Consider the following 72089-nt stretch of genomic DNA (forward strand, 5'->3'; position numbering starts at 1 on the left):
TTTTCCACCCAAAATAAACACAGTATAAAAAGCTAAATAGTTGCCTAATAGCCACTGTCTCCTATAGAGGCTCCTGAGATTTTCATGTGAATCTGTGGGTGGAAAATGGGCACCAGAATAGTGCTGGTAGTTCTCTGTGCACAGTGGCATGCTTTGTCTATGACCCCATGAAAAGTCCTTTGAAAATATTATATTTCTGAATTGGATCTCAGCATTCACTGTAAGTCTCCTGAGGTCCCCCAGGAGGCAGCTTGTAAGGGTCTCTGGAGAAACCTAGGGGCTGATCCTCTTCTTTGTTTAAAGATCAAGAAAAGAGGGACTGTAGAAAGGAAAAACTCCATCTCTGGAGGTAATGCGATCTATGGTGTATTTGCAGCGCCTAAGAAAAATGCCCTGCTGGTGTTGCCATTCAAAATCTTCTTTTAAAATAGAACTTAATCATTTAGTCCTTGGTCTTGGCCTTATTTCACCTTTTATATCTCCGAAAGCTAAGATTTTTATGTGGAGTATCATTATTGTCTTAATAACAGCTACTGAAGTCTGTGTCTCTATAATCAAACTGTTAGAGGATACTATTTTTTTCTAAATCATGTCAGCATAGCTAGAAAATGTTACCTTGTTGTCAGACCCGGCGTTCCAGTGCTGAGGCTGATATTCCTTGATAGAAGATACTGAGATGGGGCAAAATCAAGTTTATTGACAGAACCCCGATAACAAATATAATTTGGATGTGGTACTTAGAGGCATGGCTTAGAGGGTGGTAGTGCTGGTAGGGTGATGCTTGGACCAGGTAATCTTGGAGCTCTTTTCCAACCTTAATGATTCTGTGAAAATTTGTGGAGAGGCTGGCACTTCATTTCTGGAATAGTGGAGTGAAATGCTTCATCAGGTTTCTGCAGGGTATAGAAGCAGGTCTCCTACAAAACCTGTTAGGAACTGATGAAAGCTCTGAGGTGTCAAAGGCATGAGGGGTGCTTTGCTTGGGGACAGCAGTTTGGGAGTAGCTGGATTATCTAAAGGTTGAGGAGCTGTCTGATCTAATTCACTTTGGAATTTGATTTGCAGCAATTTGTTCTTGTCTGCTCTCCCGCCCTCCTTACTGTAGGTTGGCAATCTTAATGTTTCAGATCCATGTCTGGAATGGAGCCTGCGTATTACCACCAGGTTGAGGCCTTTGGTTAAGACATTGTAGAAGGTGCCCATGGACAATGCTAATCTCCTGTTGTAGAGGGCAAGTATCTCCAGGTAAGTTCAGGAAAAGGCTTCAGCAAGTGCAGGTCAGGCGCCCATAGCATGTCCTGACACAGCCTGGGTTTGGCCTTGTTTTTTCTTTATGCTTGCAGTAACTAATGGGGAGTTTCTGTAGGATTTAAAGCAGATGAGTGATAAAGTACAAGATGAAGAAGGGAAAAAAAACACCCTGTTCTTATTTTTCATAAGCATCGTTGTGAGTCAGCAGCACATGACTGTGTCCTTCAAGGTTACAGCTGCGGGTGAGGACAAGCAGGACTGTCTGTCTGGGCTGAGGGCGAGCGCACGCTGCAGCAAATTCCCTGCCCTTATCTCGTGCCGTTTATGTCTCCTTGGGGAGGATGATGACCTTCTAGCTCTTTTTCATGGAGGGTGGATTTTGTTTTGCAAACATCCTCTTCTAGAGGACTTCCATAGTCAGTTGAAGTCAATTTTGTGAACCTCACTTCTCGAAATGTACTGGCAGACTTGTTTGCGTAATTTATAACGGTGACGAATCTGCTAGCTGTGGAGCACATTAAGCTCTCTGCTGCTGCAGTGTTGTGTGTTGTGCTGTTTGTTTTCTGAATTTATTTGTCTGAATCAGATCTAACCACTGTGAAACTGAAAACCTCAAGTTTAAGTGCAGACTACTATAAACTACTGTTTTCCAGTCTCTTGTACTGACGTAGCATTGCTGCAGGGCAAATGCGTGTGGTTGCTTCAGATTATAGTTCTGTCCCTTTAACTGTTGAGGGCAAAATGTATTGTTTTCACTGGTTTGTGAATACCAAACCCAATTCCTATGATTTCTAGCAGTAGTGGAAGCTATATTCTTTTTGGAGAAAGTTATCTGCTAATGCAGTCTCTCTGCAAATAAGCTTTCTGGCAGAATGCTTTTATTTATCTCAGCCTCTTCCCATGCTGAGCTTCAAGCATCTCTCATGCAGGAACGGTCCTTACATTTTATTACAGCTTCTCAGACCTTATGGTAGTGGGATGGGACATGATCTCCCTGTAACATGGCTTCTTTCTTTCTGAGGGTTGCTGTTTTTTTTTTTTTTTTTTTTTTTTTTTTAAGACTGGCCTTCCAAGCCCCCTGACTTCTGAAATGCAACTTCCCTTGTTAGCTTTGATAGTTGGCCTGCACATTTCTCTTTTTCAGTGGCAGGTGATGATTTTAAATGGCTTGTCCTTGGCCTTTTAGTCTATAGCCACTTGGTGGTGTGAGCTTGAATTGCTTCTGAGTGAAAAAGGGCTTCAGCCCAGGTCTCCTAACTCATGGGTAACCCTTCTGGGTATAGGTTGTTACACAAAAGCATGCTATCGTCATGAGCACCTTCTCCCCATGCCGTGTTTTTAGAGCTGTATTTGACTGCTTGTGCTAACCCCAGTGCTATTGGTACCCGTTGAACACTCGAGGAGCAGTTACTGTGTAGGGCTGCTTCTGGTGCTTTGGGCCAGCAGTGCCTGGCAGCGGGTCCTGAGCGATTCGGGTAAGGTGAGTAAGGAGCAAAATGCAAGTGCACAGATGTGAGTTGCATGGCCTGCTTTTTCAGCTAGATGCCTACATTGTAGTGCGAGTGAAGGTGAATAAAGACTCTCAAATTTTCCATTCTTTCTTGCTTAACCAGTCTATTAGATTAGGAGAAAAAGAAATGATGTGATAGGCCCTAATTTTAGTGAGGCTTTTGACAGTGTACCTTATTAATAAAGTAGGAAAAAGTGGTCAAGATTAAGAGACCAAAAAATACATTAGTATTTGGGGAGGGTGGGGGGGTTGCAGACATTTTATTAATGGTTAAAAAAGGTGTGATGTCAGACTTGGAGGGCATACAAAGGGATGGTTGTGTAGCTGACTGTCCTGGGCTCACATATGGTCAACATTGTTACTAGTATCTTGGACTGTGCACCAAAAAGATGAAGTATGAGATTTGCAAATAAGAGTGAGCTGGGAAGGGCTGCAGATGTTCTTTAGCATGATGCTGGAATTCAAAACTTTCTGATAAGTAGAAGAGATATTTAAAATGAAGAGGTTGAATTTCAGGAAAGCCAAATTCAAAGTGTCGTGCTGAGACGTTGCAAGCCAATGGGAGGGGAGAAAAGGATGTGGAATTTGTAAAAGTTCTGAGACTGAAAATTAGTCAAGTATGTTGGGTGGTAACAGAAAAGATGTACCTTCTAGTACATGTTTTTAACAGTAACATATGCAGAGCATAGGAGGTGGTTACCTTTGCTGTATGCAAGAAGTTCATAGAAAGAAAACGTGGATTTTATTCTCCGTATCAGATGGAATAAGTCAAAAAGTACTTGGACTCAATTACTGCAAAATTGCACATTGATTTATGTAATATATTAGGAAAAAATAAATGGTGAAAGTTATGAAGCACTGAAAGATGTATCCAAGGTGGCTTAGAATTTCTTTCACTGTACATTTTTAGCAACAAATTAGATTGAAATCATTCAGGAATTGCGTTGAAATATTTATCCAACTTGTGCAAGGGGAAGAACTTGCTGACCTTTAGAGTCATCCTTTTCTATTATAATCTGTCTCAAAAATCAATTCCTGCTATTTTGCCTACAAGAAATTCAACTTCTAAAATTCTCATGTGCATATAGCTGTTTTTACGACCTTTTTCATACTGCTTCTTTACGTGTTTTGTTTAATTTTTGTCTCATGCTTGTGGATGCTTGTAGGCTTTATCACATGCGCAAAGCTTGATGGAGAAAGATATTTCATGTATTGAAAATATTAAGATTCCTAGAATATTTCTTCTACTACTAGAACATCTACTTTGAAGAAAGAAAGCTATTTTTGTCAAACGCATTCCAAAAAATTTGGGAAAGGTCATTGTAAAATATTCATTTTGGTATGTCTGACATGTTTTGATACCTATCAGTAATAACACAGGGAAAGATTAATGTGGAATTAAGAGGGAGGAGGAAAATACAAATGTTATTTTTCAGAAGTCTGGGTTCGTGTCACCAATTCTGAACAAATACGACAAAACCGCTAGTCAGTGCAACACTAATCATGTCTCGGACAGAAGACCTAAGTGTGAGCACTGGGGTTTGAGCATGCAGTTGGCATGTAGCAGCAGAGAAAACCACTTCAGGCCATGTTGCTCTTTGTGCCAGTGCCCAGGCTTTTTGATGTGGCTGCCACATGTGCACAGCCCTGCCAGGACCGAATTAGGCAAACATTTCGTTAGAGAGAAAATTATCAACCACTACTTTTACATGATTCCAAGAACAAATCCTTCTCTCCACCCTACCCCCACTCCCAATACTGTTATTTGGTGGGAGCAGAGTATTCTGGACAGAAATCTGAATGTTTTCTTGATCATGTGAATAACTAGAATTGGCAAGATCTATTTGAAAGAATTTTCCACTTCGGTGACAGCAGCAGTGATGGCGACACTTGGACTTCTTGGGACCCCAGTGAGAGTTTGGGTGCTCAGTTCCTGGAATGATAGGCAGGCTCATTGGAGTCCTGATAACATTGTCAGACCTCAGGTTAGATGTAAAGATGGCAGCAGGAAGAGAAAATAAATCAGTTACTGACACTGTGTGAGTCATTACTGGGTATCCATGTTAAATAGCACTTCCTCGCCCTCCTAGCAGGATACGTGACCTCATATGCCCACGGGAGACTATCTGTTGGATTTGTTCCATTTTGTGTAATTTTGAAATTCATGAAGTTCATTGGAAGGATTAATTATGTATAAGGCATGTGTCTGCATGTTCTTTTCATCTGTGAATGTTACCCTACATGCAGTTATTAGGGGCCTGATTGGACTGAACATTTTGACAAGAATTCAGTGACAAAAGGGGCCCATTAGTCTTTGAAGTCATGGGCCAAGGAAGAGGAATGCAAGCAACATCAGTAATGACCTCATTTAACTCATGACAGAATACAAGATAATCAGGAAAGGTCATTGTAGTGCCTGTGTAGTACTCTGTGTGCTGCACTGCTCATGTTTCAACCAGTCTGTATTGCAGCTTGAGTGAATGCTGAAATCTTTTGACGTTCAAATACAGGAAGGATGGACAGAACAAGACAACAACAGCAACTGGAAAGACCCTCCCCTCCTTCATATACCTACAAGTGAATTAGCAAACAGCTAGAAACAAAGGAAGACTTTTTATCTTCTGATATCTTTTTTTTTTTTTTTTTTTTTGTAAGAAAAAAAGTTTTCATAGAAAATAATGTCTTTTTATCATAGCTACAAAGCAAAAGTACTTCATTGTTTAGTCAAAGCTGAAAATCTGTGGGGACAAACATTAAGTTCAAAATTGCCAGGGGAGAAATAGCTATTTTACATTAATAGTACATTTCTGTGAACCTCTAATGCAATTATCCTGCTAGTTTTACGAGCAGCAGAGTATTCAGTGGACAACTTGGAAATATATCTCCTTTCTGCATAACAGCTACATTACAGGTAACTAGAATTTGGGGAAAGAAAAAGTAAAACAATGCAAACTCTATTACCCGTTTCATACTCTTCGCCCTCTTATGACCCAGATTTTGGAATAGGCATATGTAAAAGTACAAAAATACCATAAAACAGACAATTCTTCCAGTATTTTTGTCCTAATGGGAGAGAAGAATGACTGGAAATCTCTTGGAAGAAACCTGTGCTCAGAAGAAGCAATGCTCCCTGCGGTCCTCAGAGATTTGGGTATTTTACAAAGGGCTTGGGGGCAGCCTAAAACTAATGTTACTGCTGTGGATCAGCTTTAACTGTGTTTGTGCATGGACAATGCAAGCAGTTTGCTTTAGGTGCTTGTGCCCTGTTTTCTCTCTTCTGTTTTGCGTTCTTAGCTGTGTCTTTTCAACAGTCATTCATTACGGTTTCACTTGGACTTTGCAGATATCTCCAGTCAGGGTGACTTGTCAACCATACGTACAGACTGCTGTTTTCTCAGATTCTTGGAACACTCCACCATCAACACAAGAATGCATATTTCCTTTGTTTAGCCCTTGCTAGGAATTTTTTGGACACACAGTCCTCAAAGGCCTGATTTCCACAAACAACTCTAGACTGTGCCATCAGCTTATTTCTCTCCCAAACAGAACCGGCTTTGTGCTGGTGTTTTAAGCAGCAAGCCACCTGATGGCCAAGGCTGTGTGCACAATCCAGGAGCTGTGAACACATTTACAGATGACAGCGAATCTGCATCTGTGCAAAGCTGGGATTCATTGGAATTGAAACACCTCCACAATGTGTCTCAGAACTATAAATATGCATCTAGGAAATAAGTAAGCCATGCCATTATACTCCGAGTATGCTGTAGTTAACCCAGCCGAAGCACAAGATGATGTATATGATGTAAGGTCTTGTTTACACTTCTGCACAGCAGACGAAGTTATTTGGAAACTTGCATGCTTTTCTGATTTCTTCATGCTGTTGGGTATGATGTGAGTGCCAACAGCAGCAACCACCATGCGCTTGATGTTCTCCATCAATTGCCTCAGCATGGTGCAGGTTTCAGCACGGCGTTGACTCAATTTTGTGGATCCCGCTTTGGAGTGCATTGATCGCCGGGCAGAACACGGTATGGACCTCACAGGTGAATTCCTTCCCTTGGAACTTCACGGTCAAGACTTTTTGAAAGGGACATTTTCCATCCCCACCCCTAAAATATTAAGCAATGCTACAAATTTTAATTCCACAGGTCTGCTTGAATCTCCAAACTGTTGACTCGGATTTCACAATAGCTGGACATTTGAAAACATTCAAGTGTGTAGAAATACTGTTACACTAATTTAAATGCCCCGCAGTCAGGCCTTGCAGTTGTTTTCTTGCAACACGTGTCTCGTAGCACTTGGTTTTTTACTGGAAGCAAAACAAGTGGGGTAGTGGAAAACATGTGACTGTCTGTTATTTACATCCCCTTCCACCCCCACCAGCCAACACAGTTTGAACATGAAAGTCACTACGGAGCAGCAGCCTATAAATATTCAGAGAAATCCAAGCAGGGCAGAAACGTTGCAAAAACCTTGGACTAACAGTGCACAGGCCCGAAGAGTTCGGCCTAACCACTGCTGGCCAGGGACACAGGCTGAATTCAAACAAAGACTGATTGTAATTTTGTGGTTGGACATGAATGTTTTGCACAACTCTGATTGAGGCCACTTTGAAAACTGGGCCAGGGTTGTAAAATAACCTATTTACTGCAGTGTGCATTGTATCTGAAAACACAGGGAAGCCTTGTAGATTCTAACCGGGCTTGGTAGGGACCTTATGGCTGAAAAAAACCTTTTCTGTCTGCAAGGAGCCATGTGGGACTGTGCTTATTTTATTTGTTGCCTTTGATTAAGTGACGCAAAGTGGATTAAATGCAAAGCAAGGAATTGGACTTCTTTTTTTAGTTCTAATTCCAGTTTTCCCATTGATTTTTTTTTTTTTTCCTGTGACCTCTGACAAGTCATTTAACCCCTTGGCCCTTTGATTTCTTACCCAAGGAACCAGCGTAAGGCTGCTCTACTTAGAGAGCTTGCCGTGATGACTAACAAATTCATGTTAATGAACTAATAATTGTAAAACCTAAATTGTACACAAACAGCCTTATGTTTGTGGTAGGCTCATGAGTCTGTGCAGCACTGTCTGCACGTGACTAAGTCATCTCCCATTGATTTGCTTTGGAGCCTCAGTTGAATGCACATTTGATCTTGGGGATTGAACTTGTGACCCGTGGCACTGGCACTGGGATGACCTTTTGCCTGAGGCAGAATGCTGTGAACTGGAGTATGCAGGTGTTGAAGGATGCACATTGGCTCTTTCTGAGCTTTCTGCAATGGCATAAATGCCTGGTGTCCATTGATTTCGGTGGAGCTCCCTCAGAGACTCTCTATAAACTGCTTTAGAAACAGTTTAAAGCAGTTTATGAACTGCTTTACAAACCCAGATATGGCTAGGAGCTGGGAAGTGGCACTATCAGACAGCCAGCTGCACCTGAAAAGAGATGAAATCCTTGTTCTCCTGCCTGGTGCTACCAAAGGAAACTAAGGCATCTCAAGAACAGTCCCTGGTCTAGCTAACAAAGAGGGAGAGCAAAGGCTTGGTCCTCACTCCTTGTGGGATGAAGGCATAAACCATCTCACCAAGCTCCTTCCAGTGAGTATGTGGGTTTGTGTGCCTACCTGAACTTGTCAATTAATCTTTTCATAAAACAATTCTTTTTGATTACTTCCATTCTTTCTGTTCTGTCTTGTGCAGCAGATCCCAGCACCTGCCTGCCCTGGAAAACTGAGAGGCATGAGATTTGAACGAGCTGTTGTCTGTACAGATGGAGCCTCAGCTGAGGGACTGCTGCTCCTCTTCACCATGCTGAACCTCACTGTTGGTGGTAAGCTGAGCAATCCACCGCTGCCAGGCATTGCCATGTAGTAGTCTCCTTTAGCTCTTTTGCAGTTGTTTTGATATACAACGGAGAACCTAACAAAAATCGTTGCTTCGGCAAGAAAAAGCAAGTCTGACTAAATTCCAGTGGCAAAGGCAAAAATGGTGGGGGGAAGAGGCATGTCCTGTAGGTAATTTATTATAACAAATCTGCTTTGAGATGTAACTTTGGCTTCTTTCTCACCTGTTTAGGGCCTAAGTGCTACAAATCTGCTCTGCTTGATTTGCCTCCATATATTTATATGTCGTCTGTGTGACTTCCACACAGAACAAGCCATGATAGAAATCTTTCATTTAATTAAAATTGATTTTAAAATTCCCTTGATCAATAATGAGTTAAAATTCATCCCAGCAGTGATGGGAACAGCAAACCTTCTGAGAAAAGCTTTCAGGCCAGTGGTTTTGGCTCTAGAGACTGGGTCTTGCCTGAAATTATCCCTTTCTTGGCTCCAGTCTCCGTGGTGCTTGGCACGTTATGGTTTACCCTATAGCCCAGCTTGTCAGCCACCCATATGAAAAGCTGAGACATCCAGGCTAAAGGTCTCTTTCTTATTCTGCCTTTTTCAGCCCAGATGCTTTCAGCATCAAACTCCTTTATAATGTCTGTTGCCTTCAGGTTGGTACTGCCTACTAGGCTTCAAAGTAAAATGAGTATTTTGTGGAAAATGACCCAATGTTTCTTCTTTGATTTCTACACCACAGTCTATCTCATCTTTTTGAAGTGATCACTCAGTTGGAAAAATGGGACAAGTTATTAGTAAAGCAATGTTTAACAGCTACATTTAAAATATTGCAAAAGGGCCCCGCTGCATTTAAGTTTTATTCCTAGGCAGAATAAAGACCTAAAGAAAACATGTATAATATAAAATTGTGTTTGTGTAACCTTCCCATATAGAAATTTTGAAGATTAATAAATATTGGCTTCAAATGACAGTAATAGCCTGTTGTTCATACTCCAGGGCGCTTCCTAATTAATTGTCTCAAGCCTTCACTGAGAGATACTTTACTAGAAGTGTTATGATCAAGGAAAATTAGGAGGCTGGAGTACTCGTTTGGTTCTGCTACTCTCCTGAGAGTTGGTCCCATACCAGTGTATGAGCACTTTGTTCCTGATCCGGCAATGGGAACTGCTTGAGTTCCTTTGAAACCACATTGACTTGAAATAACAAATTAACCCCAGTGGTCTGATAGCAGGACTGGGGCTCTCATTAACTCTGGACTAGAATAAATGCAGAAGGTAGCATCAGCAGGCTTTTAAATAATAATAAAAAGTCAACTATGTAACTAATGTGTAAATAATAGCAATTTACATAAATGCACACAGGGTAAAACTGAGGTGCTGTAAAGAGTGCACTGAACAGGAATTACTGAGTATTGGTCCAGGCAGATGCTATATCATCAAACAGGAGGGAAAAGAAAAGAAATGTCAGGTATACCAGTAAGGACTAGTGTGGTCTTTGATCTGGTGGGTACGCTACCATTTTATCCCCTAGTTAGGGGAAAGTGTTTTCTTGAATGGCCAATTCATGTTGTGTTGAAAATGCTGTGATGATTTGCTATTCTTTGCTGACTTGTAGAAGTATAGAATAACAAGAGATGCCATGATGATAAATTGTTTTGGGAAGCAGAGAAACAGGCACACACCTGAGTATTGGTGAATGCACGTAGAAAACAGTACACAATGTAATAATTGCTCAGTACAAGATAATTCTACGACATTGAAAGTATTGTGTAAAATTTTGGACACTGATATTGGAAGTCTTTCTGCTATTTGAAAGAAAAATTAGACAGCATCTTCATGTTAGTAGAAGTAAGAGTTTCTTAATAAAAAGGGATTTTATCCCTAAGATACTACCAATCTTAAGGAAAATAAAAAACCAGCTTAATACCATGGGAGGGGTAATAAATACCTTGAGAAGGTCTTCAGCTTCTATGTCTATCTAGAATCTGCCCTTGAATGATAATAAATAACACTTATTACAACCACTGTAGCACGTCTGTCAAAAGGCCTCCAAAGCACCCCGTTCATTACTCGAGTCGCAGTCACACAGCGTGATGGTGGGACCCGTGTGGTGGTACCCAAGGAACCTCAGCCTTACAGGTGTGAAGCCACTGGGTCAGTGCCTCACTGCAAGCTGATGACAGCACCGGGAATAGACTGCTGGTCTCCCAGCTCCCATGCTCTCACCTCTAGACAACACTGCTCCGCATGAAAAATTCCTTTGGGCTTTTCTTTTTTTTCTTTTCTTTTTTTTTTTTTTTTTTTTTTCTAATACCTATACTATCACACTTTTACAGAGTCCGTAAAGTAGCCAAAACTTACTCATTTTATTTTATGATGAGAAACATTTTTCACAGCTCTGCTAGGTAATAGAATTAGATGCTGGATGCTTTTTCAATCAAGCGTGTTGTGATTAGGGACTTGTTTTATGCTTGCTGCAGCCCAGTTTCTCTGACCAGAAACACAGTGCAGAAAAATTTCACTCTGCTCCACAGGTGGGGTTCTAGGCCCTCCTGCATTGTGCCACCCTGTATCTCACTGATTTTGTACTGCATGATGACTGGAACTCTTGGTTTCTAGTTCCTTTTTCTCCCTTTTGCCTTTCTGGTCCCCAGCGAAAACTGTAAACTATTGCAGGTAATGTGTTCTGACTGTTGATTTCTTCTGCTCATCTTCTGGAATTATAGGAAGATCTTCTGAAACAATCAGTAGGATGAAATGAAAATGCATTTTTCAAATTAAGTTTTTTATATTAAAAATAAAATTCAGCAGCTGTCTGAACTTTGTTTTTCCTGGGAATGGTTCCTTCTGAGGGAGCATACTCTGATGGGACAGCATAAGCAGTAGTTTATTTCTTGTGGGAGGAAGGCAACTATTGTGAGAAGAATGGGAAAAAAAATACTGAGTTTTTTTTGTCTTTCCACTCTTCCAATACAGTATTCCACAGTGGAATTTAAGGCTGTGAGATCCTTGCTAATAATGTAGTTCCAGTGACTGTGCAAAGAAATGTCAAAATGTTAATATAGTCATCAAGGGCTCCCGTGCTGCCTCAGCTATTTAAATCTCTTTCAGAAAGAGAGTTCTGATCACAGGAGCAGTTCCTTGCTTGGAGTTTAAATGTGCTTTATTTTCCATGAAGGCATTTTGGAGCCTCTACCTTCCTTCCTAAAGACGTAGTTGGGGGAACATTTGCCAACTTAAACAATCCCCCTTTTCCCTCCTCTCCCATGCACCTGCTATTTGTTTCTCTGCTGCTCTGTACTTGTAATTGTGCCATTACATTTGTTGCTCATTGCCACAAGGGAACTAGGTGCACGAAGCCAAGATAATTTAAGGGAAATGGCAAACAGACAAATGTAATTGCTTGAATTTTAATTTTGGTCAGTATGTTAATACAGATGTATACAAAAAAAAAAAAAAAAAAAAAAAAACCTTCATATATTTCATTTATTTCAGGGATTTATTTCAGGGTAAGGAATGGCCAGTGCATGGATTTCCAAATATTGGGAAGATCTGGATATAGTCACTGGATATAGTTCGAAGCTTCCTAGGAAAGTTCATTAAAAAATACGGGTTTTGCTCTAATAAAAATAGCATATGTATCATCTTAGCTATAGAGAAACTGTGGTTATTTCTTACGTTTAATTGTATTTTGATTGGAGATGAAAATAGACAGTACTTCCCAGAAGAAAGCTTGACCCTACACCAGACTAGCTTGAAGGTAATTTAGGGATTACAGTTTGTGTTTTCTGAAGCAATTATCTGTTATGTGGAAAATTCAGTTTACAGAAAGTCCACAGAATTGTCCAGAGAGAGAGATTCCACTATTACAATCATCAAACAGTTGGCTTACTCGAAAGACCTCGTTGTCCTTGTCTTGTGATTCCTGCCTCTGCCTTCTTACAGTGCCAGTGGCTTGGCAAATCATTTGGTTTGGTGTTTCTGGAGTGTGTAGTGTGTCTGGTGTGCTGGGAAATGACCTGCAGATCTTACCTGCTTTGAAGGCAGAAGGCATAGACAACGACTTAAGAAAGCTGAAGGAAAGGAAAAATTACAAAACAAGCTGCTGCTGCTCTTCTAGTGCATCCTTTGCAGTGGTATGGCTGGGTCCTGGGACACACCTTGAGTTCTGCTTCCCTCTGGAGTTCTCTTGTGGTTGCCTTTTGTCTCTTCTTCCCAGGACCCTTTTGACCATCTGTGGCTTGTGGAGAATATGAAAGCTCCTTCCTGTGTCCAAGATCAATAGCTTTAAAAAAGAGCACAAGAAGCCACTAATCATCTTTTCCACCAGGCATGATTAATTTTCTGAAGTGCTTTAGCTAGTTCGCTTTGAAGTCCCATTATTTATTTATTTTTAGCAAGTGTCCAGAAGTTGAAGGCCCACCCACATGTCCTGCAGTAGGCTGGGGCTGGCGAGGACTCCTCCAGAGTCTGTGTTGTTTGAATGTGGGTGGGCCATGGCGCTTTTTGGAGAGCTCTCCCAGATCCTGGAAATAAGATTTCAAAGGCCAGTTGAGAGGTTTCCCAAAGCACCCTGGCTTCAGTGAAAAGTGGTGCTGCTTTCCTGTCTGAATCTTGGATGAAGAAAAGAAGGAAAAAGTGTGTGTGTGGGGGGGGACCAAACAGCCACTCTACAAACTTAAATGTGATTCAGTTCTTCAGCTCCGCTCCAGCTGAATAAAAGACTGACTGAGAGAAGCTGTGTCCCCACAACCTCCTCTTTACGTGAGTAAATAAGACATTCCAGCAGTGCTGAGGCAGGGCCAGTGGAAAGATTTTTTTTTTTTTTTAAGTTACTAAGTCATCCACAAATCCACCTGGTCTCTCTTCCTGTTTCTGCTACGATCCATAGCAACACCGAGGGCTGCGATTCCTGCAGCATTGCTTGCTCAAAGAGAGATTGCACATAAAGCACAGGAATGGTTCCCCTGGAGCCCTGAAGCTACACAAATTCGGCACTGTGTCCTTCGCAAGTCCAACTAATGGTTGTACTGCAAAATGGGTGATGTGGTATTGGCTCACTCCGAGACGAACATGCCAGCGTGTTGGAGTGGATACGTACATGAGCCTCAACACTGCTTCCAGTTGTACTTGGCCACAGTTGTCTAATCCATCTTTGGCACTCAGAGATGTGCACTTGTACACGAGCCATAGATGGCGGAACTGTAATTGATTTGTTGCTCAGCTTGCAGGTACAAATAAAGGCAACATGCATGTGTTTTGTGCTTTGCACAGATACATTTCTAATGATCAGGCATTGAAAATGTGTTACTTTGCACGTACATATCAAATACACGTGCTGCTACCGTAAAACTGTCACTGAATGCTAGTTAAGGAAGGCGTCCATGACCTGTTGTTGGGAGATCCTTCTTTGAAAACCGGGCATGGCTGTCATTTATTTACATACTGGATTTGCTTATTTTTTGTTCATGTGCATCTCTTTCAGCACTGCAGACATGCTGAGGCTCTTTGAGAAAATCTGTGTTCTTCATTCTGTGGCATTAGTTCGAATGGACGTAAATTGTAACGAGGAAGCTTGAGCTGGCAAAGTTTCTTGCCCAAATGTATCAACTTATGAATTTCTGGGCATCTGTGCTCAATATGAAGCACCTGCTCTTGTAAGGTATGTTCTGTAAAGATTGGATGACGGCCCAGTTGGAAAGGAAGAATTCCCACATTTGAGGAAAAAATACCTGTTGAAGGCACAGCAGTGAGTGAAGAAGTGTGTGGCTCTGCAGAACAGCTGAGTAACGGGGCTGGGAAGAAGGCCTATACAGCAGGAAGGGAGAGATGTACACAAGAAATTAAAAAGTTGTGCAGTGATTACAGTAAACTGTTAATGTGCAAAACAGAAGAAAGTGGTTCCCTCTGTGTTTCTGGAAATGCAAAATGCATTTCATGCTGTCTCTTGAGGGTGACCCACTTATAAAGCAGTTAAATGATGACAGTGGATTTCAGTGAGGCTAAAACTAAGTAGACACAGCTGTAGACATTTCCATAAAGGGAATCTCCCAGGAAATAAGTCAGTTATGGAATCCAGGCTTTGTTTTCGGTTAACACTGGGTGCAATTTCTCTTGATCTTACTGGAGATGTTTTTTTTTTTTTGTCAAATTGAGTATAAGAATCATGCTGCTTTTAATCTGTTCTCTTTTGTTTCTCTTTCATCCTTCACATGGAAAGAAGTCGTCTCTGTTGTATTTTCCAAGACGGCTTTTCTTCTCCTGATATGGGATGAAATCTGTTTTCTGGGCTCTTTGTGTTCAAGGCTTTCATAGCTAATGCTCATGCCTCTGGCATCTCCTTCCTCATGGCAGGATTTCATGACTGACAAAACAATTGGCTGTATGCACATAAACCATGGTTTTAAAGTCCTTGTAAGAATCAGGTGGCAAGGGATAGCCTTGCTTGAATTATATGACGAGCAATATATAAGTATTTCTAGATTTTTTCCCACTGAAAAAGAAAGATCTTAGGTCTTATATTGAGTTTCCATGTGCTGGTCAGCATGAAACATTTACTGCATGATGGCCCCCAGTCTCTGTCCGGGTTTACACACAGCTGGTAGGGCATTCATTTGGCTGGTATCCATAAAAAAGACATGAGGTGCAATTCTGGGCCCAAGGAAGCAAATGGCAGCATTGCTAGGGCTCAGATCATCGCTGAAGCTCCTCGTGGATTCATTGCTTAGGAGAGGGTGATTCACAAACCAGCTGTTAGTGCCGAGACTGCTTTAGTCTATTAACTCCAATTACTTTGCACTCTCCTAGTTTCAAAACAGGCATTGGATTTTTCTACCCTAATTTAGAAGTGGGGAAAATATTTGCTTCTGGGGCTACGACCTTGTACTAAATACAAAATTTCATTCTAATTCAAATACTTATAGATAAGTTACAACCCCCTAAGGCTCACCAAGTCCCGCTTGTGAAGAATGAGGCCATTCATGTAGAGAGTGGGAGAGCAGAAGCAGCATGTTGGCCTTTACAAAAAAGCTACCCATCAGTTTATTCCCCACCTTCTCATTGTGTGCAATGCAACTAATTTCTGAAGGTATCTCATGCACAATCAATTTTATTGTTAGCCGTCTGATTACCACAATGACATTTTTGCACCTGCTACAGCAACTCCTGGCAAGGAATATGGGGTGCAAGCGCTTGTGCTGAGATTGAAAGCTGTAGGATATTTTAAAGGGCTCAGCCTCTTCTCTGCAATGCTCCATTGCAGTGCAGTTCTGCTCCTGGGATTCTTCTCCCTGTTTGTTCCTGGGCTGCTGCCCGTTTTGCCTCTTGCTTCAGAGCAACGTGAGTGCTGTAAGTGAGGTTCTGCCTCATCGGTGTCAGCATTTCCCCTGGTCTGCAGAGCAATGAATGGTGAGGGTGCAGAATATTACACTGCATTGGCTGCTTGGATGGCATTTGTTTGATATAAGGCATAATTTAAAGCTGTTATTTTGTCTTGCTCTCTACTTTCTCCGTCTCTTACAGGTTTTCCTTTCCTGTTTCTTTGCGTTTTATGGACGAAGTTGTAGTCTCGGTGAAGTTCGTAAGAGTAGGGTTTCATCACACCCACAGAAATTAAGGTTGGTGGTGCACTGTTTCTGTACAAATCTTTCACTGAATCCATAGCCATTGTATGAAGCCGCATTTTCTCCCTGAATGGCTTAGAACTGCTTGGCAAGAGAGGATTTCAGGCCCTTCAAATCTCACTCACACCCCCCAATAAAATTAATGATGTTATTGAACGGTTTGGAAGGAAAAATGATGCTAACAAAATTTGCAGTGAAAAACAATGGATGTAAAATGTATGAGTGTTTCCCTACGCTTTTTAGTGTCTTTATCTTGTGCCTGGGAATGCTATTTTGGATGCATGTGTGAAATGGCTATTTTTCCCCCTTGTAAACAATATTTCCTTCTTGTCAAGAAAGAAGCTTTGCAAAAAGAGAGGAGATAAAGAGAGGGCTACATCCCTGTAAGGGGTAGATGATGGAGTGTGAGTATTGGCATATGTAGAGGTCTGTCTTTTATTTGTGGCTAACTGAAGTGCATTGTGTGTCTGGCTCTGTAAGGCAGTGTACGCCTTGCACAAGGGCTCTCTAATATTCCTGAAACTTTATAAAGCCCACGAAGATACATTTCTTTCCCTTCCCCTACTTTCCCCCCTTCTTTTGAAACCTTAAAGTGTTGACTGGTGGCTCACTGCGGCACTTAGTATGTTACCACCCTTTCACACCTCTACTTGTCTACTGTCCCCACCTACTCTCACACTTCTATTGCTGTAATGATGTGTTGCAGAAATAAATTGTGTTGCACAATGAATGCCTAGAAAGAACAAGGGGGTATTTAAAAGCTGAGAAACAGGAGAACTAGTATGGAAAGGGAAAGGAGGGAAGTGTTTTTGGCACAATTTGCTGGTGGAGTATTATAATTCAAGCTAGAAGCTTGCTGCTGCGCTGTTGCGATTAAAACATTCATTTGAATGCTGGGAGTTAAATCCAACAGGAAGGGATTGGAAAGCCCTGGGTTTGGAGTGCTGGTTCAGACTTTTGGGAGATGAGGGTGTCACTTCTCTGTTTTGCTCTAGGACCTGTATGCAAAAGGCATGCAGGTTTTGGTAGTGTTGGTTTGGTTGTTTTGTTTTTCTGCTCAGGTCTGGATCCAGAAAAGTCTTGGTTGGGTATTTCTAAAATGGGGATTCTCAAAAATCCCACTCAGCGCATTGGAGATTTCACTTTATTGTCCTTGGCGTGAGAGAAGAGAGACTTTCTGACAGAGAGAATTGAGCTGAAATAAACCTTTTGCATTTCAGCCATGGTATCCTAACACTGTCCTGTAATTCCACATCTCTTTGGGAAGGTTATGCCCCCTTGATCACGCTATGAGGGAGCTGAGGCTGTGCTTTGCATTCCCAGCACAACTGGGCACCAGGCAGCTTTGCATTCCAGGTGCAGAGCTCCTGTGCTCGCTCCTCAGAGCCTGGTGCTGTGAGAGATGCTGCACAACTTTATTATTTTCTTTCCAATTTCGTTAAATTTCAGTGAGCTCGGAATTTGAAATGATGGCTTGCCCTTAAAGAGCTGGTTGCACTTGACAAGTGTGTGGCAGTACTTCATTAATTACAAGCAGCCCTTCCCAGCACAACCTCCGTTAGGTGGAATATTTGTTCGGCGCACGTAATTATCTCTCTGTCGTTCTCTGTCTCATATTGATTCATGTGGAAAAATATGATTAAAACATGAACATCTACAAATGATTCAGAATAACAAGAGAGGAAAGGCCATTGTTTTTTTGCACTGACTATACCAGATTACTATAATTACAGCTGAATGCTTATACGTTTCTCTGTGCCCCCCACCAGACTGTGTGCTCCTCTGCAGCCCCGCTGTACCGTTTGGAAGCAGAGACGTTTCGAAGCAAGCCCTTCTTAAGGATGTTTCTTTGACCCATTAGGAACCTTTACCTTGGCACTCGTACATGTAATCTCTGGCATAAGGTCGTGCGGAGGGGGGGGGGTGGGGATGGGGAAAGAAACACCAACCCTTCAGACATCTGCTGCGGTGTTTCGGCCAAGAGCGGGAGGGAAGGCTGTGCCAGTTCGGCAGCCGCTCCTGCAGCTTGCAGTCGGCTTGCTTTTGATGCCAGCGTTAATAATGTGGGCTTCCCGCTGAGGGGGTGGCACTGCCAGATTCCTAATTAGAATCCACTAAAAGCAGCAAAAGGTGAAGTGGTCATTTCTTCCCACCCCCCGCGTCTTCATCTCTTCTCCCGGGGGACTTTGTCCAGCTCTGGTGTAACTTTGACTGCTTGGCACGATGGAGAAGGGTGAGGCAGGGTCCTGCATGCTCTTGCCTCAATCTCAGATTAAACAAGTGGAAATGTTGATCTGCTGAAGCCCTCAGGAAGGACTGATTCACCGTGGTGTGTGCGGAGATGACAGAACTAATTTCACACCTCATCCATTGCGCACAGTGGGCTCACTTGTTGTGTGCTCTTGCAGCTGGTGCGGATGCCGAAGACGGGCCGCAGTTTCCCTCTGCTCTTTGATAGGGGCTGTGTTGGAAGAGCCTAGTTCAGAGGTCAAGAACACTTCAGGTGTATCCTATCAGCAGGTCTCGCTTTGTCTTAAGAGGCTATAAATGCTGTTTTAGAGGTCTTGTTTGCTCCTGAATACCTTCAGGCTGCTTTTTGGTCAGTTCTGGGTCAGCTGGCTGATTGGGAGATCCCAGAAAAGGCTCTGGACACTGAGGCTGAGAAATATTTGCTTTGCAGGCTTGTTGCATCTGCACCGTGTCCTCTGGGTGACCGAGCCTGGAGCGGGCAGGACACAGAGGCTCAGCCTGGGGAAACTGGAGAGACCCGCGGGTACCCTCAGCCAGGCTGGTAGTGATCCCAGGAGCTCTGCTCTAGTGGGAAGGATGAGGCATTTGGTGGAAGGGGGAAGAACAGTTTTCAGGATAAGTTGTGGGTTTTATTTTTTTTTTTTTTTTTTTTTTCCCTTCTTCTGTTTACTTTCCTAAAACAGGGCCCTTGTAGAAGTTTATTATAGATCACTTTCTCTTTGGTTCCTTGAGGAAGGAATGGGATTAGTTGTATGAAAAAGAGCAGGCAAAACACAACCTGCAAAATGTGGGCCAGAGTTTAGAGGGAACTGTAGACCCAAGCCTGAAGTGACTGTCACCAGAGCCCTCAGGAGGAATGTGCAGTGCTTTTTTCCTTGACAAAAAACAGGGCATTCAGATTTTGCTTGTAAGGTTTTGAATTGCAAACCTGGAACTTGGGCTGCACAAAGTTGCTTATGAATCAAAACTGAAGAAAGGAGTCCCGTGAACCCTTGCCAGGTGAAATTACTGACTTTTCCTTGGCTTTACCTATAATTTGCTGTTAGAAACCTGTGATCAGGTTTTAGCCTGTGAGCCAGAAACAGCCAGCTAATCAGCAGCCTTTCTCATTGCCTGATTAAAAGAAATCCTTTAAACTGTTCCTCTTTTTGATCAGTAATGCAATACGATGCATATTCCTGTGATTGTCATGACTGCAGGACAATGAATCTTCTGCCCCAAGTATTTTAACACAAGTGCCCTGCCTGCTGCCAACAGCGCTCGATGCTTTGAGCTTCGCAAGGAAGGGAAACCGGAGTCCATGCGACGCTTACCAGGAGCTGGTAACTGCCTTCTGGTTAGCACGTTATTCCAGCTCTTTCCTATTTGAGTCCTATAAAACAAAACAATGCCAGCACTTTTTTTTTTTTTTTTTTTTTGGCTATCTGCTAATAAGAACATAATATTTATAATAAATATTTAGGAAAATTGCTCTAACATATGTACGGATATAGAGGAGCTAAAAAGCTGAAAAACCTCCAGGTTTCAGACAGGGTGAGGCACAAAGGGAAAAAATACATTTCAGAGAGACAGCAAATGTGTATCTTTTGTTTGGTGATATGGTATCCATGTAATGTCTCTGAAATGGCCACAGTTAAAGTTCATGCTACATTAGGAAAGCAAAGTGGTTTACATTGAAACTTAATAGAAGGCAATTGTGTTTGAAACATCTGATGCAGAAATAAAACACCTTATGTTTTATGGAAGCGAGGAACTGCATATTTGGCACTTGTTCTTCTTTCTAAACACGTGTGCTCTCTCTATCAGTTTGAGATAATCCAGGCCTGGCTCCTGCCCAGCCACTCCTAACCAGAATTACGCGGGACGCTCTGTGCTCCCCGCACGCGGGAACTCGTGCGCTCCCTCTTGAACCACAAATTAACTTCAGGGAGTTGGCATCTTTTGCAAATCTTCAGCTTTCCAAGAGAAAATCATTAACAATGGATATTTCTTCCTCTATCAATGCAATTTTTTCTTTGTTTGAGAAAAGCTTGGGTTCTCCTGTTTGTGCAGTGTTTTTGCTGTTACTTGATTCAATCTGGTTCTTGATGCAAACCTCAGATTTTTGAAGTTCACATCAGAGCACAGTCTGTAGGACTCTGTAGCTATGTTTTATCTGGTTATCTAGGCAACGGGGAAATGTGGATTCACTGACAAAACAACTTTATTTCATAGATAGGTATAGTTATGAAGTGATCCTCCACTTGAACTAAGTTTTCATGTGGACATGTTCCAACCTCTGTTGCTGCTGCTTCTAAATTACATGCTTATTTTTCTTATGCCTTATGCCTCTACTTGACAAGCACATATTTTTATGTAGCTTTACCCCTTGGGATTCAAACTGAAACGTGAACGTCTGTTCTTTGCTGTATTAGGTATATGCAGATGTTCACACCTCCAGAGTGCAGGGGGATCTCAACACGGGAAGTCAATCTGTGAAAATATAATCCGTAATTCACAAACACTAATGCATTTCTGCACCCTCTTCCTTCTGACAGTCTGAAAGTCAATGTAATCGGCTGCTGCAATATCCTGTTTGGTAGCTTAGTTAGGATTTGGATTTGATGACAAGATTAATGTTTTGTTCCTACAAGGTTAAAGGACAAGTTTTCAACAAAACTGAAAGTAATAGCCAGAACTCCAAATGCACAGTTAAATGCTCTCCCTAGTACTATATACTTCTTCTCTTTACATTTGACAAAGGGGAGAAGAAGCAGATAAAGCTACATCATCCTATCACATATTTTACATTCAAACTAAGTTACCCAATAACTTTAAGTAAATGATGTGTTTTATCCTTGACAGGTGAGATAATCTGTGAAAATTTATAGTGGTCAAAAATAGGCAAGAAAATGTGAACTAGTTGGTTACAATTAAGGTTTTATACCCTTAGTCTTTTTTTTTTTTTCACAGTAAACATTTACTTTTTGAGTATAAATGTAACATTTGATGCAAAATTAAACTGAAGCACTTGGTTTAATAAGTGGTGTTTTTTTATTTACTGACAGAAGGTGAGCACAGCACTGGGAGACTTCTGTGTTAATCTCTTTTGAACACCTAGCACTGGTTAGATGTTGCAACATTAGCTCTGCTTCTGGTATAGTTTTGTTAGTTATTAAGAATGGAATTAGGATAAGCCCTTTAAACTTGCATATTCTGCATAATTATCTGAGCTTCTGACTTGGTTGCCAATTAATTGTATGTGATTGGAAACGAGGATTTGTCCAGAGTTTTGATCTGGGCAGGAAGTGGAGATCGGGTTGTTGTATTCCATTTACCAGTGTATTAAAGCAGAATTCTCCAAGCTGCTATTTCTAATTAGTAGCAATTGGCCAGATTTGTACTATTTTATACTATGCTAGTTTCCTAAAAAGGAGAACAATACACTTTGTGAAACAGTCTCAAATGTGTGGAAAATGTAATCCCAAAGGAGGAATGTGATAAAGTAGTGAACTTTCTGTGTCAAAATTTTTAACTCTGCTCCCGCTTTACCTTTCCTAAGGGATTAATTTCAATAGCACTAAAGCTGTAAGTTACCTTCCCCTCACCATGCTTTGTTTTTGTTGGCTCTCTTGGAGGTTTTCCTTTTGCAAACTTTGGTGGGTATGTGAAGGCAATCTGGTTAGCTGTGCCTGAGAATGTGAGGAAGGCAAATCCCTCTGTAAAGAGGAATAGGCATTGTTCTGTGTGCTTGAGTAGCACCTTGTACAGCAAAATGTTTAGCAAGGGTAAGGAAACACTCTGCCCAGAAAGAATGAAGTGCTGAGCTCAGAGGTAGAAAGATGCTCGAGTGTTTTGAAGGCTGGTTCTCTCCAAATATGTCTCCAAGGTCCAAAGTCTCTAATATGGAATTTATTCCTGGTTTCAGCTATGGTTGTTCCATGCTTTGAGCATTTTTTATTTTTATTTTTATTTTTAATATAAGTGATTAAGCTTGAGGCTTTTAGCTTTTCCTTTGCTGTCCTTATTTGCCCATCTCTGTCTTTTTTTTTTCTCTTACAAGAACAACTCCAAAATAAACAAGGATATGAAATAATAATACCCCTCCCCCCAAGTTAATGCACGCTTAAAGATATTTGATTCCACAGGATATTGCAGGAAAAGCAAGTTTTCCCACATCAACATTAACATTATCCTAATAACCAGCTGGTGACGTAGCTAAGCGCATCAGTCTTACCTGGGTTTGTCAGTATTTTTGCTAAAGCCAGAGTTCTTGTCATGCTAGACCTAGGTGAATATCTGGTCCTCCCAGATGGAGGAAGAAATTTAGAAACTCAATCAAAAATAATGATTTAGAACTCAGAAAGACGACTGTCAGTTTAAAGTGGAATGTTTTTCAGATTAGCTTCATCCTTTAAGTCCTGAGTCCTGATTTTTTGAATGCTGCGATTTGACAATCCTGAGGTAAGCTGAAGTGAAAAGCTGTTCCTGGTAGGGAAGACTGACCCAACGACACCAGGGCTCTGCCGCAGTGTGTGCTGGCTGAGTAGGTAAAATGGGAGTTAATATTGCCCTGTGCCACAGCCAGAGGAAGAGAGACCTTCCTGGGCAGCCTGTGTTCTCTGAGCAGCCACCGGGACAGGAATCCTTCCTTCCCCCGAGCTCCTTGGACATATGGTCAGCTTATGCCTCAGCCCTCACCCCCATCTCCCTGGGGGCTGCTGGCTGCGGGTGAGGAGATGCGATAGCCCTGCAGCTGGCTAGCATCAGTGCTGCTGTCAGCAGCAACTACTAGCCTGGAGCACACACTGCTCCTGTGTGCAGAAAAAGCCAAGTCCCTGCGTGGTTCCCTGGCCCAATCTGTTGAAGACAGTCAGCATCTCTGAGCAGGGAGCTTTTGTCTTTGCTCCCCTTGATCATACTGACACGACCAATAATTACAAATACATTTCACGTATGATGTCTGTGGAATTCATACGGTGGTGCAGACCTTAGTGTTTCCTGACTCTTTTTAAGTTCTCAGAGTGAGCTTTGCATTCGCCTAGGATGGTCTATCTCTTCCCTTCATCACCACAGTTGCAGTATGGCAGGAAATCCTCTCTTCTGGGCCCGGTCATCACTGTCTTCTTCTTCCTCTTCTAGCCCCACACTTGAGCAATCCTGTTCCTTGATTGCTATCTAAATTGTCCTTATCATATGCCAGACACTGGAAGAGCTGCAAGGCATCATTTCCTGCAGGGCAGTGCCAGGCACGTAACATATGCTAGACATCTACAGGCAGATGGGGTTGGTTGGGGCCAGTGAAGCATGAAAAAATGGGAGCTTTGGTAGGAAGAGGCTGAAGAACTCCGCAAACTGGTCGGATGCCATATCCCAAGCAATGTTAACAGCTCATTAGCATTCCCTGCAGGGCTGGCAGGTCAACACAGGAGGTCAGAAAAATTAAGAACTATTTTCTTAAGGAAACAGAAGGTAAAGAGGGTTAGATACATACAGCTGGTGTAGGACACAATGAACGGGTTGGTCTGAGAGAAGGCAAAGGGGAATGCTTATTCTCCGTCTCTGCCTGCTTAACTAGGACCAGCCATCTGTCCATTTTCTACCTGGGATTCTCCCCATGCTGAGCTGAAACTTGCTTTATTATTCAAAAGCAAACTTGCCCAATGGCACAAGATGTTGGGAGGCAGCTGATTCGTGACCTAGCCAAAGACATCGGGAGGAGGGAGCGAGGTTTTCCTTTGAACCAGGCTCTGTAAGCATATGGTAGGCCTTGTACTTCAGGACGTGATCCATATGCTGCTCTTCAGTGCCCATATGCTTTCTATATTTTCAGTATTTATTTATTTTAATCAGGATTGAGTCTCTGATCTTGCTTTTCCTTTTGCTGCTGGCTGTAATTACATTTGGTTGTGCTACTGGAGGTAAGGCAATGAGGTTAAAAATGAACACCAGTGTGTTCAGTTGTGTCCTTTTAACATTGTCCTGTCCTGTGTGTTTCGTGAAGAGAATTGTGTTCTGGGTTAATGGTCTCTAATGCTATTAGTTTGTATTTCTTCTCTGTGTTGCAGCTCAGAAGTGGAGTTTCATTGGCTTGGGGTCAGAGGAGAGGCAAGCTCCAACTATAAGGCTCTACAAACATGAAGCGATGCTCACTGTTTCTTGTGGGGTTAGAGACTACAATCAGGTGCATTCTTATTTCACTGGATAAAAACAATCAGGAAGCAGCTCTGGTCTCTGTCTCCAACCAACATGGCAGAATGTGGCCTAAGATAGCCACGAGCTGTAGGTAGAAAAAAGTGCAATCAGCCGCTCTGTTTATCTTCTCTACTAAAGTGGGGGCATTTTGACTTCAGCAGGGCAGTGTTTCCCAGTCTCTTTAGCTGAACCCTTCCTGTGTGGTGGTGACAGACATGGCTCCTCAAACTGGGCGAGAACGGGGCTGTTGAGGCCCAGCCTCTGTCCTGCAGACCCGAGCCCAGAGGGGTCACTGCATCCAGGGAGGAGAGGAATGGCCTGGCCCAGTCCACAAGGAACACAACAGCAGCGATATCCTGGCCCCCTGCAGCCACCTGCAGGGTTCAGCCTCACCCTAACTCCCTTAGGGTCTGCTCCTTCTCCCACGCTCTGGCAGGGATGCCACTCGTGTTCCTCATGCAGCCCTATGGCAGAGAGCTGGAGTCGCAAGACCCCTTTCTGGCATGTCCAGCCCGTACCCACCTGCAGAAAATCCAGCATTAAAACAACGTATTTATATGCATTGTAAGTATTCAGCAAAGAACGAAAGCATAATATGCCAAAACAGAGCTCCTCCTTTTGGACTTGGTTCTTCAGCCTGAGAGAAGTCCTGGTTTCACACTGCCTGCTGGAGGGCCACGGCTGAAAACAGAAAGTCATTTCTCACAGCCAAAAGGCTTTATGGCCCAATTATTTTAACCACATGCTTTTTGTTTTCTTGTGAACATGCTACTCTAATTAATAGTGAAATCTGATTTCTTTTTATTTCCACATTTTTATCTTTATAGAAAAATAACTTCTGACAAAATAATTCCTGTTTTGGTTTTGTGATACTAGGGCAGGGGGTATTGGTTTTTTGGTGGTGTTGGTTTTTTTTTTGTTTTTTTTTTTTCTTTTTTTTTTTTTCTCTGTGGGAAGAATGCATTGTGTGATGGGTCTAGTGTTAATGAAACCATACTCTTTTGAGGATTCACACCAGTAATTAAATGCATATTCCTCAATTTTCATTGCATACAAATAACAAATGAGCAGATTGGGTATTTCCTGCATGAATTGATAACATCTGCGTATTATTGGGGGATCAGTGGGGAATACTTAAGTCCTTTATCACTGTGTAGTAACTCACACTAAGATTATTTGGAATCAATGACAGCTTTGTAAGAGTAAAAACTGTGTCCTGGCTTCTTAAAGGCTTTATCATTGACGTGTTTTACCACCACAAAATTCTTAGACGTTGAGAAGATGTTATAATGTCAAGGGGTAGGGACAAGACAAGGGCTTTCTTGCAAGAAGAACCATCTCAAATCTTCATTTAAATCTGGTGCTGAGAAGTTTTTCAGATAAGATATTTATCCATAAATATTTTTCAATTTCATACTTCTCTGAATGTTGGTTTTGGAGAACTGGAAGAGTCAAAATACTGCAAAAGATTCTGGTGTTTCTGATCTTAAAGGAAGCATGGGATAAAAACCTTGCAGGAGAACCTGCTTTTCTGGGAATTTGGAGATTCTTTTCCAGTCTGGTGCTTTAGAAAGAAAACTGCTCAGGAGCTTCCTGCTGAAGGCCTTTTGGTAGAAAATAATTTTTTTTTTTTCAAAATCAAAGGTTTTTAAGACGGGTGTGTAAAAGTCCCTTTTAGGAGAATGATGGCTGTACAGCACTGAACTCCATTTTTCGTGAGGTGTTACAAGGTTGGAAGAAGATGCACTTTGTATAAGAATATTAAAATAATGTTATTAACAAAGCAAAATATTTCTATGCTCTCCAGTAAAAAAATACTTTGGAACTTCCTGCCCTAACCTTTCCCTTTGACAAGTATTATATTTTTGTCTGAATTAGGAAGGGAAACCGAATCAAAAATACTGGAGTTTTCATAGCACACAAATTCCAGTGCTTAATGAACTCTAGTTAGGAAAGATAGCCTTTTAACAGAAAATATAGGAAAGAACCTGAATTTCAGATCTTCCAAGGTTCAGTCATTTCTCTACTTCAGAACTCACACTATCACATTAACAGAGGTTGTCATTTATTCCTTGTAACACTTTTCTCAGGTGGAGAATAGAAACCAGCTCTTTGAGATTGCTACAAGATAATTCATTGGACAGTCCCTTTCCATCATAAGCAGCCAGGGAATGTGACAACCTCTCTTGTCTTTTCCAACCTGGCCGGGTAGGCTCTGCTTTCTTAGCCTGTACAAGCCTGAGGCTGTTATCAAATCAGTTGCTAATAGTAATGTTAATCATCACTCCGCTGAGGCTTAAATGACAATCTTCCTTACAGTTCTGGAAAGAACGTCATCATCTTGGAACATACTCTGAGAAAATTCACATTCTAACTCTCCTGGAGAGGTAATGGAAAGTACCTGTATTGTTTTACTGCAAGACTTGGATGGGATTTTCCAAGAACAAATAGACAATAGAGGGCACAACCAGTCTTGGCTGAATTTTAAGAATCCATCTCAGGCAGGATACGTCCTTCATACAGAGGAGAAGTAAGCAAGGTCATGAGTGTTTTCTTGAACACATTGCTTGCATGCTGAGCAAACTGTCTTATCAGCCAGGAGTACTTCGGCACTCTGGGCTCCAGGTAAACTGAGAGCAGAGTAACACCTGCATTGCACAGTTTCAGGAAATCATCTTCCTTGTCCACACTAAAGAGATGGTACTGGGTAAGAAGAGGGGAAGGTGTGAGATCCAGACCCCATCTCTCTGAATGGGAAATACAACCATTTTCTCTTTGTTCTGCCAGTGAAATTTCAGTGCATCTGTCATTTTCTCTTCTTCACCATTTAAATGATAAGAAACAAACAGATCTGAAAATGTCTCCAGTAACTTACAGCACTGAGCTTTGATTCACACTTCCTTTAATTCACTGCTGTGAAAAATGGGCTGGCATCCTACTGTGAATTTAAATACTCCCAACCCAGGAATAAATGGATCCCATGGCTCATTTATCTTTCAGCTATTAATTAATAGTGGTTAATTGTAGTTATGAACTGCAGCATTCCAGTCTCCAGCATCCATACATTTTATTTAATATATTCTGATGAAGGTGGAGTCAGCGACTTGGAGAATAATTAAAACAGCTCCTCAGCTTCTTACAAAACCTTAGCTTCCTCATGAATTCTTTCCTACAAGAGTTGTAAGATAACTACGTCTACCTCTTCAGAGAATTGTTTTGTGGCCCTGTGAGAAGATCCTGTCCCTGATGTCATACACTAACCTCTTACTACCTTTCCCTGCATTGTACTAGTAGAGTAGCATTGCACATCTACATCCTTGTTCTAGAACCATAGGATGAGAACTATCTCTACTCTTACTTCTACCTCTTTGTGCAAAGAAATAGCTGACAATATGAGTAGGGCAATTCGACTGCAGACTCACAGATATGAAGATAATTTCATGACTTTCTTCTGTATGAATTTCCAGAAAGTTTTTGGTACCTCAGAAAAGACAGATTATAGAACAGGGCTAGGACAGTATTTTGCTTAGATAGACAGTGTTTTCTGAATTCACAATTCACATTTCAGTAACATAACAGTAACATTTTGCTGTGTTCTATTGAGATTTCGGTTACTGTTGTTGAAATCAAGATTTTAAGCTTATGGAAATACAGAACATCATTTAGTCAAACATACTAGTGAGCTTTGGTTTTGAAGCTAATGCCTGAAGTTTCATTTTGGGTGTAGACCTACACCTGAGGCACTTTGCCTAGCTCTAGGCAAAGCGGGGGCCCATGAGGACTGGCAGGTGTTAGGGCACAGACACTGCAAACTCTTGGTGCTGTTTCCTGTGAGACTTCCTCCTGGAGGCAGCTATTGTTTGGTTAAGAGAGAACCATATCCACTCTGCTCCCAGTGGCATCCTGAAACATACTTGCAACACAGAAAAAACGATGACTCTAAAATTAGGTTGATGATAAAGCTTCCCCCCCACACTCTTAAATGCTTGTGGCTGAGCTCTGGCAGAGAGATGTCCTGTTGGAAACTGAACTTCGTTCATCTGTGCTCTGGTGGGAACCCTGTGTTCAAGATAAACATGCTAGTGCTCTTTGAAGTCGTTTGCTCATCAAAAGCACAGTTACTTTGTTTGTTTTATGTTTGATAATCCCGTGAGATGCAGTTCAATTTATGGTATAAAATCTTGTTGAAGGAAAGAAGTTTCAAAAAAAAAAAAAAAAAAGATACACTGCTGAGAAAGAAAGAATATTGCCCTCAGAGTCCATCGTATCTTTCTTATCGTACTATTAACGGATTTTGCTTGTACTGTTTCCATAATTCATATGAAAAATCTTCACTCCCCACCCCGGTGTCACCCCTCTGATACTTTTTAAAGTATTCTGGGGTTAGGTTGCATGCAACATCTCTTGAGATGTTAAGCTGGGCCCAGAGATAGTGGTCTGGTGATAAGACAGTAGCTACGTCGGTTATGATCTTTGACTGCCATTGTTGTTGGATTAGAAACCCCTCTGTGGGAGCAATCATTCACTCCTGCATCCCATAGGATGGAAGTTACTGACATAATTTTTGATGGCAGCTTTGAGACAGTTTCATATCCTTCTAGACTGGAAGATACACAAATTCTGAGCCTAGGCAGTATGTGAAGGTGAAGTACACGTTGCAGGTAGAGCATCAGGAGGCATTATGGAAGCATTATAGTAGGACGGGGTAAGTGCTATTTCTTATGATGACAACATCCTCACACGCTCCAGGACACACACACAAGTGTTAATGACTGAAGGTATTTGAAATGTATTTATATCAGTCCCATGGCTCATTGCACTTTTGTGCAAAGCTAGAGAAATTCCAGCCTTTTGGAGCTGAGCTTCAGATGGGAAAACTGTGTCTGGCCCTTACCTTTCTTGGTCCCATGGACTCAGCATGGGTCCACTAAGCCTGGGTTTTGGAAGCACAGATATGCTTCACCTGTAGTACGCCTGTTCTCACAACCAGAGTTCCTTTCACTGGCTCCTAACTGCCGTTCTCAATATTTTTTGACTCAGTCTTGCCAGGAGCCTTCTAGGCTCTCTTGTGAGTTGTGACATCTGAATTGCAAGGATGTTGTTTTTTGCGGCTGGGAATTCAGCATTCATGACTTCAAGAGATGTCGAGTGCTAGCAAGGTTTTTGCTAATGACAAACTGAAGTTTGGACTTTTTTTAAATCACAATTTGAAAAAACAAAAAAAAAACAACACAAGAGTTTTAGAAATTAGTCATAGTAATGACCTGCTTTAAAATATAAATTTATATGTTTTGTGCAGGTATAAAATAATATAGTGGCTCACATAATCTGAGTGTGACAAATCTGTATCAGCAATTTAGAGCAAGAAATGTACCATATACATATATGCGTTTATATATTTGCTTTACGAATGAGTAAAACTGCATTCTAAGCATCGTAGTTGAGGTGTGGGGACTTTGCCATGACTTGCTAAACACTCAACAAGATAGAAAAAGAACGTGACTTATTTTTCTTATGTTGTACTTGCTTTTTCTTGGAGATAAGTGTTCCTCTTCTGTCTTTCTGGCCCACGTGAATGATAATTGATACATCTGAAGAAGTACTGATAAATTAAATATAGTTTTAAGCTTCTCCAGTGCCTCCCGAGAATCCTGAAGCAATTTGCTTTTAGTAAAGAATTAAAGAATGCCACTGTTATAAAAATGGTCATCTTCATAACGATGATAATTTTTTAAAAGGTGGGAGAGCTAAATCATAGAAAAGCTAAGCTTGGGATTTTCAGAGCACTTAAAGTACATTTTTGTGGTTGTTTGCTTTGAGATTGCTTAATGTAGTCATCTAAAATTCAAGGCTCCTAAAATCACTCCATGGAATCGCTCCATCACTACATGGATTTTGCCCAAGATCACAATGGGAGTCTGTAGTAACGCTGGGCCCAGAATCTACATGCTGATTCTGACCTTGCTTAAGCTAATCTTAAATCTTCTGTAGCTATTAATGTCAGTAGATTTACTTTTGATACAATGTTACTGTCACTAAGATAAAAAATTCAGATCTCCAGACTTTTCATCCTGCGCTTTAGCTCAGCAGAAAATAATTCTCTCTCCATATGCTATTTTTTGGATAAGCCTTTAAAAAAAAATAAAAATTTAATGCTTATCTCAGTGTATTCTTTTGGCAAAAATGAACTGGAAATCTCAGCTGGAGTTTTCTATTCTGGTTGTGTTAGAAATGTCTCAGGAGCAGCTTCCTTTGCAGTGTTTCAGTGCTGCTCATTTTGCTCCCATTCACAATATCATCAACTGAAAAATAAAATTTAAATGTTGTTGTTTTAAACATAAGCAAAATATTCTATTTGATTCAGTTAGCAGTTATCTGAACACTTTAGTATTTTTAGAGTAGTGCTGCATAGTCTAGAGACAAGATCACAAGTGACTTTAATGTTTTCTTTGTATTTACCACTTAATGGCAAAGGTAGGATTTTATTCATTTATTTCTGATGCTGCTCCTAAGTTCACTCTCAGTCATTTGACATTCACCATTGGGCATTATGCATAAAACCATTTTTCCTTTCTCATTTTATTTTTATATGCACACACTGGTAGTGACACTGCAAGAAGCTTCTGTTGTGTCCAGATTTCACATTTTATCCAATTGTTCCTAAGACCATAGCTTTTCAAACAGATTTGATTAACTGCTGCCCCTAACTGTGAATTTCTTTGTTACTTTATGGTTTTAATCATAGGTGGGAATAGGCTTTAAGCTGCAGAGAATGCTTCCCCTCCTGTCTAAGGGTAGCACTCAGATTTTGTCTGTGTCTCTCAGCTGTGGTTCAGTTTGTGGGAGCTATGAGAATGTTGCTTTGCAAGCAAACTTCACCAAGGATTTAAATATTTTAAGTGCTTTCAGACTTTACATCTTCAACAAGGACCTCTTGCGTCTGGGTTTATCCTCAGATATTTATATTGACATGTAATTGGCTATGAGAACAACCTCCTGTATTCTGCTAACGAGAGGCGATGCTGGATAGCCTGGCTCGCTCCATCAAATTGTGCACGGTCTGGTTTGTGCTAGTATCTCAGCTTGCTTTACTGCTGTGTCATCTTGGAAGGACTTGGCAATGAAATTAAGAGTTGGTGGAAAAAGGTTCACATAAAAGAACAAATGAATGTTTCCTATCTTCTGTCCATAAAGTCTGTTTTTTTGGACAGTGCAGCTCCTGAAGTGTGTACCATATGTAAGTACATGTACTCTCTAAAGCCAGTTCTTCTTTAATGTCATGACCTAGAGAACAAATACAGGATTGTTGAGTGGATGAGCTGCATCATTTTCCCTTCTCTTTGTTCGTTTTTTCTTAATTTCTACATTCATGTTTTAGTCCTCTGGTTTTATTTGCAAGTGGCATCTGATAGAGCTTTTGGTTCTGTACTGTCAATGAGAATCAGGAGTCCCCTTTGAATCAGAAACACTGAGCGAAATCAGGAGGCAATAAGCAAAAAGCATTGCCTGCAACTGGGCAGTTTATAAAATAGGCAACTGCAAGGGGCTGGAGGCCTGCTGGGGAGCTGAGATTTTGACCTATTTGCTTGACTGTGGAAATTAGGATTGTATGTGGAGTCTCACATTGCTGATACCTTAATTTGTTGTCCTGTAGCCTCAGCTTTTTGAAGTAGCTTCTTGAGGCCCCTCCGCTCCTGGCTCCCAGGTTGCAGCTTCAGGTTTGCTGGGGAGTTTTGGTGTTGGGTGAATGTAGCAGAAAAGCCACAGTCTAGCATTGACACTGGCTGTCCCGTCCTGCCTCCCTCCCTCTTCACTGTCAGTTAATTTAGCTAATTTCTTCACTCTTAAATTGCTCCCTTCTGCTTAACAGCTTTCACAACTTGTTTTCAGCACCCCACAGTCACTGTGGTTACACATCCTTTTCTAAAGGATATATTAGACTGTTTGTTTAGGCTGAAAGCTGCTAAGGGAAGGTTTGCAACTGTGTTTTCCTGCTGTCTAGCACAAACAAAGCCTGACCATTGTTTATTTCCAAATGCACTGCAATAAAACAGTTGATGTTGCATGCATTAATCAAAAAAGTTGCAACACAGAGTGAAATCCCTTTCTTACACTGCTGTCCCCCAGGATTGTGCGGATGGGCAAGAGAACGGAAAACGTGGCCCACAGCAGCTTCAACACGTGGCACGGAGATTGCATCTCCGAGGAGGCCGTTTCACCTGCTCTCTCCTCCTCACTCATTCCCGGCAGTGGCTCTGCTTAAAGCTTGGACTCGTGGCTCCAATCAAGCGAGCGCCCAAATTCCTAGAGGTACCATTTTGCAGCAATGTGAGCCTAATTGTTTCTAGATTGAATATTTTCATGGGATATCAGTCTCAGTGTTTCTGGAATTAGCATGCTCACTGAAGGATTGAAGATGCTTATCGGGCCCGACAGCTTTAGTGTCAGCGGGATCATCGACAGCTCTGCGAAACTTAACTGGGCTGGCGACAATATTTATTTATGCGGAATGGAGACATATGGCCAGAATCATCCGCTCCCTTTCCTCAGTAATTAAAACATCTGGGAGCACAAAAGGGCTGTAAGAAGAAGAAAAAAAACCCTCTCTGCTAAATAAAACAGGAGCGCGGTGCCTTTACATAATTGCCCAGGCTTTCTTTTGCCATCGCGGCAGGGTCTCTGGAGGACCAACCTTCTCTAATGTTTTTTGAGTGCGTGACGGTCAATAGAAATGCAACTGAACTGAGCACAGCACTCAAACTTTTTATTAATACTGTATCTTGCTTTATTTTCCAAAGGACAGATTTTAATACTCCTGAGAGGAATTGGGGATTATTTAAAGAGTAGCAAAAGCATACTGAAGTCATCAGCTGTTTTACAGACCATGATTACACATTGATAGCTTCTCTGTCTGGAGTATTCTGTGGATATATCTCTGATAAAACACTATTTCACCGAGAGTTTTGAGGTTCAAATTCAGACCAGGGCAGTATGATGACAGCTGTTATCATTTGATGGATATTCAGTACAGTGTGCAAAGCGTGTTTAATGCAGTTTTATGCAATTTTCAGAGATTAGGTGTCCCAAACAAAGCCATCACAAAATGAAGTAATTTTCTAACTTCTTGGCCCTTGCAAAATCCCCAGCAGAGCTGTATTTTCTCAGCCCTGCAAGGTTGGACTTTAGAGGAGGGATCTTATTTTTGATATATGACTCTTCTAAATCCGAAAATCTGTCATCTGCAGAGATGGGTAGACGTTCTGAGAGTTATGTTGTTTTATTATACACAGGGCTCACGCGGTGCTGCCTTGTTGAGGCTTTACTTGCGTCACCCTCATCTTACTTTTTTTTTTTTTTTTTTTTTTTGAGGCAGCATATGGTCATGATTTGAGTGACCTTCTTGAAGTACCCCAATCGCACCCCATCCAGGCTTTGCAGGCAGCAGTGAATTTACCCTCACAGGATCTCCTGTGGAAAGAATAAGGAACTGAGGCAAAGAGATTGAATAGGATTCACCCGTGATCATGTAAAAAGTCTGTGGCTAACCTGGAAATTGAATAGAGCCCCTCTGAGACACCTACTGCAACAGCTCTTTGTGTTTTGGAAGTACAACCAAGCAGTGCTCCAGCAAGGAACCTGCCTAGAGGGTCGTAATGATTTTTTATGATCTTAAAATCTGGTGAAGTCAAAAAGTTGATGCCACTTAGGAATGAAACAATAGATTATTTCTGTGAAGAATGCTCATTTGTCAGTCCCAATCTGTGAGGTCTACACCTGTGTGTGTGAAACAGGTTGGGCCAAGCAAGGATAGAGCTGGTAACAGATTGCTTAGTGCATTCACCTGCTGCACGGGGGCTGGGCTTAGCATCTCCTCCCAGCCTGGTGCAGAGTGGGAGCCAGATGCTGTCTGTCCCATAGCTTAGGGAAGGGTGCCAGGTCCTTGCCTATTGATTATGAGACATTTAGTTTAAAAAAATTTTTTGAGAAGTTGTGACAGTTGGGTACCTTTGCCATCGGTGCTCTGGGAAGTGTCTAGCAGTGACAGAGCAGCGGCTCATGACATTTGAAGACTCTGGCATCTAGAGACTGCTCCAAGGTAAGAAGCTCTCCGCAGGCAGTCATGGGGCTGTGGTTTGTTGCTGTATGAAGTAGCATCCCCTGCCTCCCATCGCTTTTCTGACTGTGCTTGTCTGTGCCTAAAGTAACTTCAGTTTGCCAGGACCTTCTCTTGTGGGGTGGGATGCGGTCTGGTCCCGAATTTGTCTATAGATACAGACTCAATGGCTCCAGCATCAGGGAAAGATGCAAGGAGCTGTAAGGAAGGATGTGGGATGAAATGCTCAGTTAGAAGGGGTGGGTGAAAGGGCAGAAGAAGGGCAGTGAGGAGGAAAAAAACATGAAGTTCTGTACCGGGAATTTAGGAGAAAGTATGGGACCCCAGCAGCTGGCAGCTGCTGGTGTTGATTTGGTCTTGATACTCAGTTCTGCTTCCAGCAGGACCCAAGCAAGCTAAACCAGGGGCCATTGGCAGTTATACCCAGACTAGCTTTAATACAGTGCTGGAAGCCTCTGCAGCACAGCACACCTGCACTAATTTAGCTCTTTGTCAATAAAATTAGCTCTTGTGGAGTGCTGCGACATTTCCAGTAACTGAATTGGCTTCTTGACCTGGCTGGGTCAGGCCGTGCTGCACTGTGCTTTGGGCAGTACTGCCTGAAGCAGAAGTGAGGCATATATAAGCAGGGCAAAAAGGGATGTTCACTATGCATCTTATTGGCTTGTTACGCCTTCTCCAGGTACTTTACGGGTTCCACTAGCTGCAGGAGGCTAGTCTTGCATTGCCAGTGGCTGTTATATTTAGCAGAATAGCACAAGTAATGACAACAGAGAGTTTTTCCTAAAGAAAACTTACACTAATAGAGGTCCACTCAGATATGTTTATATGACACAACGGAAGCCTTGGAAATGTCTAGCTAGCACAAAGATTCAATTAAGCCCAGTCCAGTTACAGGTGTACTTCCTAACTCAGGTATTTGACATCCACGCAGATGCTTGGTAACACCTATCCTGAACAGCAAAGTAATTTGTTCTGATAAAGTGGAGAATGTGAATGCTCTCCGTGCAGTGGCGTCATTGCCTGCACTAATAGCTGAAGTTTCAGCAGGTGTTGTTTTGCGAACTGTGGGGGAACCCATCAGATGTGCTGGGAAGAAGGCTGACGCTGTGGGGGCAGGGGCCAGTGTTGTGGGGAGGAGAGCAGGAATTTGCAGGCAGCACCTTGGGTCCAGTTCTGCCCCCACTTCCTTAGGCTCAAAAATCTGGGACATCTTCTCATAGACACCGATGTTATTTTACCCTGCATGCATGCCCTAAGGACTGTGACAGTGCCACCTGTGACAACTTGATGTTTTTTTACTGTGGGGAACTGTATGGGAGTGTTTCAGTTTGGTGGGTTCCACGTTGCTGCTTCTCCACCCATGGCCAATGCCCCCAGCTTGTTCTGCTTCCATGTTTCTGGCTTCCTAACAAGGCCAGAAACCATCCAGTCCCTAATAAATTCCAGTGTTATCAACCCATAATTCCTTCAACCCCAGTCTAGTACAGACAAGCACTTAATGAAGTATTTAGGGGCTGTGTTTGCTGCTTGCTTTGGAAGATGTAGCTGCTGGCATGAGTGGAGTTCTTAATTTATAGCATTAGTTAATTTGCCTTGGAGACTCAGGATCCTAAACTGTCCCGGTTCTGTGTTCTAGGCCCTATTGAATGGCATAATGAGGGTGACCATGATTTAGTGTTGTTCTGGCTGGTGTAAACAAGGGATTTTGGATTCAGAAAGACCCCAGTGCTCAAACAAATCTCAGAAGGATTTGAAACCAAGATATACACAAGATTAGGAGTTTCTGCTTTGTTTCTTTATCAGCCTTCAGTTAACCCCTAATCTTCATTTTCCCTTGTGCTTTACAGCTAAAAATGTGATTTAAAAAAAGAAAAAGAAGCTGGAGACATCTCATAGAACAGAGAAAAATTTGCAAATATTTTATTTATTTAGCAGCGGGCATTTATTTTTAAAGGAGACAACAATCACTCGCATCCATGCTTCACACAGGGTCATAAATAGTGTAACAGAGGCGGTGCCGGGCGAGTGCCTACATCACTTTTCCATTTGCCTCCCTTCAGGCCCCCTGGAAACTTGTCCATCGTCCTCCCCTCAGACGTGGCAGCCACAGGTGGAGCTGGAAGCACTCTGGTGCCTGGTCTTGGCTCTTTTGGACGGGTGCCGGGCCCTGGGGAGGGCGGTGGCAGCACTATGGGGCGGCTGCTGGAGGCACCGTGGCTGCTCCCGGGTAGGCCCCGGCTGTGGCCCTGCTCCTGGGGCAGCAGCTCCGCATCTGCAGGAGCGCGGTGCATAGAGCCCCGCGGAGGTGTTTATCAGAGGATGAGTGGTAGGATGGAGAAACCCGCTTGGGCTTCCCGCAGGCAGCGTTTAGAGTGCTTTTTACTTGGGAGAGAAGCCCGTCTTTACACTCCGTGGCTGTGTAGCTGGTTAGTGTTAACATGGCTTCTGTGAGCGCGCGGGGAATTGTAGTAAATCTTCCAAGAGCGGAGAGCTAGTTTCGTCTTGTTTGACACATTGTTTCCTGATAAGAGCTGCTGGGAAAATACTTAAGTTTTCTTGTCAGCCTGAGCTTGTGGGGTTGCCAGGAGAGGCTCTGAATCCACAGGGTCCTGAAAAAGGAATTTGAACAGCGGGGCTCTGGGGGGAACAGGCAGCGAGCTGTGAAACGGCCGGGCACCAGGGGTGGCTTTCTGAAGTCCAGGCAGGTGTGGATAAGGGGAAAAGTTCAGCGTCTCTCTGGCTCTGCCTGCCATGGGATGGTGAAGCTTTCCTTGCTCTGCAGGGTTCCTGGCTGGTGCCAGCCATGGGCTGCAGCTCATGTGAGGAGCTGTGCCCATTGGTCCTGGCTGAAACACTCAGCAGCAAAACCCATTGTAGGGATGTTTCTAGGTTGGTTTTAGTGGTTTGTGTTCACTGTCATCCTAGTCCTGCTGAAAATCTGTTCCTGATGTTACAGTTGGTGGTGGTACAGCTGTGCATCCCAGATTCCCCGATAACTCTGCTGATGTTTCTTGGAATCGCAGTTTGCATTGTAAATAACGTTGTTTTGAAAGTGTGTGTGCAGGCTTATGTTCTGAAACCCCAAGGCATGCGAAGCACAGATAATTCTTGTGCTTTTCTTTTTTTTTGTATGAAGTCAAACCTCAGTTTAGTTTTTGGTGGAAAACCCACACTAAAATTTTATGTCAACCTATGTTGCAAACCACAGGCTGTGCGCGGGCTCTACATGATTTGATTGCTAGTTTTTGCCTAAGGTTTTTTCAGGCTTGAAATTCAAGGGTTGCAAGCTCACATAAAATAAAACAGACTTCCCATGAACCACAGTGAACTGAAGCCACTTATTTTCAGCAAAACTCGCACTGGATTTTATTCAGCCCTGAACTTCACTGACTCCAGCAGAGGTAGAACATTTGCTGTAAAACTATTGTGGATATGGATGTTTATTTTTAGCATCTGAGAACCTATCTGCTTGCAAAGGTGTCTAGCGAGGATTTATTTGGCCACCTGTATTGAAAAGTATTTCTTGTATTCCAGCACAAAAAAAGAAAGGAAAAAAAAATTAAACGTGGATGCAGAGAGTGAAATGCTTGTACTAGTTTATCTACGTGAATAGGCAATGTACATACATACCCATCTCTTGCTTTTCAGTCTGAATTTCTTCTTGCAAGAAATGATAAATACTTGTGGAAGAGCACACTTGTGACAGACACACACAGTGACAAACTTTTAAAAAATAAATGTTCCTAATTTTCTGAGCAGCTGTTTAAAACTAGATACATGACAGAAATTACCCCGGTGATGTCAGCTCAGCCTTTTGCATTTTTCACTACCTGTCCCTGGGCAAATTCTGATCCATCGCCCTGCACAGAGATGTGTTCCTTCTACAAATTAAAGTAGTTAAACAAAACGGGAGCTTGAATAAAAAAGAAGAAGTTTATAAATTAGCTATGAAGTTCTGTAAACATGTTTGCAGCTTTTTTTTTTTTCTTTTCTTCTGGATTTAATTGCAGCTCTAAATGTTTAATTTGGAGATTTCAAGAGCAGACATAGCTGGGGATTCTGATGGGGCTGCAGCAGCACAGCCTCCTGTCTGTCAAATGGACAGCGCTCCCAGAAAGAGTAACCCAGATTCCCCCAAAGACATCCGAGTCAAACTGCTGATGAGCCTGGCTGGCATCTTAGAAAGATCTGGAGATGGCAAGATTAACCCTCAAACACCATGGGAGGCAAAGGGCATGCCACTCGGAAAGAGGGGCACACACATGACTTGGCAGAGGGAAAAAGCTGCCAGGCTCAGCAAAATGCAAGTCTTCTGTCACAAATTGTCATTTTAAAACTGGGGAAGAGGATGCAATTAGTTCTGTTGGCTTTCAGTATTTGTTTTTTCTTCGTGGGGGTATGGTTTTTCAAAGCTATTTGCTATGTCAATAACCTCTGTGGAGCGTGGCACAGAAGATAAAGGTGGTGCCACTTCTTAGCAGTATCTCGGGAGGTCCCGAGTATCTTCTTGCCAGGGCCTCAGTGCTCCTTGCCTGAACTGCAGAAATTCTTCATAGCAGGTGCTCGGTGCTGCGGTGGTGCCATCGGATGCTAATGTACCACCTGAAAAATTCAGCAGCAGGCCCTTGATGTTTCCCTGGAGGAGAAAACATAAATATGAAAGGCAATCACCCTGAAAGCCAAGGGGGAGCAGTTGGCTGTGTTTGGATCTGTACTTGCTGCTGCCCTGGTGGCAGTAACGTGGCTCTTGGGATGGAAGGAGCCAGTTCCTACACTGGCTTATACTGGTGGGTCTGTGCTGCAGTCACTGGAGCGAGGTTTATTTACACCAGAGGAAGAGCTGACCTTCATAAACTGTAAACAGTCCTTGACAGAAATATGTACTTATGGCCTTGTCAGCTCTCAAAGGTTTTGTCAGTGTTGGTCTACTAGCACGTGTATTGGCAAACTTCCTCTAGCAAAGCTAGCAAAATTGAGTCCTTCCTGGCCTCCTGTTCATGCCCTCTCCATTGCAGTGAGAGACCAAAGAGCCATCCTATCAGCTTCGTGAATTTTTGTGGATTTTGCTGTTGTCTGTGGTGTGGTTATATTGAAGCTGTGTTCTTAACAGAGCTGTGTGGTGCGGACACAAGGTATGCAGTAACAGCACCATTGGAAGGTGATTGACTGTCTTGGAGAATTTACCTTTTATTCCTAAGGCATGGAAATATTTCTGGAGATGTGCAAAAAAAAAAATAAATTAAAAATTACATTCTGGCCATAAATAGCTAATTTCTCTCCTTTAAATGTGTTTTTAGAACAGATAAAGTTGTAGGCTGAGGCAAAGATTTTGAGTTTCATCGGATGATATTCATAAGTCCCTGTAAGAATAGCCCTTTGCACACAGATGCAAACTGTGTGCAAGCTTTATGTTGCTGGTAGTGATTATAAGGGCATTACGGGCCCCAATGCTTTTCCTTGTTTCCTTGGAATTAATCAGTATGTTCAAAATTTTACAAGGGATCAAAATAGATACTTAATAGTGGATAAACACTGAGAGTTTTTTTATTATTTCTAAAAATGAGCAATAAATTTCCTAGAAATAGTCACTGAAAATTAATTAAAAAAAAAAAAAAAGCCTATTAGAAGCTGATGGACCTCAAGGCACTTTATTAACAATTAAGGAACGTGGTTCCCACGTACTGTTGTGATTGATACGAGTGTCTCCATGTGCAGGTATGAAATGCTAATGGAGGCTTCAGGGGAAGAGTTAGGGCTCCCTTGGGAATTTATCACGCTGCTTTAGGCTGGTGAGAAGCAGAAGTTAGCAGCAAGTTGCAAAGGCTGCCGCATTTTCTCCCCTGCTTTATATTCATTCTCATTTAAGAGACACCAGTTGTATCTAAGAGAACGAAGAGGAGGAAATTGACTCCAAAAATAATAAGCCTTTATGAAAAACTGCATTTAGAAAAAAATTGAGGCCATCTGAAAGCCAGGTGGGGGCTTCTAAAAGTAGAAATGCACTCAGTTTACAAGTTTCAGTTGGGTTGCAGGCTGAGATCAGGCTTCAGCAGAACTGTGGGGCAGGAGGGTGGACACAGCTCTGCCGCTGAGCCTGGTGCTCTTCAGCCTTTTCTGACCAACATCCAAGGGATGAGCAGCAGCATTTAAGATGAATGTTTCCTATTGGCCTGTTCATTAGGGCCATAAATATAGGTGACCGCCGTATTAGCCTTTGATCTAACGCCATGTGAGGACGTCCACCAGCCTTGATTTTGTCTGTCATTAAATATCTTCAAGTTCCAAACTGGTGCAGACCAGAGTGGTTTACAGCAAGTGAATTAGATCAATTAATTTCCAAAGCAAACCTAATGGGCATTTTAGAAGAGGATTTAATGTCTCATTTACTCTCTATAGCTATCTTGTTAAATGCCAATTAAGTATCTAAATATTTCTTACAACCTTAATGAATTACAGTATAATAAGTAATAAATGATCACCAGTTTTTGCTAACACGCTGAAGTCTTCTGTTAACTTAAGAAAGTGAACATAACATTTTTTTCTATCTTACTTGTTTGTGCCAGTAAAATAATTAGTTTTAATAATTAGATAATGTTTAAGTAACATAATAGCTAGCTGAATACAGCCTTTTTGTGTGGTAGGATACTGTCAAGAAGTAAAAGTCTGGATATGACCATTAAGAGTCATACATTTGAATAAGTTCTTAAACTCATTTTTGCTCCTAAATTGTGCAAGTGCTTCCGTTTCTTCCTATTAGTCACTTATATAATTAACGCTATTTTCACACACAATTGCACAGCTAAACTGGAAATCTGGCACACCACATTTGTTCAAACTGATGAAGACAGTCTCGTGGAATTTAAGAGTGCAGTGCTAGAGAGAACCCTTTTCCAGGTGTACTTGGTGTCCTCCAAAAACATCTGATTTTTTTTTTTTCATTTGTAGTGAACCACAACCGAATGTATATGAGCATGCAGGCACAAATAAAATACTTGCAGTTGATTTTTTTTTTTTTTTTCTCCATCTCTATATTTGGGCTCTGTCCTTTCCTTCTATTATTTGTGAACCATATGCAAACATCAAGGAGGTGATTTTTAATCATTCCTTTCTGTTATCTTCAAAGAGAAAGAAATCTTCCTTGTTCTGGACAAACTGGTTTATGTCAAGATAAGAGGTGCATAAAACTTCAACAAGATCGTGCAAACAGGGTCAGGAAGGATGATGTGAAGGATGGACTTTGCACGTGCCTATGGAAAAAAAAAAAAAAAAAAGAATAAACCATCCAGTTCCCAGCTTCCATCACAACATGCTGTTGCATTTTGAACCTTGTGTGAGTGAGCATCTTTGCAGTGAAAGGTGTTTCATTTTGCAGAGGCCAACCCAGGACTTGGTCCCTCTGATGGAGTGAACATGAACAAGTTCACTCCTCACCATGTGCTCCCTGAAGTCAGAGACATCCCTCCTCCAGTTATTTGGCACCTAATTTCTGCCATGAAAGAGCAGCCCTTGGTTTTCCATCAGTGTGAGGTGTCTGCAGTTGGCACCAGGTTTCTGAAGAGTAGCTCCAGCGTTTCACTCGCTGGGTCAGCTCCCTGGGTTGTGTTGTCAGGGGCAATAGGAGGTTGGCTTTTCAAGCTTCATTCCCAGACTAGTGGCCATTAAGAGTGTTCTTCAGGTGTTATTTCTAAGCAGTTCTCCCTATGCTGTATTAAAGAGAACACAAAGATATTCTAGGATTCTCTCTTTTTTTTTTTTTTTTTTTCTTCTAAGCAATGTCCTCCTTATTTATGTCAGCAATTAGTTTATTCTTAAAAGAAGGGAGGAAAACAGAAAAAGCGGCGCACTCAAACTGTGCCACTCCCTAAGTGCTTTTTTTCCGATTTATGAAACAAACAAACAAAAATACCCTCCGAAGTTAAACTAATATGAAACAGCCCCAGCATTTGAACTTGTCGCAGGAAGCTGGTTTAAATTTTAATGTGAGCTCTGGAGTAGATTTGTGTAAGGCAAGGTAAAGCAAGGCCCATGAAATATTGATTCTGTACATTTTCTTATGAATTTTTATACTCCAATTTAGTAAATTTTTCATCTTGCCTGCACTTAGAGGTTGCCTATAAAGTCGTTACTACCAATTGTATTAACTGTTGTAAATAAATCATCTTGGTTTGGGCTATTTGTATGAACATGGGCCGACAGGACCTGGTTTTGTTTGAGCTGTGGCATTTCATGGCCTTAGTCTGAAAGGGCTAAAAAGGGGTTATCAAAATTTAAAATCCGTCATGGCACAGCAGCAGAGATGCGAAACCCATGAGCGACTGTCAGAGGCAAGCATCCTCCTTTTACATTTCCCACCTGCATCAGATAAAGAAACCTGGAGCACTCTCCAGCTGAAAGGCTCTTTTTCTGTTTCTTGGCAGAAGAAAACAGGGCGATGGTGTTACAGTTACTGCCTACAGTCCTTAGACTTGCAGGTGAGTCCACTGAAGATGCAAATAAAAACCAGAAAGTTTTCTGTCACTTTATGTACAGTCCAGCTTTGCAAAAGCTATTTCTTTGAAATGTTATCTGAAGTAGGACATCAGAACATCTGATTTGAGGGAAATCCCATAAGTGACGACTTTGCATTTGGCAGTTTCAGATGTGTAAGTCGTAGTTCTCTCCATACGTAGTGCTTTGTCCTGAGCTTAAATTAATAACCTCCATCAAACCTAGCTCAGATGTTAACACTGCCTCCTCATCTCTAATTATAACATATGAAATGGGTAGGTAGGCAAAATTCAAACACAGTGAGGTATAGGTTTTCTGTTTCCTTCCGTGTTAGAAGTGTTTCAAAGTAACTTTTAAAATATTACATAACATTCAACTGGAGGAACTTATTTTCTCTTCTATGAAGTTTGCCATTGGTAAGCTTGACTTCTTAACTATTAATAGAAAACACAGTACACGAGGAACTCAAGATGTGTTTAGTTTGTTTCCTTTATTAATGTTGAACTCATTTCTGAGGAATGCATACTTTGTTATTCTTTCTTATTTGTGGTTTTAACCCCCTTTTTTTTGTGTTAAGCCTGGCTCAGCCAGTTGCAGCAAGATACTCTCTTTGGTTAAGGTTGGTCAAGTCTGAACACCTTTGTAGACCAGAGCACAGGCTGGGCACGATAATACTGTGTAGCTCCTTGGGTCAGACGTGGCAGCAGTTGCTGGATGAGGACCTGACTTGAAAAAAGTTTTAAGCATGTGCTTATATCCCATAGTTGTGAGGGGTGCTTAAAAAAGTGCTTAAAGCTAAGTATATGCCTCGGTGTTGTTCTGAAGATGGATGACATGAATGTGGCTTACTGGGGTTGGTGTATAAATAAGAACAGATGGTTTTTCCAGATTCCAGTTAACGATAATTAAACTCTAATTTATTATTTTATTCAGAATAAATCTCCATTAATTTTCTGTTTTTGTAAATATTCGGAAACAACTATTTTCTAAAAACTGTCATGAATATTTGGGCTATGTTGAAATGAGCCTTATGGTAATTTGATCACGAAGTGTGCTGGGTGCCCTTTTCCTGATTTTTGTTGTTGTTGTTGTTGGCTATGTATAATTTTTTAATCATTTTTTAGTAGTTGAACTTATGATCTTTAATTATAAGTCATTTTATAAGCATAATTTGTTTCAGAAAATAATCCTGTCAGTAAAATCACTTCTTCAAGTGTTTGGAGGCACCAGCAGGACAGTTCACATCTGAAGGAAATTCACTGTAAATGTTCAGATACTTCCCTGACTTCTCATCTCCTGGGCTAGCTCAGTCTTTTTTTTTTAAAAAAAAATTGGGATAATATAAATAGCAATAGTGTTCAAACAAAAACTGAAATATTTTCGGAAAGAGCAGCACCTCATTAGTTAAATGGCTTTCAGCAGGAATCACCTCGGCCTCGGTTTAATTTGCGCTGTGCTGCTGAGGCTGACCTTTCAGCTGTCTGTATATTTTAAGTGTTTGTGTAAACAGCAAAGGATCCCGTTAATTACAGAGCCTTCCTCCCATTCAGCAAAGAGATGTCCGGCCTCCTCTGATTGAGAAAGCGATAGGAGAAGGGCACTCAGAGGCAGGAAGGAGCTTGCAGAAAGGGAAAATGGCAGGCGGGAGGCACGCGGGAGCACGCCTGAATAAGGAAAAGTGAAATGGAGCGGGGCGCATGAGCAGCATCTTGCAGGGGATCTCAGGAAGCTGGGAAAGGGATATGTGGAACAACGGGGCTGGGTTTGCAGTCTGCGTGGAGGTTACCAGGGCTGTACCACCATCAGTCTCAGCTCTAAAAGTCCTTACCACCTCGCTTTCCTCAAATGTTGGGGTTTACATCGGGACTGACAGGGCAGGCTGGTGCGCTCAGGACTGATCCAGACCTTTTCTCCCAATTCCCTGCGATCCAAGCCCCAAAATCCCAAAGCTTTGTGGAGTTGAAAACAAAAAGCCAACGGCTGTGGCTCGCGTTCCCCAGGCACAGGTAGCCCTCTGCTGCTACAGGGCTCGCTGCTTTGAAACGTTGCTGCTCCCTTACCCTGATAACACGCAGTTGTTTGTTCACCTTTGTGATCTTACACGGAGAGCAGGGCTCGACTGGAGGTCCCTTATTGCAAGGGACACAGAGTTTTTGCATAATGATAAAAGGAGCATCACTACGGAGAGTCGGGTTGGTAGTAAACCTGCATGAAAGGGGCAGCTTCTGCATTTCTTTAGCGTGTGGTAGCAAGACTAGAAAGGAAAACGAAATGCAGAGGACAAAAAAGGATGCTTGATTTTTTTTTTTTTCTTTCTGTATCTATTTTTACAACCCTTATTGGTGTTGATTGTTCTAAATTCCCATGCAAGTCAGCCTTGCTGTAGGTACAGTGTGGTTGGAATGGTGGTGATGGTGTTCTGCTGGGTTGGGGTGGATGGCCGCCCTGTTAGAGCTGTAACATTTGGGGAAATTTGGATGTGATTCTCCCCCAAACCTATATATTATTGATTCAGTTTTTCCAAAGAGGCAAGTAAAATCCTCCTGTTTGATTGGAACTGACAAAGTGTAATGCAATCAGTTACATGTGAAAGCCTTTTGAGGGCAGCTAGAAACCAATGTTACATGAAGTTTAGCTATTTGGACTCTAACACAGAAAGCCAAATTCATGTATTTAGAACTTTTTTAAGCCATTTGAACATAATTGTATTCTGAACCTAAAATTTTTCATAGCTGCTAAATGCAGCACTTTGAAATGCTGTATGTGCAAGCAACTCAGATGTAGACACAGCTAATGAATCTGCAAAGGAAGTGTCAGAGGAGGAAGGATAGCTGAATGCAGGGAGAAAGCCTTGCACATACTCAACAAAACGGTGATCAAACTGGGTATTGGAAGTTGTCAGCTTGATTGTGATGTTGCCCAGTGTAGTAGCACAAAATCACTCTCATGAATGGACGTGCTGCTCCGTGGTCATGCAGGGGCCTGTTGTACAGACCGGGGCTAAGTAGCTCTCCCAGTGTTTTTGTTTGGTTAAGTACTGTCAGGATTAGCACAGCTTTTTATCAGCTGGGAAAGCAGACACTTAGAAAACTAAATGTTTTAATGGGAAAAGGCCTACTTCTAAAATGCACTTAATTTTGCATTTGGGGTACAAATGGAAGCACGGATATCTCCTGCTTGCTGTGTCTAAGTGAAACCACGAACATCTAGATAGAAACTCCTAATTTAGGCATCGGATTTGGCATGTATCTGCTTATTTGCGGAGTTTCCTTAGCTACTCGTAACTCACCCAGAAAAGACTTGAATGCCAGGTGCTGGAAAGTTCAGTGGAGTGCAAGGTTGGACCCAAGGGCCCAGCATTTTAAGAGAACAGAGCAAATTAAGTTCACCCTTCAACCCCTTGCTGCAAGAACCTGCCACTCCTGTAAACCTGCTTAGCTGGAGCCCCCAGAAGTCTGCCAAACAGGACCCAGAAATGTTTCAGTATATATTTCTCCTGGAAGCAGGCAGTGTCAAGAAATGCAATTTTGTTAGATGACCGCCTTAGCCTTGAACTTTTCAGACAAATCTAAATGAAGAGAAGGAATTTATTCTGGCTTCCAGAACCTGATGAGAGCCCTGTGGGGCGTAGGTTCAAATTTTTAAATGTTCACATCAAATCAGATAATGGTATCCACCCCCTCAAAAGCTCAACGGGTGGAGAAGAACATAACAATAAGCACATGCAATCCTTCAGAGTTCATTATACAGCAAGTGTGTTTCAAAGGACCTTGAGAGCATGTTTCCAAGGGAGGGGTGAGGTCGATGCTTGGATGGGAGAAGCCAATTGAAATCAATGGGAATTGATTTAGAGTCTGGGGGCACTGTGTTAAAATCTCCAGTCTTACGATATAGCTTCATGAATATTAACAGGAGCGGGATCAATACGTAGCTGATTTTCAGATGTACAGCTGGCTCCTTTTCGTCTGTAGATTAAAGGAATGGCAATCTTTCTTTCTTTAGATAAGATTGAGAATTCCAGAAAATGACTTGTGACTTTACATGCAGTTCTTCAGGACAGTTGGATAAGGTCTATGATATTTTCCTACTTTTTAAGCGTGTGTTTTCCTGGTGGCGTTTGTCTTTTGATGTCTGTTTCATCCAAAGTAAAAAAGAAGAGCGGGATGCTTTTGGGGTATGGATGCCTCTTCTGTATGGGGGGCTCTCTCAGGAACCCCAAGTTTTGGGGAAGCCCTGTGAGATGGCTCTCCTTGCCCCCTACCTGCCAGCAGATGGCTGCCGCTCTCCTGTGGAAGCGAGTGGCTTCGCCGCTGGTGGATCTCGTGCCTCGTAGGAAGTCGCAGGGTGCTGCAAAGTGCTCTGTTTGTCGGAGATGTGAGAGGCCTGCCTCTGAATGTGTAATCCTCCAATCTGAACGCCCTGAGGACTGACACCGTCCTCTTGGAAGAGCTCTTCAGGGTTCAGAGGCAGAAACCTGGGCTGCTGTGCCTGTAATGTATCGGCTGAGCCTGCCCAGCCCCAGCTGCTGCCTTAGCTGTGAAAGTGAAATCAGCCTTGAAAAAGTTCTCCGTTAACAAAGGATGCACATGATCGGAGACATCCTGAGTGGGTTTGTTTGTTTGTTTTGAAGGTGCAGGTCAGGATCCAAACTTGGCACCTTGTCCTGACTTCCTCAAGGAGCTGAACAAATGCCCTGGGTCCAAACAACCTACTGAAACTTCGGGAATGTTTCGGGCTCCTCTCTATAGCAAAGATTTAAAGATTTCCTTATTCAGGCTGCTTAATAACAAAGAATCCCATCTTATTTTTTTTTTTTTAAGAAAGAAATAAAAATAAAAATACAAAAAATACTTAAACCTATACTAAATATAATATTAATATATATTATATATTAATGTATAATACTAAACCACCGCCAGGGCTGCTCATGCTCAGCAGCTGCTCGAGGGGACTTCTGGGGGGCTGTGGACTCCTAGGCTGGGGTGCTGAGAAGTGCGAGAGAGGAGGGGAGAAACCCTCCTGTTGAGAGTGATTTGGGGCAAGGCCAGTGTTGGAGGGGCTGTTTCCAGCTCTGGGGACCCTGTGCTCAGAGGTAGCTGCTGTCAGCCCTGGCTGTGAATCTGCAGCCTGAAGCCTTGCAAAAGGACACGGCTGTGGCACTGAGCACTGCTCTTGGGGGCACTGTGGAACATGCAGGGTGTGCTGGTCTCTGTACCAAAACTAAATAAATATATACCGTAATCTGCAGTATTTAACTGTGTAAAAAAAAAAAATAAAAAATCCAATCCCCTAAATCTCACATTGCCAAGGGACTGTAGCAGATTAGGTGCTTTAGCTTTATTTGAAGCCAGGATAATTAAACATAGCGTCTACTTCCAAGCTTTTGAAACTCTTTCTGCAATGTGATGAAGTTTTGTGGTGTGTTGCTCACGTTTAAGAGGATGTCAGGTCTCAGCTGGGCTGTTAAAGGAGGGAACCAAAGCACCTGAGGGCTGGTCCTGTGGTCCTGAGTTCTTGGAATGGACTGGGAGGTAACAGTCACTGAGCTGTACCCACAGCCTAAATTTTGCCTGGTTGGGCTTCTAAATACATTACAAAATACGTGTGGAAAGCTGAATATTGTCTTAGGCCTTCTAGATTCAGTGTTTTCCTTGTAACTTAGGTAGCATCTGTCAAACTGTGTATCAGGACATCTTTGGGAAAATGTTTGATTCCAGTTTTATCGCTCTGGCTGGTGATAAAGACACACAGGGGTGGTAAGCATGTTATCTTGGGCAGCGGATCCCGGGGCGAGTTACTGGAGTTCAGTGGTTTGCTGTAGAGCCTGTGCGTGCTGGGGGCAGTCAAATGCCCTTCAACAATGTGAGACACGAACTTCCCCTCTGACAGGGTCTCCTTCCAGCCAGAGTTTGCTAAGTCCCCATGCTGAACTTCTCCTGGCTCCTTTACACCAGCGGTGACTGCAGAAGTGATGGAGTTACCCCTGTGCGGAGGTCTGGTGGTTGCTTGCACCTCTAAAGGCATCGATGCCTTTGCGCGTTGTTCCTTTTGAATTAAGGGAATGCTGTTTCAGAGATGACTTGCTTATTGTTTTTTCACTACACTCTTCACAACTGGACCTTGAATGTTGAGCTGATGCTTGCAACAAAGGGAAAAGCTTGAAAACTTAGAAATAACACTAAAAAATGATTTCTCTAAGTTTCTAAAGGTCCACGCATCAGTGCTGCAGTGGGCTTCAGAGCAGATTTTGGAGAAAAAAAAAAGTGGGGAAAAACAATGTGAACAATGCCATACAAAATGGGGTAAACTTTAGAGATTTTGTCTATCTATACATTATTCATGGTGGATAGTGAAAAGCAACTTGGCTTCTCTTGTGTTTTTGACGGCCAGTTGGAAATGGTGAAAATGTTTGTAACTTCTATTGTATTTTCTCCTAATTAGACAAGGCAAATAGTTTGAGGAGCAAGGACAGAATTAATCATGGGCTCTTGCTCATCACAGCTGTGCTCTGAATGCCTGACAGAGACACTTTATGGCATGTAATTCAACATATAGAAAAAACGTACTACAAAGGACACAGTTTTGAAAGCATTTTCAGTGGTGATCATGTTTTTTTTTTTTTTTTTTTTTTTTTTCCAAAGTCCTGAGCACAAATGATTACAATTGAACTGAATGGGAACTGAGATGCTTTAGAAAGTGAAATTCTTGCTGGCATTTTTGAAGAGGTGATCTGAATCTGGATTACAGCTTTTTATGTAATTTGGATATAATTTTCACGTATAATTTGGTGGCTGTAAAAGCATATTGAGTATTTGCTGCAGGCAGTTGGTTACCAAAGCATCCAACCATCTCTTTTGGTGTAAAAACATGGAAATGAGTTGATTCTGAGGGTACTTTAAAACCATAAGATTAAAGTATTTCCAGTATGTCAGTATTAAAACTAAAAGCTGTGTTTGTATTCTATATAAACTATAAGCATGTTTTTGAATGATTTGGTGTCACTAACAATTATACTTAACATCTCTTATTAACTTCAACATGTGTATATGTTAGAATTAGCTTTTTAAAGAAATATTAACCACTTTGCTTATTGCTTTGATTTTTTTTCTTAACCAAATCTGTAGTACTTTTGCTGTGCTACTTTTTTTTTTTTCTTTACATTTTAAATCCTCCCACTTTTGCTTTGGTAAGGGTGTCCCAGCTTGAGAATAAAGTTTCTCTTTGAATTGGTAAATGCTATTTTAGGTGTACAGGATACAGCTGAAAGTGTTTTCTCAGCCTTTTACATGATCCAGGCTTAAAAAATGATTCACAATCATTTTCATTTGCAAATGGTTGTTTGTCTGCCTTGCACATGTGTAGTCAGAGTAATAGACGTACAAGTACAGATCCTACCTAGATGTGCAAATCCCATTTGTTTCCAAGTTTAAGCAGTTGTGCCCACACTTTAAAGGTCTGTTTTAAATCCCTTTGAGCGTGTTACTGAAACATAACTGTGAATGTAAATATTAGTTTAGAAAATATCTAGCATAAAAGAAAGGGTGTGATTCAATTACATCATTATTATATTGCAGTGATGATGTCTGTGATATCCACTGTGATGTGAAAACTGAATTGAACAAAAATACAGATCATTTGGCTCTCAGTTTATCTCAATTTTTTATTGTTAGAACAAAATGTTCATATATTTCCACTTTGTTTTGTGAAGTTTGTATATAGCTTGCTAAAAAAAATAATGGTTTTTATTAACTCTTCTCCCAGCTCTGGCTGGACATTAAAAGCATTGGGACTGCACAGATGAAGGTTCCAGAGAGATTATGTAAGTGGATGAATATGGAGGTGTTCAGTAAAAACAAACCTGATCTTTTCAGATCTTTTGCAGTTATCCCATATGCCACAATGGGGGAACATTGTGGATGTTGGATATTTCTAGCTATTGATTTTTAAAGCACTAGGTTTCATGGACAACATTATTCTTGACTTGATTATTTGTATTATAAATTACAATATCTGGTGTGCTATTAGCAGACAAATTTCAAAAATGGCTTTCTCTTTCAGTGCCTGGTATCACAGGCACTTGTGTCTAGGAGAGTTAGGGATAATTGGGTATGGAAAACAAAAAGGCTATTCCTTTCTGGTATTTGATACTTCCTTCAGTACAGCAAATCAAAGTTTTACTAGGTTCAGAAATGCCAAAGCAGCACATTTTGTACTCCTCAAAAAATATCAGTGTCTGGAAGTGAAGAACATCTGCATCTAAAACAGAAAACAGGCCAATTAGCAAGAAGCCAGTCTATTTCTGGTCACTCCTTACGTGATCAGAAAAATGGAGAATGCTGTCACTTTGATTAACTCTTCACATGCCTTTTTTTTAAAAGTTGTTTTATTTTTGGTAGGGAAAGGTTGATGAATAAAGTTTGCTTGTGAAGGCTTACAGAAATGTCTAGGAATACTGAGCAAATACATGGTCACTGGGTATTTGCTTGATACGTGGACCAAATATTCTGCAGTCTACTGAGTGTAATACAATGCACCCTCCCATATAGAAGGCCAAGAGAAGGACAATGTATCTACATAAGTGTCGTGGTTCCGCTCGAGTGGGCAGCCGAGCTCCACCACAGCCGCTCTCTCAGTTCCCCTCCTCAAAGAGGAATGGGGAGAAAATATGTGAAAAGGGCTCAAGGATTGAGATAAGGACGAGAAAATCACGCAATAATTATTGTAACGGGCAAAACAGACTCGGCATAAGGAGATAGTAAGATTTATTGCCTACAACTAACAAGCGAGAGAAGTGAGAAAACAAAGGAAAAAAAAAAACCAAAAGCACCTTCCCCCCCCATCCACCCTCTTCCATCTCCTCCCCCCGAGCGGCGCAGGGGAACGGGGAATGGGGGTTATGGTCAGTCTACAGCACTTCTTCTCTGCCGCTCCTTCTCGGTCACTCTCGTCCCCTGTGCTGTGGGGTCCCACCCACGGGATGCAGTCCTTGATGAACTGATCCGGCGTGGGCTTCCCACAGGCAGCAGCTCTTCCAGAACTGCTCCAGATATGGGTCCGTACCACGGGGTCCATCCCTCAGGAGAAAACTGCTCCAACCTGGCTCCCCTCCGGGCTGCAGCTCCTGCCAGGTCACCTGCTCCTGCGTGGGCTCCTCTCCACGGGCTACAGGTCCGGCCCGGAATCTGCTCCAGCAGGGGTCTTCCACAGGCGGCAGCCTCCGTCGGTGCAGGGCCACCTGCTCCACCGTGGTCTCCTCCACGGGCTGCAGCGTGGAACCCTGCTCCACCGTGGTACTCCATGGGCTGCAGGGGGACATCCTGCTTCACCATGGTCCTCACCACAGGCCGCAGGGGACTTCTGCTCCGGCGCCTGGAGCACCTCTCCCCCTCCTTCTACACTGACCTTGGTGCAAGGCTGTTCTCCCACTCCCTTGACTCTCCCGGCTGCTGTGTGGCGCAGCGTTTTTTCCCTGTCTTAAATATGCTCTCACAGAGGCGCAAAACAACATCGCTTATTGGCTCGGATCTGGAAAACAATGGGGCCCTTCCCAAACATGGGGCAGCTTCTAGATCTTTCTCACAGAAACCACCCCTATGGCTCCCTGCTACCAAAACCTTGCCACGTAAACCCACTACAATAAGTCATGTTTATGTACCTAAAACTTGAAATTTCATATCTGCAATTTTTATTTAATTTTGGCCGATGTCACATTGGTCGACATTATCTTTTAAAACTGAAATGACAGAAAGCCAAAAGAAAGTATAAATTTCAATCTCAAAATAATTTGAATTCTTCTTCAATAGAAGAAAATTGCTTTGAGGTCAGCTTTCTAATGCATTTCTCTCTTGGAAGCGATCATGCATCTTTGGATTACTTGACGGTTTTCTACGTATGTATCAGTGACTTCTCTGATACTATATCTCAATGACTTCTCGATCCAGAAGTGGTATCTACAGATGGCTAGAAACCACTGCACTTACCTGTAAAATAATGTATGTGAAATATATTTAACACTCTTCTGTGTTGGTGTGCAGTTACTTTTTGAGTCTTAATTGTAAGAATGTGATTTGATCACTGTTTGAGTGTACGAGATCGACATTCACATCCCATAGGGTTCGTGTAAGTCATACTCAGTTGCTCAGATGTTAGGGAAGGTGATCTCTGGAGAGGAGGGTAAATGGTGAAACAAACTTACTTGAAAATGTTTGGATTTGCAAATACCCTTCATGTTATTGAAGGGACTTCCGTAATTTGATGAATCAGCTTCCAGAAATGTTCTGAGCTGATGTTTAGGTCTGCTACAAATAACCCTGAGATAATGGCATGTCCTAGTACCATCACCTCTAGCAATGTGTTGTGTTTTTTAAATTGTCTCTTTTTTTCCAATCATCTTTGCTCTCATATTCCTTTCAATTAAACAAAAATTACTGTTGAAATACTGACCTGAAAAAAGTGGGGTTTCTTTCCATAACTGGTTTATTCACCAGAAAGTGTGTGTTTGTTATTGAGGTGTGGGAATGGTAGTGCCAGATGCCCCCATCTTTGGAGTGAAAGAGTTACTCAGGATCCCATGGTGACATTTTATAAACAGGGCAGGGAGAAAAGACAAAATTGTTTAAAACAACCTGGATTAGAACTTATCCAGGAGATGAAATGTAGTTGTCCCTGATCTCCCAGAAAATTTCATGGGATTTGTTATCACCAGAAGCAGGAAGGACCTCTGCTCTACTTTTTTTTTTTCTGGCAGAAGATGAAGAACAGGCCTGCAGTTCGCTCCGGTGTAGCTCTGTTACTTGGTGCTTTTAAAAACGTGACCCAAAGTGTGGATGGAAGCTGTCAAGGCTTAGCTTGAGATCTTGTGTGACCACCCGTGCTGTTGGGTTTCGGATGAAGCCCAGCAGTTGTGAAGGCCATGCACCTGCTTGAGCTGCAGCTTGGAGCCATACCTTTGTCACTGAAACTGATTTACAAATATTTTAGTGGTGTCTTTTCTAAAATGGTTAGTGATTTCCGGAGCTTGTCTTTTAAAGAAACTAAAATGTGAATTATTTTTATTCAAGGTGTAACCCACAGGACGGTAAGAATGCATTGCAGGTATAGCAATAAATAGCAGGTATTTACCCAGTTGGCTACTGGGTAAAACTGGCAACAAAAGAGGGCACCAGTTCTCCACAGATCCCAGGGTTGGTATATTCATAAGCTTCCCTCTCTGTAAGTGTGGAGCACTGATAATGGGACAATTATCTTTTTGGGGTGGAGTGAAATCTGTGTTTACTCATATTTGCAATTTTAGTGGAATCCTTCCAATGCTATTTATGAGACCTTGAATAGACTTTGAGATAACGAGCAGAGAAGCTCGCTGCAGCAAAGCAGTAGCCTCTATTTTAATCCTCCCCACCAGAAGCACTGAAGACAGCCAGAGTCTTGTTGCTGCTGTGGTGTAATCGTTGTGACCTTTGAAAGGTCACTTGGGATATTCCCAACTGCACAGACCGGGGCACTATGTGTCATCGAGCTGCTTCTTCTGCACCAAGTGTGGGGGGGTTTGTGCCATGTCGGGTTTGCAGAAACTTCCTCGTTGCTTTCCAAGGCTTTCTTCGTACCAGACTTCACTGAAATTAGTGCTGAGGTGTCCTCAGAGGTAAATTGTGGTTTCAGCCCTTGGTCAGGAAGTTCACAGTATATTTTTCTGTGCTGCGGAGCACTAAGTCTTACTACATCAGAATTTTACCTCTTTCGGTCAGGAAGGGTGAAAGATGGTTACAAGCCCCTCTCTGGGGAAGTAATGAGTAGTTAGTTGTTTTTTTTTTTTGTTTTTTTTTTTTTAAAAAAAAAAAAAAGTTCTACATTTTTTTTTCTTGTTTATTGTTCCATGTTCATGGATCTTCTTGTCTTTGTGTATCTTCCCTTGGGAAAGCAAATGGGTAAGTTTGCACACCACTAGAAAATGTGATTGCAGCACGGGTGGCTAGTTTAGTACAGATAAAATAAAGGGAGGACTGTGACATGTCCAAACTATAAATAATGGACATGTTACAGTTACGCTGCTATTGTTACCCCAAATGTACACAAAAGCCCAGAAACATCTCATCTCTGTTGTGAACTGAACATCCTGAAAACTGAGCAGTGGAAGTGCAGGTAGTCTCACTGCTCAAATGCTTGTTAAATGAAGCTCAGCATTGATATATTGAGTATAACCCTAGTGCAGCTGTTTCCTCAGTTCTTTCATTAAAGCTTTGACTTATTTTCTAAAGATAGCCGCTGGGTGGTCCAACAGGAATAGGAAATGATATTTACTATATATACCAGTTATTCCAGGTGTAAGAACAAGTGATTGAAAAAAGAAAATCACATATTTTTAAGTTGTCATTTTGAAATGTCATTATTTAAGTTGCAGGCGTGTTCAGCATGCCGCATCTCTTGAAGTTAAAAAATATATTACAGAATCACAGAATCATCTAGGTTGGAAGAGACATCTAAGATCACCTAGTCCAACCTCTGACCTAACACTATAACCAGTCCTCTAGTAAACCATATCACTAAGCTCTACATCTAAACACCTTTTAAAGACCTCCAGGGCTGGTGACTCAACCACTTCCCTGGGCAGACATCCCAATGCCTAGCAACCCTTTCGGTAAAGAAGTTCTTCCTAATATCCAACCTAAACCTCCCCTGGTGTAACTTTAGCCCATTCCCCCTCATCCTGTCCCCAGGGACATGGGAGAACAGGCTAACCCCCACCTCGCTACAGCCTCCTTTAAGGTACCTGTAGAGAGCAGTAAGGTTGCCCCTGAGTCTCCTCTTCTCCAGGCTTAACAATCCCAGCTCCCTCAGCTGCTACTAAGACATGTGATATTTTTAATGCTTTGTAAAAAAAAAAAAATAATAAATAAAATCAACAACAACAACAACAACAAAAAAAAACACTTTGCAATATTTAGTGGTTATCTTACAGATATTTTTTTTCTTTCACTTAGTGCCTTTGATGACAATAGGTTGTTTGTATTAGATAGTGTGTGTCTAGCTAAAATCAAGCCAGTGATACTGCTCAAACATCAATGGAAACATTGAAATCCTCTGATGTTGCTAAACCTTGGATTTAAGTCTAGCATAACTGGATGGTAACTATACATGAGGTGGTTCCAATACCTTTACTTTAGAACTGCTCCCTTTTACCTATCAACATTTCCTTTAAAATTTGGATCAGCCTGAGGTTTTCCCCATGCAAAAAGAGGGTTCTGCCTTTCGCAGATTTGAGTTGTTGATTCCAGAGAGCTTTGCCAGTTTGTGATTCCTCTTAAATGCGTGCTATTTCTGTACAATTCCCTGGAGTGTATGATGGTTTATTCTGTTTCATTAACATTTGGAAGGGATTTGAGGAATTGCATGGCTTGGTCACTACAGTAAAAAGATAATAATGCTCTTGAGAGAAGCTAAATGTGGAAATTGCATGTGAGAAGCTGCATGTCCATCCTCGGAGGCTGTAACTGCCGTTCTCTGTGGGGTACTATAAAGATTTAACTGCCCTAATCAGCAAGGAGCATCACCACCACTCATGTCAAAGGAATGGCCCTCCTATATGATAACATCTGAAGGATGTTATCATCGATGGCCATGCCTATATATCATTTTCTAAGCATGAGACCGTGCTCAAGTCCAAACTTGTTGCATATTGAAATAGTTTGGAGGGAAGGCCACCATGAGAGGAGGAATCTGGTGTTGGTGCAGATTTGAGAGAACCAGAGCAGATTTGTTAACACGTTTCCCTTCTTAAAAGATGTGTTGGTAGCAGCAAGGCTGCTGAGCTGCCCTAATCCCCTCGCTGGTGTTGAGGACGGGGACATGTGCAGAGCCTGTGGCAGTGCTCTAGGTTGCGCTGTACCAGGGCTTTATGCCACTGGATTTCAGCAGCAGGCTCCAAAATGTTCATGGAGCCTTCGGGTTGTTATGGTGAATTTGGCAGGGATGGGACAGGTTGTGTGGGATGCAGTGTGGCTGAAACAAATGCGCGTCGCTTAAGTGTGCTAGGTATTTTTTTTGCAAGATTTCAGAACAGGTTGCAGTAACTCCTGTGTCATAACTTGCTGGAAAATCTGTTTTTTTTTTTTTTTGAGACTACAGAGACCTTCCAGTGCTTGGAGCCAGGGGAAATTACAGTTAAAAGGGGTTGCTACCCCAGCAGCCCGGCTTGACAGCGAGAATCAACCAGCGTATGGCCTGCAGCGTGTTACTGGCTCAGCATCACCACAGGCAGAACTGCACGAATACTGCTGTAGGGCTACTGAAGTGGTGTCTCTATCTTTTTGTTTGAACTTGGACTTGAGGGTCCTTATAGGTGAATGCAGTTATGTACGTGTTGTCCAGCATTTTGGGGTGTTAATACAGGATTTTATCGCAAATCTTTAAAAACTGTTTACTTTGGAGTCTAAAATGTTGTTTATGTCGTAGTCTTTTCTTGAGAACAGAGCTGCCCTGCTCTATATTAAGAAGAGAAAGCTTTATTTTTCCTTTTAGAACCAAACCAGTTGTGAAGGAGGCACAGAAACTTACTGGCACATGGTCGCTGTAGTCTGCTTGCTGAGAGTCAGAGCTGCATTTCGCATCCCTCCCTCCTCCCTCTGCACTTACCTCCCAACCCCCTCTCACTGCACCATACATGTGTTTAATCTTAGACGTGGATGTAAACCTGTCTATCCCTTATTTTGCATCTTTTGAGTATCATAATAATCAGGCCAGTTTATTAAGAATTAATGCCCTGTTTGTGAACCGAGGGTAATGGAATGGCCACATTTCCTCTTGTGCTGGACTGTGATTTACTAATAGGAGCTTCTAGGGAAAGGATCATAAAAGAGTGAGGCCCCCACCTCTGGATTAATATTTAATCAGGTGTTAAGAGAGCCTTGTGTCGGATCCTGGAGTTGCTAGCAGAAACCTGCAGGGGAAACGAGAGGGTCCTACATCTTAAAGGGGCAATGCGATTATAATTAAAGGCTTGATCCAAAGCCCGTGGATGCAAATGAAAACCTCCTGTTGATCTGAAGACCTCTGGATCTGGCCCAAAGGGAACCAAAAATGATGACTGTTTTTGTATGTGAGACAGAAAAAAACGGATGTTCCTGTTTTTTTTTTTTTTCTTTGTTATTACACAGATATCAAACAAGGTGAATATGCAGTAGTGTAAATTCACAAAGAACAGGGTAGAAAAGGTGTGCTGCTAAAGACATGCATCAAACAAGCTGACAGCCAAACTGTTCCAAACATTATGGACAGCTGAGTATTCATTTAGATGTTTTATTTCTTGTATTCATGCATAAATGAGCTACACAGAGAGGTGTGGCAGCTGTGTAGTTCTAAGTCTCATGTTGTTTGTAGACTCGTAGTTTGACCAAGTATCTGTCTTTCAAGTATCTGTTTTTAAGTAGGCACAGATCAGATCCCTTCAGGTTACCAAGGATGCCAGCCCCTCTGTTCCCAAAGCCCACAGTAGCTGCTGCAGCCCTCCCGGCAGCAGGAGCAGATTAGGGGTGCTTGCTCTCAGGCCACCGCTGCCAATGCTACGGTGGGACAGAGCTCTGCAGGTCCCCAGATCAAAAATGCTGGTAGCCCTCATGATGATGCATCTTGGAAACTTACTTCTGTAATGTAAGCACCCTTTCCAGTTACTGGACCGTGTTCCTAGTGCTGTTGCTTGTTTATTATATTGCAAAGCTGGCCCTGTGTATTTACCAGGACTTAAAGCAATGCTACTGTCTTGGAGCAGTGTTGGGAGAGAGGGTTTTTCATCAATATTGGTGGCTACAGTGTTTTCAGCTTTGGCCTGTAGAAGAGCCTCCAGTGGGTGTGAAATCTGTGATGCACATAAAGGAGGCAAAGTCAGGGCTGTGCTGGGGCTGTTGGCCACATGCGAGGGGGGAGAGAAGCGCTGCTGTGCTCTTGCAGAGGATGAGAGGGAATGAAGCTTGACCAAGGCAGGTTTCTCCTTAGACAAAACATTTTGCCTCCCGGTGAGTGCGTGTGTTCTGAAGGGCTGCCCAGCTGAGCTGATTTATATGATCTTGTGTCATCCTTTTAAATTGGTCTTTCAGACCGGTGTCCTCGGTGTGCATGAAAATAGATGGAAATCACACAGGAAGGTGGCACGCGGCCACGCGGTGTGGCTTAGCGGGACCCGCTGTATTTCACTGCAGGCTGCCACGGCCTTGGGCACTGTGCTTTGACTGATCTCCGTTTGCATCTGCTCTCCACCTATGGTGTTTTTTTCATCTGTGCTAAATAGAGCACGGGCAAAGGACAGTGTTGGGGGGTGTTTGTATGGAGAGGTCTTCTCTTGTTCCCCCTGCGCACTCTCTGGGTGCCCAGCACAAGTTAACTCTGCAGTCTCGTATTGGATGGTAACACGGTGCATTACATCCAGTTTGTTTAGAAAATCTACTGGTATTTCTTCTATTGATTTTTCATTTTTTTGCCTAAAAAATATAATCCTAAAGCAGAAGCAGACGGTTGAAGTGTTTGCATGAGTGAGAAATCCTTTAAGAGAACTTAGGTTGGACATTTGAATTGAGACCTGTGAGTACAGAAATTTTTTTTCACCTCAGATTTAGACAGAAAAAAGGTGATGTCCATGATCCAAAGGCAAATAAATACAGGCTTTTTTTTTTTTTTTTTTTCTTTTCTATTTTGTGTGTGTGTTGTTGCTTTTAACATCTTGAAGTCTTTGCAGCTACCTCAGGCTCCATGAAAGTTAAGATTTCTGACTTCTGCATTTTGAAGTATTGCAGGGTGGTCAATACCTTTAAGAATCAATAGCACGGAGGCACAGGAATGAAGGAGGGCAGCTCCAAAGCAGGTGAGGCAAGAAGCAGAGGTGGGTGGGGAACCGGCCTCCACTGGATCTTAGCTGGGTTTCTGAACCACAGGACTAAAGAGCGGTCTCATAATGATTGCTCCCAGAGAAAACCCTTCCCTGAATATCTGTTTCCACCACCACCTAATAGGCAAGGCTTATTTCAGAATTCTATTCCAGCTCATTTAAGTTTAAGGACCTTCCCTGTTGCTCATTAATCTCAAGGAAAAATGCAGATGAGAGAAGTTCAGTCGGTGTGCAGCATCTCCAGATGAGACTGGGAAAGGTCTTTTCTTTCCTCCTGCTGGCTGAAGGTGAGGAGCTGTGGCTGTATTAAAACTCCTCAGTGGAGCAATACCCAATTACACCGTCCTTTGTAAGGGCTGGAGTCTGCGAGACCATTACTATTGGGTGGGAAGAGCTGGATCTCTCCATAACTTGGTGGGAGATGAGAAACGATCAGAGAACACTGACTGGTGTTTGAAATGGAGTAGGGAAGGAAGGGGCTTTTGCTTTTAATGAAACTGTCACAGCTGCTTTGGGATTCAGCCTGCCGCCCTCTCTTGAAAATAGTACAGGATTGTCCATTAGTGGCACATAGCACTGCAATAAAATTTATGAAAATTATTTATTGCTACATCAAGCTGTATAATTCCTTCTTATAAAGCAAGATATAGCAGAAATGGGGTAAAGGTCAAGCGTTTAGCATTTAGTTCCCAAGTACTATGGCCTTACTTAATGTGAAATGTATCTTTTCAATTAAGAGTAGAAGATAATGAAGTTTATGACAGAACTTATTTTTTCCCATGGTGTTGGGTAGCCTGGGCCTGGCCGCAGAGCAAGTCATCTCCAATTCACAGAAACTTCAGCTTTGCTGCACAGTGTTTTAGTTCGCCTGTGTTCAGATCATGGTGTCTCTGTTGGGCAGTCCTTGTCCCCTGGATGTGCAGGAGCTCAGGTGGATAGTTAATCCCAGCAGGTGAAAGCCTCCTCTTGCTGTGGTCAATGGGAATTTTGCCACTGACTTGTTACAGAGTCTGGATTTCAGCCCTAATGTTCTCGGAGAGATATTGATTATATTTGGTGGAAAACACAACAAGGCATTTTATCAGAAAAACAAGCACGAATGTGCAAATAAAAACGCAGAGATAATAAAGGTCAAAGCTGTTTAATGGGCCTTCATAAAGTTATGTACCACTTAAATCCTAATTAACTCCTATTTTGGGCATTTCAGTGGGATTTAAGAAATAGGCTTGTGGAGAACCTCTGCACAGGGTTGAAATTCAACCTTCACAACGAAAATGGGAGGAGGTTAGTTTACATTAGGCATCTGTGTATTTTGTTCCCAAAGTAGCATTTAGGAAAATGGCCACAACCAGCACATGCTGTGTTACAGCCAGCAATTTAATCTGCAGGCACGAACATATAAAATGCGTGATAGCACGAAGTTTGCACTGCTGCGAGTGTTGTATAATGGAAGTGCTCAGGGAAGCCAGCAGGCTGAGCAACAAGTGGCATTTCAACCCCTCTGAGTTTACCACAGCCTCACGTATTTTACAGGGTGGATATTTTTCTTAAGTTTCTTGTATTTCAAATGCTTTAATTATCATGGAAACAATGAGGCTGCATTAGTATGGGTGGAGCTGAGCGGTGTTACTACAATGCAGGGGAAAAAAATCAATTTATTCTGTGGCTTACAATTTATTTCATGGTTGGTGAAATATCAGTTTATGTGATGATTATGTTACCAAGTATGTGGTATACTGCCTCTGTGTCTAATATAAACAAGTGCTGTATATGGGCTGCACGTGTGGTTATAATGTGATTGTGTGGTATGGCACTGAGATTTGTATCGTGTTTGGGCTGGTCACATTACTCACCCATGGAGACTTTCCTTTTGGTCAAAATCATAGTATCTGTGCAGGTCATCCCGAATGAATGTGAGCAAAACCTACGCGCCACAAGTCTGTCGTCACATATTCCACAGCTGGCACACGTGAGTAGTCGCATTATAGGTTTAGTGTTTGCTGAGTCCTTAAAAGTACTCCAGGGACCCTACCTGGAAGGGCTGACTTCTGCATTGTCAGAAGTCGCATGGAACAAAATGTTGAGAAAACCAAGATAATTTCTTTATAGAGAAAGACTAAGCAGAGGTTCTTGATGAGAGGAACACTGGGCTGTAGAAATACTAGCTTGGTGTTTCTCTGGGCTGTATCCAGATCTTTTGGCAATACGGATGTGACTTGTTTGTGCCTTCTTGAAAATGAGCAGGGAATTTGCTCTGTCCAGTAGCATATTTAGGTCACAAAATACTAGACCTCTTTCCGCACTAATCCTGCCATCCTTGTCATCTGTTTACTGAGCTTGTACTGCAGAAAAAAATATTTTCAGAGTTGAAGAACCTCAAGAGTAGAAGTGCTTCTACTCATTTCAGCCTCAGTGCCAGGCTACTAGTGATGCATTCAGAGTTGTAAGGTCAAAGACGAGGTGGGATGCCTCCCTTCCTACCCTACCAAAGCCAGCAGAAGAGCTGTCAATGCACAAGAGCTCGTGCATTTTTTTTGTGCTCCCAAAGACTCTTCCCTCCCCCAGCACACTGTTTTGAAGGCTAACACAGCAAGCAGACTGTGATGGGAGTTTGGGCCAGGTGGGACTACTGGCCCCATCACAAAGTCTCTTTGAATAGTCACTGATCTGCCTTTGGTGAGTTGGGGAAGGAAGGAAGGAGGAATGGACAGGACAGGTTTTTTCCTTCCTAGCAGGCAGATAAATGTTACTGTCTTGAGATGGCATTTCAGTCTCTCCACTTAGTCAAATTCCCTCCCCCCATTCTCCCTTCAGCTTTAATATCTAGGTTTGTCTGATTTTAAACTGGGTTATTTGAATGTCAAACTTTCAATAACACTTTAATAGAGGTGTCCATTAACCCATGCTAAATTACAGCAGAACATCTCTGGAAATACATGTGACATCCACATGAATACCAAATGAATTCATTAGGATCAGTGCTATTACAATGAATACCAAATGAAACCCACAATGATGGGGACATCATCTTCCTGTGAATAACCGACAGTGTTCCTTTGGCACTAGTCAAACACATCAGCTGTTTGTTTCCACTGATGAGAGGTGGCAGACTAGGTTTTGGTTAGATAAACAAATGATGACACCAATAATCACTTAGTTGGTGGCTGTAATGCTTAATAATCACATCCTGCTATCACACGCACGAGAAGCGGTGCTGCACGTTTTATGCATAATGAATCCCAAACACTTCATAAAAGGTGATAACTTTCTTTGACCACTGAATATATTATTTATAAAAGTGCTCCATTCCCTTCCCCCTCCCACCCTTGGAGATCCTTTAAAATTTTTTTTATCATGTAGACTACACTGGTAGCTCTTCTTAGACTATGAGGTCTTTTCTTATACATAATTTATAAAACAATTTACAAGTGATTTATTTTTAGCAATAAGATAAAACACGGTGTGAAGGGTTTTGCCAACAGAGATATTGACGGTTGGGGAGTAATACTCATGGAGGAGCCTGGGGTCAAGTGAAATTTATTTTTCAGGTTTCCCCTGAGGTGGACCTTAAGGAGACTGCGTTCGTGCTCATTTACATAGTGCATTAAATAGGTGCACTTTGCTAAAATTGCATGGCGTTGTATGGCGCCGTGTTCTGGATGGCCTTGAAAAATATCCTTTAACTGAACATATTGGTAGTTAGATCTCGTTGATAGATACAATAAGAGTGTCATTTTTGGATTTTGCCTGCCTTAATGACTGGCTCCTTCTGGCTGGAGCCCTGCTGAGTGGTGGAGCTGCTCGTGTCCACCTAGATGATGTCAAGTCCTGGTTTCTAACACAACTCGTTGAGGAAAGAGGAAGGACTGTGCTGTCTCCTCTCTCCCAGGAGATGGCAGTGTTTAAGAGCATTAGCAGGGCGTCTTGCAAGTCATTAACCTCATGTCCTTGCACCAACCCTGGTTCTCAACAATCGGTAATTCACGAATATCAGGATAGCAGGCTAATGCAAGGAGAAATGTGGCTTGACCCAAGGATGGAGAGCAGGCTGTGTTACAACAGACCTCTTTATATCAGCTGTGGTGGTCTTTGGTATGAATTAGTTATTGTTTGGGGCTAGCATGTAACAAGATGTTCAGAGATGTTGACCTTGCAGCTTTGTACGCTGCACTAGCTCGAACTGGCATTCTCTCATGCTACATCTTGTTTCACTTCAGCTGAGGTTTTCTGAAGAAACAACAACAAAAAAGCTCATTTCTAAGAGGACTTTGTCTTGGAGAGCTTGTAACCAACATAGCACAAAACGTAATGAGCATCAGTGCCCATATCTGCTCATTTGATAACCACTGAATTAACTTGTAGCCTTTCCCAGTTTCTTCGAAGAGGTGTTGGGAACAAATTGCCAGTGCTCATTTGCTGTGTAGAAATAACTGTTCAAAATTACCTGCTGGGTTCACCAACTGGTGGCTGGCAGAAGTGGAGCTACAGGCTGGGTTTATGGCACTGTAGGTTGCACAGTCATGTCTAAGTGTGGGATATGCCACCTAATCGGCGTGCTGCTTCTTTCCTGGCATGCTCAGAGAGCTTTTTAATCTGGGTTTGTATGTGGCTATGTAAGACAATGGAGAAGATGACTCAAATCTCTTGGTCTCTGTTTTCTGTGCAACAAACCGAGCTGGTCCTGACTGTTGCATGTCTGAGCTGGGGAAATGCATAGCTTCTGCAGCCCTCTTCCTGGACAGTCAGCCAGAAGGATAGGCATATTGCTAAGGTGAGAAGGCATAAAGTGAGAATACAGAGATTGGAGATGCTCAGCCATTTTGGGAGCCAGGTAGAAAACAAAAACAAAAACAAAAAACACTGAGAAGGAAGCTGGATGTACAGGCTGGGCTATTCTGAGTGTGCTTTGCTGCAGGATTCCTCCTGCGCTCTCCACCCTGCAGTTTGTCTTGCTGTGTGCTCCTGGTATATCACCGAGGTCTGCCTTGTGCAATCCTGGCCTTGGAGCCATTCAGCCTATACTCCTAGGGAACTAATTCCACAGTAAACTATTTGTTTTAAATTAGTATCTACAAAGTTGACTCCTTGAACAGCGCGGACTTTGATTCAGGGAGACTGGGGACACACACCCTGGAAAACTGTAAATGCAGGCACTGCCTGCCTGTGCATCCAGAATTGAACAGAGTTGTCAGATAACGCATGAGAGATGGTTAATAATAAATTAAAAACATCACAGCCACGGGGAAACTGCATCTCTCCCCTCCCCCCAAACTCCCCCTCTCTTTTGCTTTTTTCCTACCCCATGGGCTTAATCAGCATCAAAGAGGAACAAATCCAATAAAATGTTTCCCTGAGCCAGGAACCAGCCTGAACTGGATATGCGCACACCAGCCTCTCCTCCTCTCCCCCGACTGCCAGCCCCTTCTCAAAACAGCTGACAATCGAGGTGAGGATAGAACAAAGGAAGAGATGGGGAATGGTAAATCAGAGACACCCCCCCGTCCCTCATCTGGCCTCGGAGAGCTCTGATAGTCCTCCCGTGCTTTTCGGCTACCAGTTCAGAAAGCTTTTCCATCTCCCGGCGTGGTTTTTATCCCACAAAGAGATGTAGGGGGAGGTGAAAAGGGGACAGCCTTTATTCATCTCTACTTACGCCCCCCTTTTAAAGTAGAATTCAAACAAAAGCCCTCCTGACAAAGTGTGGCGGGACGGATCTGCACACCTGCTGCACCTCGGAGGGTTTTGCTCGGCTGAGAGTGAGCACTGCAGTGCTGGGAGCGCTGCCAGGAGCTGGGGAGGGTCTGTGCTATGGCCCCCTCCCTCCCCACCCTGCCACCCAGGCTCCTCTTGTGCAGGAGCCTCTCTTCAGGGCTGCGGGAGAACCAGAAGGTGTTGGGCCAGATCTCCAAGGGGCGAGGTTTGCCGTGGCTGTATGTGAAGTCAGTGGGCTGACGTTGCTTTTGTGCAGCTCAGAATGCAGCTGAAAGCATCCACCTGTCTTGTGTGTGAATACTCCAGTAGTGCTTATGGCACCACGAGGTTACAATAAAATAAAATAATAATTAAAAAAAGAAAGTAAAAGGGGAGGTGGTTAACAGGAAGACCTAAGGAGAAGGTAGCCTCAGCAAGTTCTTTGCTTTGTGCCGCTCTTTGCAGATCGCTGCTCTGGGTATGCCTGTGTCCCCCCAGGCCATAATATCTAAGCACTTCCTAATTATTAATATTGTGAGTGCATCTTCTCTGTAGCCTTGGAGAGAGTTGCCATCGTTTCTGTCTCAGAGATGAAAACTGGAGCACGGAGGAAGGCAGGCTTTGCTCATGGCCATGCATAAAAGCCTGTGGCAGAGTTAGGAAGTGAACCCACCTAACTCAGACTGTGCTCTGTCAGATCGTAGCCAGAAGAACATCCCTGCCATAGGCATGCCTGTGGGAGCATTGTGGGAGCAATTCGGGCATTTGTGTCTGCTCTGTGCTGAGTTCAACTTCCTAAACCTCCCTTGCTGGACTAGAATGTAACCAGGCTAATGGTGAAGGTTTCGAGTAGCTGACAGCGCTGTCTGCCAGTATAATGAACGCTTGGGCAGCGGGCACTTCATAACCCAAAAAGTTTCTTTTCTTTCATAACCCAAAAGGTCCATGCATTTTGCCCATGCAAACATCTTTCAGAATGTGAAAACCTTAAAAACCTCGTCGTGTTCGGTGTACATCGCATGAAAGATCCTTGGGCATTTTTCCTAAGATCAGATATTCCCCTGCGTTTCCTGCTCTGTAACACTTCTTCCTGCGTGTTGCTGTGCCGTGGGTGCTGGCACCCTGATGAATGTCTGTCTCCCAAAAGATAGCTACTGTGTAAGTGAAACCTGTTTGGTTTGGATGGGCTGGGTTGGGCTGAGAGGAACCTGTGGCTCCTGTGCTGACCCGCTGCTCGGGGCTGTGTCGGGGCTGCAGCATAAACAGATTAGTCATGAGGGGCACTGCAGGAGGCTGAGCTGGTGCTGCTGCTCAAGTAATTCCTACCATAGGACTAGAAAATAATTATCTGTCTCGCAGAGCAGAGCTCTGTGGATATGTTTTCTCGGCTGGAGGTGTAAGTCTCCGCTGTTGGGAGCTGCGGTATGGCTGGCATTGGGGGCCAGCCCGGCTTTCATGAGCGAATTCTAAAGCTCCCAAGGAATTCCTATGGAAATACAGATGACATCCGCGTTATAGCCATAATTAATTAACCAATCAATTATCATGATGAATGCTGTTTTAATGAATCAGTTGCAAATCATTTTCAGTTCCTATGGTTTTCACTGGGAGCACGTTAATCGTGGCAGGCTCTTTGGGCTGTGGAGGAATGTCGATTGTTAATCTGAGACCTGAGCCCATCTTTGCCAGAGGTGAGCCAGGTCCCGAGTGATCACATCCAGATGCAGGTACAGAAAGCTCTCCTAAAGGTCAGAGGCTCTTCACATGTGGAAACAAAATGCTGGCACATAATGGCAATGGGCCCAGAGCATGAAATAAGGACATCTGAAATGACCCAGGACTAGGATGGGATTTCAAACTTTCATATACAGATTTTCCTGCTAACTTTGTTTATACTGGGGAGAAGGTAAAATAATAAAAATAAAATGTAGTAACAGTTTGTGAAATGCTGGGCCAGTCACAGTGTTTTTCTAGTTAGATTAGGTTTCCGCAGCTTTGTATAAATGCAGTTGACTTCAGTGATACTATACCCAGGAGAAGTGGCTGCCTGAATGGGTCTGTTTGAGGGACTGGGGCTTAAATCTATAAAGGCTGCCCCTGAGTATCTGCCTGGACATGATTTTAGTGCTAGTTTACTCCCATGGAGAGCACACGTGGCTCTGCCACCTCTGAATGCTTCCAGTGAGATCAGCAGAAGTATCCATTTAGGTTAACGATCAGACTTCAAACCCTTTGGTAGAGCAGCTTTATTTAACAGAGGTGTCACCAAACTCACTAACTGCTCCTGGAATGAGCCAGGAGGCATACTGAGTTTTGGCGTTTTGTACGGCTAGCATAAAACTCCTTGGAGTTGGAGCTGCAGCAAGGAAATGCAAGAGATTCATCGCCATGCTTGGCCTTGATGTGGGAAGGCACTGGGAGTACAGGAAACAGTAGCTTTGCTATGTGGACAGGGATTTTTTTATTTTTTAAATGAAGAGATAGCTTAAAAAGAAGTGAGGAGGTTTGATGTGAGGCCTTGGAGAAGAAAAACAACAACAACAACAAACCACAAACAAAAAAAAGAAAAAGAAAAAAAAAACAACAAAAACAAAACAACAAAAACAACACAAAACACCTTGAACCACTTTGAGGATGCTGACAGGCTATCTGGTTGAGGGCCTTGTACTGAACAAAGAGAATATAGAGGGGGAAAAAAATCTCAATCAGCTAGAAAATGTTAAGTAATCCATAATGGGAAGTTTGAGCCCAAGGTAGCTTTATAGTATATGTAACCATATAAGCAGCTATTTGGGAATTGATCTGTGTAATGTATTTATTATAAACAGCTTCTTTCACTTCCAGCTCAGAAACACATAGATACCCCCTCTTGTGTAGCTGAGGGAACCTGCTCATGACAGGATGGAGTTTGTGTATGGTATTGCATTATTTCTCTTCACCGTGTTAGCTTAGCAGGCTGGAATGCAGTAAAATTGGGATCCTTAATGAGCTTAATGTCATGGGTGGAGAGAGATCAATGGAAACTTTTTTTTGTAAACACAACCATTATAGTTCAGATAATACGTTTGCCTTTAGCGTTTATTATATGTTGCAGTCTAAAAGGCACAGTTTTGGCAAATCTGAGCCTAATATTTGTTTACTAGAGCTATAGAAAAGTATATCTTGATTTTTGGAAGCCCTGGAAACCCCTGTCTTCGGATGGGATGTGGGCACCCAATTTCTGTAACAAATACAAAAGCTTGCAAGTAGTCCTGACATGGCTACATTAAAAAATGTGGGGAAATATTTGTGGGATATTTTTTGGAGTCTTTATACTGTTTTACTGGCAATCACATGAATTTTATATCTGTCATGAAATCTCCTGACATTTCCACCAACATGTTGCAAGGAGGTCATTAGAACAATTACTGAGATGTGGGAAAAGAAGTAGCATTCCATAGCATCAATTGCCAGCACTGCCATCTCTAAGCAATTAAAAACCATGAGAACAAAAATTTGACGTTTTTCTGGCCTGTGTATCAATAGGGTGCACTCGCATTTTTCTTCTTGAGGTTTTCTGCACTGCCGTAGTACTAGACTTATATTCTGTAAAAAGATGGAGCTGTTTGGAAAAATTAATGTCAATTAAAAAAAAATCTCCAGGAAACTTTTTTTCATCCATTAGAACTCACTGACTTGATACATTTAAACATTTTATAAAAAAAAAAAAACCTACTCAATTTTGAGAACTCCCAGTGGGAAACAAACAAGTTTTGTTAGGAATTGGCTCGCTTTCTGATGGGGGCATCATGTTTTGTGTTTCAGTTATTTCCGAAGGTGAGGCAAAGAGTTGGTCCCATCCAGTTGCTGTGGTTGGCCAAGTCACTGGCCTGCTGTAGGTGAGAAGAGTGGGTCAGGGAACATTGCCCTGAGGTAGGGTGCTGGAACTGAGGGTAAAATGCTTTTTTTGGGCTCCCAGCTCCTCTCCAGCCTGACACATTGCCCATGACCCTTGGGTTTCATAAGCTTTTGTATCTCTGAAGTCTTTAATTGCCAAATGGCTGCGACAGATTTGAAAATGAACGTGGCTCTTTTCTGCACCGAGTAGTAATGGTAAAATTACTGCAAAGCTATTTCACCCCAGCTTGGCAGTGATGGGCAGCACTGAAGCCAATGAAAATTTTGTCAGGCTTGAGCTGTAGTGACCAAGGCTGCTTTGCTCACTGCAGTCCTCTAGGAAGGTATTTAGATATCTGAGAGACTGTAACTCATTCTGGAAATGACATATTTCAATATTAAAGCTGAATTTCAATTCCGTGACATGGAGCTGATTTCTGACTCCAGATGGAAAAAATTCCAAAACTTAAATAATTTAATGGAGCTGATATCTGGTTTCCTGACCAGCTCTATTTCTCATGCAGCAATAAGCTGGAGTTCTTGAGAAAATCATCAAGTATTGAAAGAACCAAGGAGCGGGCGTATCAAAAGGCCAATCTCCCACCGCCAATAAGGCACGTAGGATTATTTCCCTGGAGGCTCAGTGCGGAGCCTGCTGATGGTGTGGCTGTTAATAAAAGGGGGAATAGTATTAGTGAGTCCTGTCTGAGATCTGCTTTGAGTTTGTAGAAACACCTTTTGGTCTTCCTGGATGCAAGTATGTGATTTATTCCCTTTAATTCCTAAAGAAAAAAGACAAAGAAGACCAGGCTTTCCTCGCTCCAGTAAAGAATTTCAGTATGCGATGCTGCTGGATCTGCTTTGTACCTTCCATAACGGGCTGTAGGAACACAGCTTAGTTCTCTGAGCAGCAGGAGTGCATCTTTTTACCATACCTTTACTTCGTGCCAGGTATGCCCACCTCCTACACACCCAAGTTTTCACTTACAAGAGTTGGTCTGTGCCCATAATAAAACTGCATCTGGGTTGCACTGGATGGGTTCTGCCAGGGGTCTTGTATCTCATGCTCAGGTGCAGCTGGGATGCATGGAAGGGGGCTGGCTGAGCGAGGGGGCATTGTGGAAGCACCTGCTGTGCTTGGGTAGGGTCAGCCCCTTCTGCCTTCATCCCAGAAAACTGGGCCTGAGCATCCCAGATCAAGCCCTGGGAGACTTCACTACTGTTGGAGAGGTGATGGCTTGCACTTTCCCAAACAAAGCACAGCGATGTTTCCTGTAATTTGAAACAAAGAGACAACTTGCTGCTTTGTAATCTGTGGGTGGGGGAGGCACCGTTGAGTCAGGAAGCCCCCAGAGGGTGCTGGCTTTACTGGTTTCAGCTGTGAAATCAAAACATGTGCATGACTCAGTCCGGTGGTTAAGTTCTGCTCACTTTGAGGCCCTGGCTTTGATTAAATTCATGTGTCATTTTCAAAGGTCCATGTTTAGCTTGGTTTTAGATCATGCTTGCATAATTAGTTTATTTAAACTATGTCTCATGTTAAATCAGATTTTGCCTGTGGACTTAAGTACAACTATGTAATAAGATATACCTATTAAACAGATGTTTAATCTTAATGACTATGTTCTTGACAATCAATTGAAATTGAACATCTAATAACTACACTGCAACTAGACATATCTCTTTGCATTTAATAAGATACTATAGTAATATAATTATAGTAATATAGGATATTATAAATAACATTTGTGGCAATACACCAATGTTTGTATAACACACATAATATATTTAAAATCACGTGAGAAATGAGGAGACTTTAGCTCAGCTCATCATTTCTCTGATGGGAGAGAACAACAACAAAACAAACAAACAAAAAAGCCGAAGTATTATCCTCTTACAGAGAAAAGAATTTGCACGGACACTCTGTGTTGTGTGCTCTGTGTCTGCAGGTTATCACCCCATGCCATTACCCACCCGCTCCCAGTCATGGCCAGAGTGGTGCTGGTACAGAACCAGTGTCTCTGTGTTTCTTCCCAAAAAAGGCAAGTTTTTGTTCATGTGTACTGTTGGGATGTTTTTGTCAGACCCGACAGAAGAAAAGGGAATTAAGACAAATAAAACGGGAAAAAAAGCCAGCCAACTCTGTGTGGATCCATGCTGCCACTTCACTTCTAGTTGTGTGTAAATGTTATTTTGGCAGTTCCACACCTGAGTCTCTCGTGTGCCACTGTAACCACAGCACTAAATTAGCTATTTAATTAGCACAGACCACCGAGTATCTATTCCACCAATTTTGTCTGATACTTCTGCCTCCAGAGCTCTGTTATGCTCTTAAGACGTGTACAAATGATTTGGTTTATACCCCTTGGTTATGTTCTCATTCCATAAATGCATACTGATGGAC

This window comes from Aythya fuligula, chromosome 16, assembly GCF_009819795.1.
Source record: "Aythya fuligula isolate bAytFul2 chromosome 16, bAytFul2.pri, whole genome shotgun sequence".
Classification (NCBI taxonomy): domain Eukaryota; kingdom Metazoa; phylum Chordata; class Aves; order Anseriformes; family Anatidae; genus Aythya; species Aythya fuligula.